This window comes from Motacilla alba, chromosome 2 (assembly GCF_015832195.1).
Source record: "Motacilla alba alba isolate MOTALB_02 chromosome 2, Motacilla_alba_V1.0_pri, whole genome shotgun sequence".
NCBI lineage: Eukaryota > Metazoa > Chordata > Aves > Passeriformes > Motacillidae > Motacilla > Motacilla alba.
The window spans coordinates 124,899,577-124,971,006 of NC_052017.1; the positions used below are offsets into that span (position 1 = coordinate 124,899,577).

Here is a 71,430-nt window from a genome sequence, read left to right on the forward strand (position 1 = left end):
AACCCAGCATAACTGAAAGACATAACTTATAAAATATAATATATAATAAAATAAAAGATATAAAAAATAAATTTAATTAAATAAAAATGTAAACAAAATGTGAACACACATTGTCAGATGCAAAGCATGCTCTCGTGCATTAATCATGACAATTTAAAATTAATTCCATTATTAGACTTTGTTTTTATTTCCCGACTAGAGAATGATCTGTTTCAATCAATACTGAGTACGGAATCAAGAAATCCTTGTGTTACTTGAGACCAGGAGGACTGTGGTTCCAGAACCAGAGTGTGTCACCATGCACACGTTGCCCTGAACATGGGATTGCATGTGCAGGTGCAGCTCCTGCGTGCCACGGCACACCCTGTTCTGTGCCCCAGTGCCGTGTGTGATGCGTAGCTGAGGGTCTGCTCTTCTTTAAGCGGATCCCCGCAGTTCTTATACAGTCCGGACTTTAAATTTTCTCTGCTTTTATTCGATAGTTACTGAGGGAAAGAGGTGTACCTGAATTAAGGCCAAGTATATATAGACACCAGTGGAAGGGGCTGGGTAAGCATCCAAAATTCCCTGTGCCCCTGGCCAGATCATAAGCATGTCCTGTGCCTGGTCTGGGAGGTGTGAGAACACGGTCTGCAATTAATCGAAGTGTTTTTATATCAAATGCAAACGGTGAAATGAGCGACAAGGAGCGACGGAGGCGGGGACAGGCAGACTCGCGGTACGCATCTGGCCGACTCCACGTCTGCCCTACACATCCCGGGGGCGCTGAGCGACAGCGGGCAGCGGCCCGAGCCACCCAAGTGCAATCCCACCCTCTCAGGCCGCGGGGCCGCCCGGTCTGCCGCGGCCGGAGGGGGACGGGCCCGGCGCCAGCCCCAGCCCGCGGCCGGACCGCGCCGGTGTCCAGGCAACGGCGGCGGCGTCACTTCCTGCGGGCCGCCCCTCCCGCCGCCGCGCTGGGCCGGGGGCCGCGCTCCCGTTCGGGCCGTTGCGGCGGTCGCGACACGTGGCCCCGCCGGCGGCATGGCCGCGGCTGCCGAGGCGGCGGGCGGCGGCAGCAGCCGCCACGAGAAGAGCCTGGGGCTGCTGACCACCAAATTCGTGTCGCTGCTGCAGGAGGCCAAGGACGGCGTGCTGGACCTCAAAGCGGTGCGAGGGCGGGGGGGCGGCCGGCGGCACCGCCGGGGCCGGCCGGACACAGGGCCTGCCGTGCTGCAGCCGGGGCGGCGCCGCGCGGGGGCCGGGCAGAGCCGCCCGCTGCCTCCTTCCTTCCTCCCTCCCTCCCTTCTTTCCTTACCGCCCGCCCGGCGTGGCGGGGCCTCCTCCGGCCGCTGACGGGCTGCGGGTGGCCGGTGATGGCTGACAGCCGCCGCGGTCGGCTAAAACACGCGTTTCGGCTCTTTATAAATGGGTGTAAGGGGCGCCGTGTGTTGAATTTAACTTACTGAGAGTGGTCTTATTTATTATGCCCTGTTCTGGGTTCCTCAGTAGAAGAAAGACAAGGAGCTGCTGGAGAGGGTCCAGCGGAGGGCTACAAAGGTGCTGCGGGGTCTGGAGCATCTCTTATGAGAAGAGACTGCCGGAGCTGGGCTTGTTCAGTCTGAAAAGAAAACATTGAGAGCAGGTCTCGTCAGTGCATATATTTATATATATAGATATAGATAGATATATAGATATATCTTATTCCATGCCAAGAGGATGACGCCGGACTCTTTGGTAGTGCCCAGTGACAGGACGAGGAGCAATAACCGTAAACTAAAGCATAGAAGTTTCACTTTAACATGAGGAAGAACTTCTCTGCGTTAAGGATGGCAGAGCACTGGAAGAAGCTGCCCAGGGAAGTGGTGGAGTCTCTCTTTCTGGAGACATTCAGAACCCACCTGGATGAGTTCCTGTGCACCTGCTCCAGGAGACCCTGCTCTGATGGGGGTTGGACTAAATGATTTCCAGAGGTCCCTTCCTGCCCTAATAATTCTGTGATTTTTTTTTACTGCCCTGTGTTGCTCCCTGCACTGACTCAGTGTATGGGCTGCTGTTTAAAGCTTTTTTTTGCCCACCCCCCCTCCTTTTAGCAAGAGAAAACCATGTTGAAAAACAGACCATTGCCGCCTTATGCTTTCTGTTATGTGTGAATGAAAGAAGCTGAATTGGCATAGGAGTGACAAATCATTGTCACTCAGCTCTGCAGCCAGCCTGCTGCCTCCAAGGCATGCCTTGGTCTGCAGCGTCTGGAGCCTCTCCAGTCATGCCTTGGGACCAGCCCACCTTGGCGGGGTCCTGGTGCCAGGAGGTCACTGTGTTGCAGGAGGGATCCTTGCCACTGTGTTCTGCCAGTTCCCTGGAGCATGTTGCCGCACTGGCCCAGGAGCTCAGGCCCTCTGGGCTGTCAGGTGTGCAGTGCATTGATGCAAAGGTGTGTTAAACTAAGTGGTTAAGGTCATCAGTGAACAGCTCAGGTGTTCAGCAAAGTGCAGCAAGAGGCTGGCTTGGTGCTCTGCTTGAAGTTCTTTCTGGAAAACTGAGCTATTTTTTGATTACTCTTAATAGGCCCCAGGAGGTGAATGGTGTTCTTGGAGGGTTTTTTTTTGTGCATCCCTGTTCAGAGTGGATGCACTTTGGTGATGTTACTTTGGCTAATGAAACTTCAGGGTGAACAAGTTGATGAGCTCCTTACTACTCTAAAGAAGCTCCACAGTTGCTGCTTTATCTAGCAAAACAGAATGAAGATGTCTAGATCCTTGGGATTGTTGTGCAGCTTCTTTTACTGTCTGTCAATTCCTGAGAGATGTTCTAGGTAAATTTGAGAAGCAAAAAATACTCCGTTTGAAAGACGTCAGGGCCAAAAGCTTGGCTTTAAGTGCCAAAGAGGATTGACTTGAACAATAAAGTTGGGCTGTGTAGTGGGATGGAGCAATGCTTCTTGTTCTCTGTAGTGAGAAAGGTACCTACTCAGAGGGAATGAAAGGGTTGATAGCCACAGAAGAGTTAAGTGGGCATTGCAGCCAATCACAGGCATTTCTGCTCAAAACCTATTGGAGAATGGTTTCTGAATCGCAGGTTACAATTTGTTGAAAGTAAATACTAACTGCAGTGCATAAACTTGGAACTTTCATAAGCAGTGGATCAGAACATACATTTCTGAAACTGTTTTTTCCTAAATCAGCCATATATCTAAGGAAAAATGAAGACCAATTTGTGTGTTTGTGTTAAGCCAGTCTGCTCAGCAAACAGGACAGCCTTGAAATGGAACAGAGCATTCCAAGAAATGATTTGTGCAGTGAACACCAGTGTCTTCCTGCTGGCTGGTATTGACTGTCTGATGTTGTGCTGATTGGTATTTCTGTAGCAAAACCAGCACCAGAAAGAAAGTAAAATTTGAAATCAGGTGGATTTCCAGCTTTGTGATTTAGCAATTGAAAAGGAAAATCTGTTCTATGGGACATTTTCTGGTGATCTTTAATTCTTCTGTAATTATAGTTTAGCAGGGTGTAAGAGGAAGCTGTGAAAATGTTTTAGCTGGACACTGGTAACATCTGAGAAATTGTGGAAATGGAAGTGAGAATTTTCTTCACTTGAAATTTGAATTTTGTATTTACTTAAAAATCCAGCAGTGATTCTAAAATCATGATATACTTGTCATGGAATAGCCTTACATAAAGAAATCTAGTTATGGAATTAAGTTTAAAACACTAAGGGATGATGTAGAAGGGAAAGACAACTAAATTTCTATCTGCAGCAACCCATGAATTGCAGGGAAGAGAGAAAAAAAAACAAGATGAGTGAATAAGGGTAAAGCCACCTGAATGAATGCTGTTCATAGTGTACAGTACTTGTGCCCTAATTTCTTAAGTGGGCTTCGTTTCTAGCAGAATACCATCCCTGCTCTAATGATCTTTAAATAGCGTTTCTGATCATCAGTGCAAAACATGAGATATTCTAAAATCTACTTGTTTTAGAAGTGTACTGGTCAGGGGCAAATAACTGCCTTACACTTGCTGTACTCCACAGAAGAAGAAAGAGCCTGTCTGTTAGATTTTACATTCCCTTAGTGTTTATGTTGCAATGACATTCGGTACTTCTACATGCAATTTGGCAAGAGCACCATTCAATTTAAAACTCTCACCGAACTGTTGAGAGCCCTCTTGGGGGGAAAATGTTGTCATGTGGTACAGGCAGAGTTCAGAAGATGCAGGACCTCTTTCCTTTGACAGACTCGTGGAGAGAACAAGCAGGCAGTGCTGGCCCTTGTGCTTTAAGGTTCTCAGTAATGACTTTGCCTCGGTGCTCTATCGAGTTCCTCCTCTCTCTAAGGCTAATGAAGCACATTTACAGCTGATAATTTCTACTGCCTTTTGTCAGCTCCCAGGGAGCAAACAAGTTGGTGAGGGGGCTACAAACTCTCAGTCTTCCTTTTCCTGGCCTTTCTTCCTTATTTCTGGGCATGTGTGCCTGCCTGCAGCTAAACCTGTGCTGTACAGTGTGTTTTCTGTATTCCAGGAGCTGCATGATTGGAATGTATGCAGAACCATAGCTCTGTACGTAGATACTTTATTCCAGCTCTGAACCTGTCTATGCACTCATGAGTACTTGGCTTGAATACGTACTTAATCAAAGTATGAGGAAATGTTAGGAGCAATAATGATATAGTTCAGCAGCTTAACATTAGAAGGATTTTGTAAAAGAGCTCTGAATGTGGAAGCTATGTCCACCCATGTTAGCAGGGCCATTGTTGCAGATGTTCCTTTCTTGACACAGGCTAAGAAGAGATGAGTTTTTAACAGTGTTTTTGACAACAGATTTGTGTCAGGAAGCTCTTTTAATTATTTAAATTATTAGTGAATTGTGTATGTGGAGCACTGAACTTAATTTCTGATCCATATACCTAGCAGAAGGTATCACATTGATAACTGCTAGAATGTCAGGGAAGAACTTCTCAATTGCTTTTTAAAATATCTATGAAATTTTTAAAAGATAACTAGATTACAAGGTCTATACCTGAAAGCTAATGTATGTCTGGATTAAACTTCTCAGCTTGGGAACTGGCCCCAGCTTGTGTTGGAACTCTTGTTGTTAGTAGCTGAATTTCACAGAAGTGATTGAATTGTATACAGGGATAGTCAAGTCAAATACCTATGTAACTCTGCTGTTCGTTTTCCTATGAAATGAGCCCCTGTCCTAGGGATCTGGAGCTGGTAGTGGTGGATCTGCTCCTGGTGTTCATGGGAGCTGTGCTTTGGGCATACAATATGCAACAGCATTTAGAGTGGAACAGCTACTTCAACTTTGAAACATTTAAAATTGGACACTCAGAAGAAGTAATTTTTTTTTTAATATCTTAAGCTTTGGTTTTATAGCTCCAGATTTGTACATTGGTATCTTTTGCTACCAGTACAGTTTGAAAATACATTAAGATTAGTATATATATATTGTAGACAGGCCTTTGGGAAAATTTCAAGAGGTAATGAAATCTGTCTCCAGAGCAGTTTCTTCATTGTTCAAGCCATGACTAGTATACTAAGTCCTAGGTAAATATGTGGAGCAGTGGGAAAAAAACAGGAAGGTGAATAGCATCAAAGTGTGTGCTGTCCGTTCCTTGCACTGATAATAATGTAAACAGTCTCTAGAATAAGAGAATAAGTGAAGACTCTGAGATGTGTGGGCTACTAATTCAGCATTGTGCAAACGGCATCAACTCTGCCACTTGCTAGATTTTAAAGGTTCTCTTGCAGTCCTTGGAAGCAGTGTGTAGGTATGCAGCAGAAATAGCAGATTAAGATAGCAGGTGTGTACCTACTGAAACAAGTGATCAAAGAGCCTGCTTCCTTGGAGAGAACTAAACTGCACTTTATATGTATTTGCATGCTTCTTGTTTTCGTAGTTTAGAAAATGTTTTAAAAGACTCATACAGAAGACCATTCAAAAGATAAATGCTGCTGATGGTGTCAGTGGAAACAATGTTTAATGGGTATATCACTGTCACGGAGAAATAGCCATGAAGTACAAAAACTGCTCTAAGGGTATTTTTTATAATCTCTGTTCTTTCTTTTTATCCCTTAAACTTTATTTCAGTAGCAAAAGGCAATTGTACTATTAAGCAAAGAAATTTGGTTTTCCTTCCAGGTTATGGTTGTCTCCAGTTGTACCTTTTATTTAGACTGCTTACAAAAAGCATCCCTTTAATACATTGTTGGAACAAACTGAAATAAATCATTATGTTCCTGTAGTAGAAATTATTTGCCTTTAGGCATTAGTTCAGATTCAGAAGTCTTTGCTTACCCTTCTCTTTATTTTTCTTTCATTTGTTTAATATATACAATCCTATGTTATCATTGTATTTAAGTGTCCCGAGTAACTACAGAGTCAGACTCCTCTCTGCTTTCCCTTCTTTTAGTGAGTATTCTTTGAACTTGAGCTGCTTTTCAGGTGTAGAAGGCATGAGTAGCTCATTTGTTTTTTTTTTTATCTTAACTCTTTGCATCAGTTACACAAAAGTCACCGTGGAAAGAAGGAAGTAAGGCACAAAGTGGTTGCCTCTGCCAGATGCTGCTTTGCTCGGAGGGGTGAAGTGTGGCAGCGCTCAGACGCCCTGCACAGCTGGCTGTGTGTCAGCAGCAACATCTCTTGCAGCTGTACCAGGGTGTGGTACTTAGTGTGACAGATGGAGTGAGCCCTTGTGCCCTGCAGTGGGCATTTGTGCAGGGACAACACTGGCCTGAAATACTGCAGCTCTCCTGCAGCCACTTCGTGAAATTACAGCCCTGTTGTTTTGTATCCTGGCACCACTGAATCCAAACAAAGGCTGTAATACCTCGAGTGTCAGTGGAAGGAATGACAAACTTAATATGTCCTTGGCTTCAGAGGCTTGCCCCACTGCAAGATATTGCTGCCTGCCTTCCATACCTTTTCCTGCCCTCCAGAAAGAGCATGGCAAGCTCCTCCATGCAGTTGAATATGCTCCAGATACCAACTATGGTCTCTGCAACCCCTGTGAGCTCCTTTGTCTGTTAGGGGATAGTCTGCTGGCCTTCAGCCAGGGGACTGCTCCCTGTGCTTTGTAGCACTGCCTGCAGGTGCTGAACTTCAGAATTCGTGGTAGTATGAGGTTCTTGGAGAGTGGAACCTTCTCCTTTTGATGGCATTTTAGATGGCATTTTTCCAAGGGAGTGGTTTAGCTGTCTTTTCCCTCAGCATGCAAGTTGCTGATACTTGTTCTCTCAACAGGCTGCTGATACGCTTGCTGTGAGGCAGAAAAGAAGGATCTATGACATCACCAACGTTCTGGAGGGGATTGATCTCATTGAGAAGAAGTCAAAAAACAGCATTCAGTGGAAGTAAGTTATGCCAGTTCTACAAATTTTCACATGCCTAAGAGCAACAAGAAATTCCTCTTTCTACTTCTTCTGACCAGATATGATACCATAAAATTAACATTGTGCTAATCAGAAATGTGATGTTGTAGAAGTACAATAAAGTTGCAAATTAACTGTATTTGTTTTCCCTTTAACTTGTGTCTGTGATGTATAAAATCAAGTTTAAAGCACACAGAAGAGAATTTTTCAGAAAACTTGAAGTGCTGCTTTATAACTAGCACTTGTAGTTGAAAAATTCACCCTGAATGAATCTCGGAGGACTGTCAGGACACACTGTCTCCACGTACCTGCCCTTCCACAGTCCATGCCTATTTTCTCTTAGGTCTTTGAAGGTAAAAGCTCAAGATAAGAATTCTTGGGGAAGGAGCTAGGGCCTGCAAAACAGTTCCAACACAGCAAAGAAAAACCTTCCAAAAGAAGACAAACTTTTGTAGAGGGAAATTCTAAATTTAATCTGAATTAAAGAATTTTCATTTACCTATCAAAACACTACTTGGAGGTTAAATGCTCATTTCCTTAATATTGAATATTAGTAGATTTTCCAAATGTTGAAAATAGTCTTAAGAAATTATCACTGGATGTTTGCTTTAGATTTTTACTTGTGGTTTCATGAACCCTTATACCTTTTTAAGAGGAGTAGGTGCTGGCTGCAATACAAAAGAAGTCATAGACAGGCTGAGGTATCTGGAAGCTGAAATTGAAGATTTAGAGCTAAAAGAAAAAGAATTGGATCAGCAGAAATTGTGGCTTCAGCAAAGTATCAAGAATGTTATGGATGATTCTACAAACCACCAATATCCTTTTAAATGAATTGTGTGCATTTCAGAACTAGAATTACAGCAACAGTTAAAGCGTAGGTAACGGAAAAAGCATAATGTAACTCATTCAGCAAGGTAAGCCAAGTATTTTTTCAGGTTTTGCTTCAACAAAAGAAGACATAAATCTTATTTATACAACCTTTTAACTTCCATGACTGTAATTGGTAACATGAAAATAATTTAGCATACATATGTATATATATGTACAGCAGTAACTATTGAGTCTATAGCATAAACCTAGTGTCTTACTTGAAATTAGTGATACTGCTTTCCAGAACTTAAATTTATATTTTGTTACCAGTGCTTTATATTAATCTTTTTTGTTGCTTCATTCTTTTGAAAAGATTAAGCTGTCACCCAGAGATAAATGGAGTTAACAAAGTCCTGAAGCTTGCTGGGTTTCAAACTGGAAGAAAACATCCTGTATATAAATACCAGAGAGTTGCAGCTGCATTGCTTGCATCAGTCTAGCTGTCTTGCAAAACAGACACCTGAGAATGGGAGCAGGAAAATGCCCTTCCTATCTATAATACTACTGATAAGTACTTAAAAATTACTAGAGTTTCTGCTCAGAAACTGTTTCTGTAAAATGGATTTTGTAGCAAAGGAGATTGAAGTTGCCATGTTAGGAAAAACTTTTGGTAGACCTAGCACTGGAATTGATCTCCCAGGGAGGTGGTAGAATATCTGACACTAGAGGTTTTGCAGAAGAGAAAAGACAAACATCTGTCTGGAATGTCTGAACAGTGGATTGATCCTACCTTGAGGCAGAGGAATGGGATGAAAGGCAGATGAATTCTGAAGTTCCCTCTAGCAGTATTTTTGTGTGATTCTGGGAAATGCTAATACATGCCTGAATTCTGTATTGTCAAATTAGCAAGGTAAATGGTATTCTTCAAAACAAGATTTTACATGTTCTTTTTTAGAAGAATCTCTTCTCATTTAAGCTACACAACTATTTTTCTTTCTGTATTTTATTTGCTGATACAGGCATTTTCTTTAAAACAGAGAACTCTTGTTATTTGTAATGAGCCATTCTGAAAGTCAAAAATAATGCCTTGATTACACCTCTAACAATGATATTATAGCTTAGGCTCAGTTTGGACATACTTCTGAAGGGCAGCAAATTCTAGTTTTATATTGTTTTTAGAAAAATATTCCTTGACATAAATTACATTTTCATATGTCACCCATGAAGATATTTGCAACTGCTTCAATGGTAAGTTGCTGCTAGGCTGTATTTCTAAAGTGAGTGATTTCTTGAAAAATAACTTGCTAACTAACCCGCTTTTTTCCTGCAAGTATTTTGAATTAAGAAGTACTCAACAGTGATCATTACTAGGTAGAGGTCTCATAATGTTCATGGCTACCAAGTTCTGGCATTTTCGAGTTGTAGTCATAAATTGTATAGAATGGAAGCTCAGCTGGAGTCCTGCTTTTTGGTGTGTTTTTTGGTATTCATGCTTTCAGCAGCTTGCCATGAGCCATTAATGGAGCCAGAGACAGGACTTGTTGGTCCAACCCTCCAGAAGAACCACAAAGATCTAAATTTTGCATAATTTTCTGGTGGCAGCTGTGGTCAGACAGAGCTTGTGATGCTGTATAAATGGAGCCAGCGAAAGGTCAATGATGGGGCATTGCTACTAAATCAAAAGGATTCCTGTACAGGTGGTTTGAAGAAATTACTGGGAAGAGGTTACTTCCCTTGACATCATCTCCTGATCCTGGGACACGCAAGGGAAGATTGTTGTTCAGCCTTCAGCTATACTCAAAACTATCTTTTCTTTGCCACAATGAAGACTTTTTAAAATAAAAACAGAAGATTAGAAAACTACTGCAGAATTCAACCAAAATGGGCTGTTACTGAAAAGAGGTTAGTCATTATAAAACATGGAGGCAGCTGGCACGGTGCTCACGTAGTACTTCACCTAAGTGTTTCTTAGGAGGTAGAGAAAGAAAAGTGTTACTCCAAATTAGTTATAAACAAAGAGGAAATCATGTGCAGGTAAGCAAGTAACCTGCAGTATTGTGCAAGTGGTGTGCATGTAGATGTGGTCCCTTGATTTTAACCAACACATTTTAATGTGCATAGTAAGCCACAGATGAGTGTGACAGACAGCTGTTACATCCCAGGTGTATGTGCTGTGGAAGCCATGATAGATATTTGGAAGTACTGCCACTGAAGATGAACATTAACACCTCTTCTTCCTTCTGTTAAATCTCTGTAGTACCACTAGTCATCGAAGTCATAAAGTGAGCTAAACCAGAGAGCTGGTTTAGCTGAAGTCATAGGAGGTGTGTCTGAGGGAGCTAGGGTTGTATAGCCTGGAGAAAAGGAGGTTCAAGGGAGACCTTTTCACTGTCTACAAGTACCTGAAAGGAGGCTGTAGCCAGGTGGGGGTCAACCTCTTCTCCTAGGCAACCAGTGACAGGACAAGAGGACATGGTCTCAAGCTGCACCAGGGAGGTTCAGGTTGGACATCAGGAAAAAAGTTCTTCAAGAAATGCTGATTAAGCATTGGATCAGACTACCCAAGAAGGTGGTGGAGTCACTTCCTATCCATGGAGGTATTCAAGGAGCAACTGGACATGACACTTAGTGCTGTGGTCTAGTTGACAAGGTGATGATCAGTCAAAGGTTGGACTCAATGATTTTGGAGGTCTTTTCCAACCTAAATGATTCTTTGATTCTGTGAAAAAAGGAACTAGTTAAATATTTTCACCTTATGTTATATATACAACTAGAAGACGAATGGTAAAGAACATGGTAAATCTTGTACTGTTGTGCGAAAAGGTTTTTGCAACTATGATCTTAGTATTGGAATTCTATTTATACTATGCAATATACTTGGATCTTAGAGGGATTGCACATGTCCTACCACAAGTTTATATATGCTAAATTACCTAGTACTTTAAATGACCTTAGAGAATTTCCAGATCTCATTTGAGTGGATACTATACAAGACTCAACAAAAATACACTTAACACTTTCCTAAAAATTGTTCTTTAACCAGGAGATACACTTCTAGCAATTCAAGCACCTTGTGGTACACAATTAGAAGTACCTAGACCTGAAATGGTATGTACTGGTTTCTTGTTTACCGAAGTGTTCTAGAGCAATAGAGGCAAAGAAGAACTGTTTAGAGCAGAGGACTCATCTCTATTCATGTGCAAGAGGAGGGGAGAAAGGATTAGGATTGTTTCAGTTGAGAAGAGGGAGGCCGGACAGAAAAAAGTGGGTTTTGTACACTTAGATAGATAGACTAATGGTAACCCTGCCTTCTATTAAAACCAAAATACACAAGTGGGTTTCTTCTATCTTGCTTTTAAAATGTTGCAGCTTTCAAAATAATACATCGTTGTTATGAATTCTCTTGAGAACTCAGTGACTTTTATGTGTCGTTTCTCTATTGTTAAAATGGATCTCTTATGAAAAAGCCTTTTAGATTTAGTTTTAATATAATTTAGATTTGGTCTCATGGTACTAGACTGGATAGAGAAACAGACTGCAATCTCACTTTAGCCAAAAGGATTAAATTGGCAAGATTAAAGTAGGAAGCCAAATCTGTCAATCTTTTAACTTTTTTTTTTTTTTTGTTGCAGCGCTTGATTTTAAATAGTGTTTACATAGTTGGGAGAGAGCATGGTATGAAGCGTGATAGCCTGTGCTTATAGAAGGCTGAAATTCACCTGAGAAGTTTCACAAGATATTTTTAGTGAGACTAAGCACAGTCTAATATATCAGTAAAAGCATACAAGACTAGAGCCATGAAGCTGATCAGTGGTACTATCTTTGTTCATCTTTGTTGAAATCAGTTCAGGCAATGGTAAAGTTCTCTGCAGGACCCAAGTTAGCAGCTGTGATGTTGGATTTTGGTTTTTTTTTCTTTTTGTTGAGGACTAAAACAGCTGATTTTAGTCTTCATCACTTTGTAGAGTTCCAAGTTCTCAAGGAACAGTAACTTTCATAATACACCATCTTTACAGGGACAGAATGGACAGAAGAAATACCAGATCAATCTTAAAAGTAGTTCAGGACCTATCCACGTGCTGCTTATAAACAAAGAATCGAGCTCTTCCAAGCCCACGGTGTTTCCAGTTCCTCCACCTGATGACCTTGCACAGCCCCCATCTCAGCCTGCAGCTCCAGCGACTCCACTTAAGCCAGCTGCAGCTCCTCCAAATCCCCCAGAACAACATGACCCGAACCAAGGACAGGAGTTACCACCAACAGCAGCTGCGGACACACCATCAGGTGGATCCCGGGGTTTTCCTACCTCTGGTGGGGGAGGAAGGCAGCTGGAGGGAAAGAAGAAACTGTTAAGGAGGTAGACAAAGGAAAGATCAAGAATTTGCCTAGGGTAGCAGCTGTCAATTAAAAAACTACTCGAGGGCCTTAGTAACAGCTCTCAGGAGGTTACAGATGCCTCCTCCTCTTCTGTCTGGTGAAACAGATGCTTCCCTCACATCTTACCATCTTACACTGAACAGGTTTTGGATGTAATCCTGTTAATTATTCTGAGGTGCTTCTCCAGAATGCATTATGGAGCAAAATTGCAAACCTCTTGATGGAGGATATGATTTGAACGCGTACCTTTTAATGAGATTGATAATGCAGGCACCAGTTCCAGCTATTGTACCACAAGGTCGCTTACCTTCTTCCACATAGCCACAGTAAGAGGCTGCCTGAATATCAGGTACTTTTTTCATAATAATAGTAAATTAATAGGTAATAGGAAAAGATTGAAGAAAATGCTGTATTACAACTGCATTCCTGACGGGTCCTCATTACTTTCATTGACCTTAATTGACCTTCACTGACCTTTAATTAATTGACAATTAATTAAATTGTGCCTGTAACTGTGGAAGGGGAAGACTCCTCTCACCTCATCCCTGACATTGGCCATGTTCTCATCAAAAGACAAAGCTGGGGGGCAGGTGCTGTGTGTTCTGTCTCACTGTAACAGACTTGTGACGCGCCTTCCTGTCCATGTAGATGGCAGCGCCCAGCAGGACAGTGCAGCCCCTTACTCCAGCCTTCCGGAGCCAGAGCTCTATCCCAGCCTGTCTGGAGACAGTGCCCAAGCCTCGGCCAGCTCCAGTGACTACCAGAGCTTGCTGCCTCTGGATGTCAACTGTATTCTCAAGCCAAACTCATTTGACATTGCAAAGATGGAAGAGCCTGCAGGTAGGAAGCAGTAGTTCCTGTTTAAATATTTCACTGGTTCCCTGAGCTCTTCTTTGTGACCAAATTACCAATGAGTTACACAAAAGGGAAAAAAAACAGGTCTCTGTTTCTTCTAATGAAGCCACTGAGAAGCCTACTAATTTTGAGCGAATGAGTTTCTTTTCTACCAGGTAAGCCTCATGGTGTTTATAGTTCTTGGGTTTTAAGAGATAAGTGGGAAAAATTTATTGGGGGGGGGGGGGGGGAACTGAGGGATACAAAGATAAGAATATTTTGCATGTAAATGGCATACTATCTTTGCAGCTCCTACACTGCACCAAGTGTACTTGTCAATTCAATGTTTTAATGCAAAGAATGTGTTGACTGCTATAAACATGTTTTAAAAAACCCCACATACATAAAGCATGTGCTGCTGTCTTTCACAGGAAATATAAGTGGCGATATTATTGATGAACTCATGTCTTCTGATGGTAAGTATTTAGCATCTTTTCTAACAATCACAAGTAGCAGCATGGTTTTTGTGTGAACAGCACTTAGAAGGCATCTGTTGAATCTGATGCTAAGAGTCAGTATGAAACTACTTCTTTCCCGTGTTGCCTCCTCTGTCACTCTTGTCTTTGCTCCCCTTTCTATTCCCTGCAACAGTTTTATTTAACAGTCAAAACAGGAAAACCTTAATCCAACAAGCACTTTACCTGCATGAATAACCCACCAATACTTAATTCAGGGAAAAAGAAAGAGTAAACTGATGACTAGTGTGCTGCCTTAAAATATAAGTCTGGTTTAATTTTATTCTGCCTAAAGCTTTGAGCAGGTGCTTTGAGTAAGTATTTCAGAATATAGTTCTGGATGCAGACTGATACATGTCCATCTGTGGTACACTAACAGCAGAACAAGTGTCACCCATTTCTGTTCTTGCATGTCTTTGGCCATATGAGTGCAGCACTGAACCACAGCTACTACAGAATTCATGTGCTCCCTACTTCTGCCACTCTCACTGAGGTGGCAGGCAAGGAGGTGAACTCAACTCGCTTTGTTCCTTTTGCCCTGTATTCTGTAAGGCCTGTAATAATATTTGCCCCTCAAGCAGACCACTTCAGGGCTCATCCAGAAAGAGATGTGGTTGTAAGATCCAAGAGGCAAGATGGGATTCTGTGAATGTGCCAGTATGTCATTAACATGGAAACAGCCTCTGCTTCTAGACTAGGGATATAGATAAAGGAATATAAATACAAATTATGGCTTTCTGGTTAAAGTTTTCAAAAGCTGCTCAGGAACTCCATTGCTGCAGAAGAAGAAATTAAACCCATATTCCACCGCTATCACCCTACTTCAGCAAACTGACTTAAAATACCAAGCAAAAAATGGCAGGTACATCACTTACTGCCTTAGTTTGAATGCAGTACAGGTTTTCATGGTATCTTAGTGAGCTTGTCAGATTATCAACACTATTTTAATTATTAAGACTAACCCTTATGACAAACATACTGAAATATATGATAGGGCTGATTTTCCAAGTGTTTTAATTTAAACTAAACTGTTCCTGCTTTACAGTTTTTCCTCTCTTACGACTCTCTCCTACTCCCGGAGATGACTACAACTTTAACCTGGATGATAATGAAGGAGTCTGTGATCTCTTTGATGTGCAGATACTAAATTATTAGATACTATGTCAACCAGACTACTTATCTACCTCTAACTGTAACAATCTAGACTTCTTCATAACCTAAGTATTTGAATAATGAATGTATAACTTCTTAGTTCACTGACTCTGGGAGTATATTTCCTTTTGCTTCCTTTAACTACTTCACAAAACAAATTCAAGAACAAGAAAAAAAGGGCTCTTATCAAAAATTCTGGCACTTTTTCACCTGAGTGTTTTTCTGTCTAAGCCAATTGTTTGAAGCTTTCTGTAGTAAGAAAAGTGAAAACACTTTATAGCCTTTTGATCATTTTTTAAAAAATGATTAGTCTTCTTGCTCAGTTAACAGCATTTTCTTTGAAGCTTTACTGCCAAGAAGCTTTCTGGTTTTTAACTTTTCAGACCATTTTGAAGCTTTCACTGCCAAGTTGAAAAGTGAAGGGTATCAACTTGAGTTATACTAAACTGTTTCAGTGAACCAATTTTGTGAAGTGCCTTCTGTTTTAGCACTTTAAGTTTCTCACACTGACTTCTGACATTCCACTTTCCTAGATGATGGGAAAGGTCTGTTTGTAGTTTGTATTGAAGTGTGCCAATACTTGTATATTAACAAGATTTTTTTAATAAAATTGTGCAAACAAAGCCATCAGTATTTGTGGTCTTTCATTTCTTGCAACCCCTTCATTGTCCACTTTGCATTACAACTGAGATAACAGGCTCGTGGCAGTATCCACATTTGCTGGTTCCTCTTTCAGATTTGTGGAAACCTGGAAAAAACAAGAGTTTCAGTTTAAAGCAGAAAACAATTTCTTTTTATTCTGCTTGGAAAAAAAATACTGTTACAGCCTGAGCGATGTAGAGCCCTGCTAGCACAGGAGCAGTAGTACAGTCTGAATTCTTGGAGGAATAAATAACAAGCCAGCAGGGATAGGACCACTGGCTCTGACTGCCTCGGAATCCTGGCTTGGCTTCATCCTGTGCTGGCAGCACTGTCACTTATGTTTCATTTTTCCCTAAGCCTCTCCTTAAGGTATTTGACACGTGTTTAGTTGCTCCCAGCTGTACAGAAACTTGATCACCTCAGGCATACTGATAACTTATGTCCACCTCTCCAAACTCCACCTTCCTGCAACAGTAGAGATACAAGTTTCAAATCAAGGGGATGGAGCTGGGACTAAATTAAAAGAACAACTAGAAATCAGCTTGAATGTAATTTTAAAATATGCTTTTGAAGCATGCTTCAGTATGGCTGCCACCTTCTTCTCTACTTTAGCAGATATATACAATTTGAACATGCTAACTAGGTTTCAGCATTGCCACAAAAATGAAAGTCATAAAACTGGGATTCTAGCCTTAAATCAACTGCAAGAATTCAGATTCACACAATATTCTAAAGTGGAAGTGACCCACAAGGATCAAGTCCAGCTCTTAGGTAGATGGCCATTAAAACTGTTGAACTCAGCACCTTGGTATTACCAGCACCACACTCTGAGCACCTGAGCTAACTGCCTGCAGCCTAAGAGACACATGATAATGCTTTAAACACACACATTCTTTCATTCTTCTCATATTTTTACAAAGAGAAATTACCTGCTGAGTGTTCTGAGGTTCTGCCGTGGTACCTTTTGATAGCTGCCGGATCTCTTTCTGAACTTCATCAAATGCTTTATTTATTGTGCTAACTTTTTCAGCATTTTTAATGTTTATCTGGGAGAGAAAAAAATACACACATTGATATTTTTAACAAAAATTCCACAGATGTGAAACTGCCCCGTTTTTGTGCAATTATTATGCAGCCAGTGTTACATGCTTTTAGTATGTTTTACCTGTTACTTCATTAGGTCATCTAGCTGTGTACTAATGAGTTCAAAATTAAGAGTTAAACTTGCTCTGCTGGAATGGGAGCCCACAGTGATCCAGGAAGAGAACACAGAGAACACAAAAGTCAGGCTTCACAGGCCCTGCTACACCACCCTCAGCTCCTCTTAGCTGAAATGAAGTCTCAGGAAGGGTTCCTTCCTCTCTCTGATGAACTGACCCTGGCTGAATGCCAGGTGCCCACCAAAGCCACTCCATCACTGCCTTCTCCAGCTGGACAGGAAATATAATGAAAGGCTCATGGGTAGAGATAAGGGCAGAGAGAGATTACTCACCAGTTGCCATCATGGACAGAACAGACTCAACTCAACTTGGGGAATATGAATTTCATTTGTCAAACAAATGCTGCAGAGGAATCTCAGCTCAGACTCCTGGAGCACCTCTTCCCCCTCCTTCTTTACTGACCTTGGTGTTTGCAGGGCTGTTTCTTTTTAAAATTCTCACTCCTGTTCTGACTGCTGCTGGTGGTATGCTTCTTAACTACATCATCCCAGAGGCACTGGCAGTACCTGAGGAGCTCTGCCTTGGCCAGCAGCATATCCATCCTGAAGCCAGCTGGCATTGGCCCTGTCACACATAAGCGAAGCTTCTGGCAGCTTTTTAGAGAAGCCACGCCTGCAGTCCCTCAAACCAAATACAGTTTGTAAATGATTTTACTATGTTGAATTTCTTCCAGTAGCTTACCTTTCATCATCACACCTTGCATCCTAACTGTTTGTACTACAGAGCTGGCCAACAACAACGTCTACCAGGTTTTGCCACAGTATTTAAAGAAGCTCTGCAGCTGTAGCAGAGTGGAATGTGTATCTCAGGGCACCTCAGCCTCTCTTTCAGCCCAAGTCTGCCTTTTTAAGTTATTTCATCAAAGATTTTACTTTCAAAGTGGAAGTGCTAGAATATGGACATGTGTTGTACTCTGGGGACAACTGCCTGTGGTAGAGGAGCAGGGTGGATGCAAGAGGGCATAAACTCTCACCACTGCAGAAAAGTAAAATTGAGCTGATCTGAGCCCTAGCACCTGCTGCTTCCAAATTCTGGAACAGGATCATAGCCAGGTGATGACCTATTACACTGCAAACATTCCAGAAGAATGCTCATAGGTCTTCAGGCAACCCCAAATTTCAGGATACCTACTGCTGTTTCAAAGGCTACCCTGTAGTTCATCTCTGAGCAATTTAAACAGGCAGAAACAAACTGTGAATGGTTACACGTATTCATTTTACTTTCAAAGCCGCCATAATTTCAGAGCACGTATACAGTAACAACAATTCCATTCTGACTGACCACAAAAACCAGTATTAAGAAAGCAGTGGCAATAAGGATGATAGAACAGACCTACTCAGATGAACACTTTAACTGGGACGGTGACTGGAGAAATACAGCCCCAGCTCCCAGCTCTGATCAGGGTGGACGGACCGTTGGTAACGTGATGTACAAAGACCAGGTGTTCAGTCAGGGCTTGTCACCATATTCCAGATTCACAGGGATTTTAGAAGGTTCCAATCAGTTTTAATAGTGATATCCTCAAGTACTCAGACAGGACTCGTCGACAGAAACAGGCTCTATAGCTAGCACGGGTACCTACATCAAAAGTTGTCTGAACAGTTACAATGGGCTTTTAGCTAGTAATGAGTAAATGTATTTTAGCGATTTTTTTTTCTGAGCTTCTTCTTATACTGCTTAATGATAAGTAAATTACATTAAGCCCAAAGGCTTAATGCATTAAAGAACACAGCTTCAAACAGAGAATAAAATTTTACTCCTAATAAGCTTTTCAAGACTATGAAACTCAGACATTTCATGAATATTATTTTAAACCTGTTTCTCCCTTTATTATACAGAACAGTCTAGACTAAGAGGAGATGCAACGCCAGGAACATGAAATTGTTTTTTCTACAGTTTGTTACATTCCTGTCTGTCCACCAGATTAATTTGTCAAGTGGAGCTTCCAGGAGAAGATCTGAAACAGCCTTTTTTTTAAGAGCCATTTACTTGTGTTTGTCCAGGAGACTGCAACTGCATCAAATGGAGAAAATAAGCCACTATCTGCTCTTATTACTTTTATTACCAGATGCTTTTCTAGAGGGACAGGTGAACTCTTGCAGAACACACACCTCAGGCTGGAGGCAGGGTTTGAGAAGATACCATATAATGACTCACTGCTCACAACAGAAAAACTCTTGCTTAGATCACCCCCATCCCTCTTCCCCTACACTGCTCCCTGCTCCATGACCCACTCTCTCCCTCCTCTGGGCTGTGCTCTTCTACAGACATGAAAATAAGAACATTATTTTTGATTCTTTGTTTTTCTATTGCTTTAATATGTTAAACTTGCTCACAGAAGCATCTACTGAGCATCACAGCCCATACAAGGGGCAAAAAAGGGGCAGAGAGGAATTAAGAGCAAAACATCCAGCAGTGCACACTCCTAGCTCTGTTCACTGCATCTCACTGACAGTATTACTTGACAGCTGAAGCAGATAAACAGCTACTGGATCAGAAAAGGCTCCCTCTTTTCTGGTTCTTCCCCACCAAAACACTTCCCTCTGCATGCATTCATTCATTCATTCATTCATTCATTCATTCATTCATTCATCATTAAGTTTGTTCAACTCACCAACCGAGCACATAAAAATGCAAAATGTATTTTTAATGGCTTTTGCTGCTGATTTAGCAAGTTGAGTCACCTAGTGGGCGTAGAGTTCCTGAGCCAGCATCAAGAGAGCTGTGGGAATGTAGCCCAGAGCCTGGCAAAGGAATCCCTGGGACGAAGAACGTGATGGAAAGGAGCAGGACTTCCCCTTGTTAGTTGTACTAACTATGCCCGGTGGTTTGGATCAAGGCATTTTGTTAAACTCTACCCTGAATTACACCCTCAGCGACGCTGTGAACGCAGACCGGTGAACGCGAACTCGCTGGACTGCTGATGCGCCCTTTAGCATCGCATTCCCGAGGACAAGGAGAGATACTATCAGACACCTCCCAAACGACACCCCTCAAGCACAGCCGGATGCCTTCTATGGCATATGCCTGCGGATTAGTCAAATGAGCTTCTTGTGCTTCTCTTTTTCCAGATGATACATCCACATACAAACCTAATTTTCGGGTGAAAATCGAGCACTTTGCCATTTTGTGCCCGGACGCACACTGCCCCTACAACAGGTCGATTTAATCACTTCCGAGCGCTTGCTGCGCCGCGCAGCGAGGTCGCAGGGGAGGAATCCCCGCCGGGCCGAGGCCTCCCGCGGGCGCCGCAGCAGGGCAGGGGCCCTCCCCGTGGTGGGGCGCTGCCGCAGCCCGGCCAGCGCCTCCTCCCGCCGCAGCACTCACCTGCTTCAGCCCGGAGGTGACGGGCCGCGCCTTGCCCTTGGCCTTGGCCTTGAGGACGCCGCTGCGGGCGATGCGGAACACGCTGCCGGCCTTGGCGGCCCCGCCGCGGCTCTTGCCCATGGCGGCGGCGGCGCGCGGGTGGGTGACGTCACCCGGGGCTGTGACGCAGGGAGCCGCCAATGGCGCACAGCGCCGCGCGGGGCCGCCAGGGGGCGTGCGCCGCCTCGGGTGGGCGCTGCCTCGGGTGGGCGCTGTGGAGCCGCAGCGGGGAGCGGGACTGGCGGAGTGGCGCTGTCCCTGTCCCTGTCCCTGTCCCTTCCCGGTCCGGTGCCGGCGTCAGCCTCGGTCCCCGTCCCTGCTTGCCTCTTCCGCGTTTTCGCAGTCAGCTTTTGCAGCACAGGAAGGCTGAGGGCTCCTTGGCGCGCTCCCTCAGCCCAAGCGCTGAGTTCAAAGCTCCGCGTTGCCACAAGCGCCTGTCCACGGGCAGCCCCCGGCACACGCGGCGCTTGGATAAATTCCCAGTGGGTTGTGGGACACTCTCCTGCCTCACGGCCCCGCTTGGGAAAACGTGAAATCTTTCTGCAGCCTGTTCCTAAGGGAGTTGGGTTTACACCCCTGGGAGAAAAACGGGAGGGGATGCAGCGGTGCGGACTTGGCTTTACTTTCGGGAGTGGCGGGGGTGACCCCAGGAATAGGCACTGCCGTATTTCCGTGCCGCACAACTCGTGCTGTGGCGGGACGGGGACTGGTGGGGCCCCCTTCCCTCTGTTGGAGCGGACTCTTGAGAGATGGCACTGCGTCCCCCCAGGCCTCCCCGACGGTGCTGGGGGGAGGCTGGGGAGAGCCTGGGTGACGAGGGGCTTGGGGCGACAACAGGCACGGACGGCCCAGGCGGCTGGAGCGCTGCAGGTCTCCTTATCAGCGCCCGAGGATCGGGGCGTCGCCGCCCGTCGCCTTCAAATCGGGCGCAGCCGCTTCTCCCGCCCCAGCCCGTCCTATCCCATCCCATCCCAGCCCGTCCTGTCCTGTCCCGTCCCGTCCCGTGCCGGCAGGAGAGCAGAGCCATGCTGCACTGGGGATACGACGAGCACAACGGTAGGGAGCCGCGGCCGGGGCCGCCGGGGCGGCCAGCGGGGTCCGGCGGGCAGCACTTCCAGCTGCTGGGCTCGGCAGCTCCCGCGCCCTCGGGAGAGCTGGGAGAGGTGAAATGCTTTGCAGCGTGAGAGCGACCCGATTTTTGTCTCGGCATTCTGCAAGGCAGGTGGCTGAGAGGTGTCCTTGCGTGTGGCATCGCCTGCAGAGCCGGGCCGGGCTTGGCTCCGGGTCGGGTCTGCCGCGTTCCCGCTTGGGATTTCTTTCGCTCGTTTAGCTGAACAGTTGCGTGCGTGCACAGATCGAGTACGTGGTTGACAGCTGCACTGATCGGAACTGCCGTACCAGCATTGCTTTTCTGATTCCAGCTCTCTTGTGCTTCTACTACACGGTGGGAAATCCTAGTTACTTGACTGGGTTATTTAAATATGTAACCATGCACCTAAGAAAAGATGCTTTGGATTTTAGTTGTTCAGTCGTTTCCTTCATCTTGTCAGTCTTTGAAGTCCCAAGATGGGCTCATCAGCAGGCTCAAAGACTTGGCTCTGTTTTGCATCTTCAGTCATGCAAACGCTGCTCCAGTGTGCAGACGGTCTCACAAGTCATGCAAGTAGAAATTAAAGTGTTTTTGTAAATTGTAGGCTCAACTCTGATAAAATACCTGGAATATCTTATATTGTCTGTACACAAAGAAATGAAATGCTATGACAGTAAAGAGAGACAGCTATATATTTGCATATACTAATGCCTATAGGAATATGCTTTGTGTATATTATTACTTAGACTTTGGAATACTGTTTGTGCAAGTACTACCTTTCCTTCCTGGCCCTCTTGTTCCATCTTTTCTGGATGGATGTACTTTTCCTGAAAAACTGGGTGGTGGATCACAGGGATGTTGCAATGATTGGGTGTGTTATCTGTTGTTGTGCAGTCTACCCTACCCCTCCCCTGAAGACGTAAATGGGTCTTGTTTTTCAATTTTTTTTTCTCCATACGTTTCTGTGCTTTGAGCTTCACCTGCACTGCCCAGATAAGAAGTCCACTTTCCCTCCCTTATCCTATCTCTTCTTGTTTGCTATTCTCAACTTATAGAGAGGGGAGGCCGCCAGAATTTCTATTGGGGTGGCCCTGGACCATGCTTGAGGCCCTGTCTCTCCTATAAAACTCTATTTACTGCCTGCCTGGTGGCATATTTGAGGTGGAGTTTGCCTTTCACTCCTTTCTTGGAGGCCCACAGCAGATGTAGGGTGGATAGTTCCTCATAGTTCATGCCCTTCACCACACCTTTCACAGGAGATTAGAGGAGGGAGGCATGGATATCGAACATTTCAGTGCTCTTCCCTAGCATCCGCTTTATTTCTTAGCTTTTTCTCTTCTACTGCATTTATTTTACTGATTTTGTTTATTATTATTGTTTGATTGAGTAGCAGGTGAAGGAAATTGCTCTGATTCTTGAGAAATTTTTTTGCCTTTGTAGCCCTGAAAATCGTTTCTCTGAAACTAAGATTCCTTTTGCAATTCAGACAGAAATAAAGTGAAATAAATTAGATGTGGTGCAGTTATATAGTATGGTTGACTGCCTGAAGAGTTGAAAGATATCTGTGTATCTGTGTTCCCTCTGAGTTCTGCAAGTACTACTTGCCACAGTCGCAACATAAATCATTATGTGCATAAAGTAAACTGGCAAATATTAAAACATATGTGTCTGCATATATGGAATATCTATGTTTAAGGACATTAGCTCACTGTTAGGTAAAGAATTCAAAGACTTGGAAGTTGACACTGACTGGACATGAGGTGCCCACCAAAGCCACAGTACCAGTCCCCTCCTCAGCTGGACAGGGCAGAGAAAACAGACTGAAAGGCTCAGGGATTAAGAATTCTCCAGTTACTTTCATAGGCAAAACAGACTTAATGAAATTATTTTTATTTGTTGCTTATCAAATCAGAGTAAGGTAATGAGAAAATAAAACACCTTCCCTCCAACCCTTCCTTTATCCCAGGCCCATCTTCACTCCTTCACTCCATAGGATTTCTCTATGTCCTCTCCTGCACCAGCTGTGGTCAGTTCATCACATGTTGTCTCTGCCTCTCCCTTCTCTTTAGCAGCAGGACTACTCACACTCTGCCCCTGCTCCAGCATGGGGTCCCTCCCATGGAAACAGCCTTCCATGAATTTCTCCAATGAGTGCTTCCCACAGGCTGTAGTTTTTCACAAACTGCTCCAGCGTGGATTCCCCCGGGGGCTCCAAGTCCTGCCAGCAAACCTGCTCCAGCTTGAGCTTCCCATGGGAGCCTGTTCCACTGTAGACTGTCCATGAGGTCATACCTTCCTTCAAGACACACCCACCTTCTCCAGTTGTGACCCTCCATGGGCTGCAGGTGGATCTCTGCTTCACTGTGGACCTTCATACAGGACACAGCTGCCTCACCATGGTCTTATCTATGGTGCAGGGAATCTCTGCTCAGGATCTGGGACTATGTCCTCCCCTTCCTCTTGGTGTCTGCAGAGCTATTTCTCTTCCATATTCTCACTCCTCTCTTTTGGCTGTAAAATTTTCCCCGTCTTAAATCTGTTACCCAGAGATGCTAGCGCTGTCCCTGATGGGCTCAGCCTTGTCCAGCAGTGGGTCCATCCTCAAACCAGCTGGCACTGGCCCTGTTGGACATGGGGAAAGCTTCAGCAGCTTCTCGCAGAAGCCACAGCTGCAGCCTCCCTGCTGCCAGTATCTTGTCACACACACCTAATGCAGAAGTTCTCGGTTACTTTGATGCACCTATTTCTGAAATGCATGAAGGCATTATTTTATTTTGGTGAAAACCTTGGCCTTTTCTTTCTTCCACTTTTCTTACCTCACAGTTTTTATGTTGCTTATCTGTAGAGGCATAATACTGAAATCTTAAACATTGGCTTCAGTGTGGTATCATGCATGCTTTTCACTGTTGCTCAAGGTTCCTATCAGGATGGGAATATTCTTGCCCTTTGAGTCCTTTTTCGTTTACAGGGGAATTGCTTTAGTTAAAAGGCAAAGCAAAAAATGAGTAAGGTTGGAAGGGACCACAGTGGGAAAACAATTGACTTCAGTTTACTATTTGTTTAATAAAATAATGATAATTATTTACATGTATTGTCTGTTACAGCAAAAATTTCTCTTGATCTAGTTACTACAGTAATGCTGAGGCATTTTGTAAATAAAAGGGATATTAATTCATAGAATCATAGAATCATTTAGATTGCAAACGACCTTTAAGATACTTCAGTTGAGCCATAACTCCTTATACATTTTTTCTTACTGAGAATAATTACATCATTTCAATATCTGCTTTTTAAAGGGTGCTTAATTTTATGCATAATAATTTTTTAATTGCTTTTGTTTGAGCTCATCTTACTGTAGCCTTATATGCAATCAAATTACTTGCAAACCTAAGTTTATGAAATTAAACACTCTCTGATTGATAAACTGGGGAATGGATTCTCTTTAGAAATAAACAAGGATGTGATCCTGTCAAGGTCAGACCATACTAAAATAATGAATTTTCTATATATAATAACTGTGAAAAAAACCCAAACTCAAATCCCTTTTCACCTGTACATGCTCCATTTATGCTCATATGGAGGCTCACTGGAATTCAACTGTATCTTTCAGCGTCTTCACTGGGCTTGTCTCAAGTTGTCCTGTTGATGAAATTTGTAATCTTTAGCTTCATGGATCAAAATGCAGCCCTGTGAGGTGCTATAGTGAGTTCTGTTTCTTGACAAATTTCTAACTGCCTTCACTGTAAGACCTGTTTCATGAATTGGCTGTGTGCAATGCTGGTGAGTGGTATGTGCAGCAATAGCCTGACCTAAAAGTGTCAGACAATTCATTGCCTGTGGTAATGTTGTGTCCAAAATAAAGGCATGAAATCTTCAGAGCAGATGTTTCAGTTTTTTGTCATAAATCTCAGTCACAATAGCTTTGATTGTTAAGAGCTACTAGAAAATTGCCTCTAGCAAGAGAACATTTTCCCAACAGCAGGAGAGGATTTCATAAGTTCAAAAACTGATACATTAATCACTTTCATTCAGTAAAGGAAAAAAATGAAAAGAGGTGAATTAATAAGTTATGCTCCCTGGATATGTCTGAAAGTGCATATTTAGAAAACTGAAGTGTACATTATTTTAATATGGAGGCATCTAATTCAGAAGAAATTTTCACCCTGGGGACCCTGCTGGCTTAAATCTGATTATATGACATGCATTTGAGTATCTCTTTCAACAGTAATGACTTTTTTTTTTTACAACAGTCATGGACAAAGTTGGCATTGGGCTGGGGTCTGTAGAAATTAATTGAGTCACAGTTTTCCTCGGGGGACAAAAGCATGATAATTGTACTAGATTGCTGGTAGATTACCTAGTAAGGAATACCTGTTGATATAACCTGGTGGTATAAAACGAGCTGAAGTTTCTTGTTACTTTCCTGTGTGTTTTGAAAGGCCAGATGTCTGGTAGTTTGGTTACCGGTAGATGTTTAATCACCATAGCAAACCAGTATTTTCATCATCTGAGCCATGAACAAGTGCCAAACCAGCAATAATGTAATTTTAGAACTGAATACTATTGTTAAATAATTAGCTAGTGACAGAATCACGGCCTTGGGTTCTCTTTTTGGCAACTTTGTATTATTTCTGAATGCAAGTCATCCATATTATTTAATTCAAATAACTATAGTTATTTCTGAGACAGAGCAATAAGAGACAAAGTAGTTAAACGCATAAATATATTTTTGGCTTTTCTCAGTTAAGGCGTATTAGAATTATTAAAATTAAGCAGAAATAAACTTGTTCTAGGAGTTCCAAATCATGGTAGGGAGGTATAAATTATGGAGTGGGGCTTCTTACAAATAAAATTTTGTGTTGCATCCCTAACTACAGGGTATTAGGATCTAAACACAGTTAAAATTATATTCTAAACTGTATGTCGTTAGAATACTGAATAGCTTTGATGACCATTCGTGAACTGAGAGGAATTAAGTTTAAACAGTTAAATGTTTCAAACCAGTAGGATTTTTATCTTTTGCCTTAGAAACTATTTATTTATTGAGTTTAGTTAATGAAGTAATTAACAAAAGTACTTTTTAACAAATCAAGACTGAAAGCCTTTGTTCTGAGGCTTAAGTCTTAGGCTATTCTTTACAAGTTTTTCCCACTTCTGTTTTTCAGTGCTGCTCAGAGGAGAATCATTCTCTGCCCAGGTGCTGTGCAAGCTGCAGCCCCCGGCGCTGTGGGCTCTTCCTCCCTGATTTACTGTTGGGGTGGATGGGTGCTTTTAGCACCTGTGAGTTTCTGAGCTGTGTTCACTTCTATTGAAGTCAAGGAGAGAAAACAATCTAACAATTTTTGATGTTAGGCTATTAACCACTGCATCATACATTTTCATCCTTTTTTGTCATCATTTTTATTTAAGTGTTAAGCCATCCAGAAAGACCCAAACCCAATTTTTGCACTGAGGTCAGTTACCTTAAGTGTAGGGAGTTAGTTATGAGGATTTTCAGTGATGCAGATTTTATTTGACTAGGTTCTGATGCTCATATTAAGTATTTCTTATATCCAATCTCTCAATTGATTTATTATGCTTTTTATCCATTATAAGCCTGGAGGAAAAACAAGTTCTGTGTTTTTAATACCGAATGATTGTTTGCCCTGCAGACTTTCATCTTTTTCCTTTCTTCTTTCCCCTTGCTCTCTCCTCCTTTCCATCCTAAGGAATGTTTTCTGTCTTTATAGAATATATTCCCCAGGCAACTTACTGTTCAAATTTTTCTTTACTCTCTTATCCAAATATGGTTAAACAGTGGCACATATACTCTTATTGTGAATTATGGGGAACTCTCTGATGCTTAGTAGGTAACAACAGATAACTCACACATCAGTGACACTTTTCTTACTGTTTTAGGATGTTATTTGCTTTTTGCTCATATCCATATTATTGATTTATTAGCTTTTCAGTTGACTTTTGGCTTAGCCTGCTTGGAGGGAGTAAGGTTGAGATGACTAGTATTGATTAACAGCTTCTTTAGTCCTATAATTTCTACCTAAGTCAGGTCAATGGCACTGCATCTGCATCTAGAAGATCCACTATCATCAGCTGAAGGCAGTAGAAATACAAACCTCATGCAGGCACCACTGTCCTCAGTGTTTCTGTTCTTTGTTTTTGGCAGTGCTACGCTAGTGTGTGTGTATGTGTGCCTGTGTGCATGGACACTTCATGATTAACGGGTGTCAGTCTCTCTTCCTTGTGACAGCTGATGAGCACAGTTGGTGGGAGGAGGTGATCAGGCATGCAGCAGTGTTTAGGTTCCAGGCACTGCCATCAGGCTCCAGGAAGCACTCAGCATTTTCTGATATCACCAGTCATCTTTCTTGACATCTTCCCCGTCTCATTCAGAGTGATCAGTGGAAGATGTGTTCTCAGGTCTTTTGCAGCAAATGAACGGAGCATTAAAAATTCTTAATGCAGGGATTTGCATAGAAAAGAGGTAATCCTTTAAGACACACTGAGACATGATATTAGGCAAAAATGGCATGTCAAAAATTTATTGGGACATAGTGCCCGTTGGATAGAGGATGCTTGATTTGAGTGAGCATTTGTTGTATGTGTCTTGTGCATAGCTGAGTCTTACCTGGGAATAATTACCTACATACTGTGGCCTTGTTTAAAGGTGCATGCAAGGTACATGAGGGGTTCTGAAGAACTGCTATTGCAATATGATGCAACAAAAGTAGCTGAATGTTTTGATCTGTGTTTTCCTGATGCATCCTTTTTGAATTTAAATGATGCAGATGAGGACAATTCCAGTAGAGTTTTCTTTCATAAGAATGAGGGTGCTGTCAGCAATTTAGACTTCTCCTCCAATGCATCGCAGGGCCTGCCCACTGGAAGGAGGTTTTTCCTGTTGCTAATGGAGACCGTCAGTCACCCATCGACATCAAAACTGAGGAAACCAAGTATGATCCCTCCCTCCGTCCTCTAAATCCCAGTTATGATCCAGCTTCTGCTAAAATCATCCTTAACAACGGGCACTCCACCAGTGTGGAGTTTGATGACACCGTCAACAAATCAGGTTTGTTCCTTTACTCTTGTGCTGTAACTTCCTCCACCAATTCCTAAATAGAATGCCTACAGCCTGGACACGTCTCACTGCTGGGTATGAACTCCTTATAAACAGTAAGGCTTTGCTCCTCTGGATCAGAGATTCCTTAATCCTGACTTTCAGCATGATGCAGTGTGGGAACATATTTGGACACAAGTTTGAGGTTGTGTTTCTCAGAAAGTGTTGGGATTCTCTACTTACAGGAGTGGTTTGATCCACCCCCACCAGCTGGATAGTGCCAGCCCCCTGTTTGAACAGTGTTGTGTACAATTTTTCAAATGCTGCTCTCTCTCTCTCACTGCAGATGAATCCTTTGTGTCTCATTACAGGTTCATTCCAACCAAATCACTCAAATCTCTTATCTGAATTTAGCTGCAGGTTTGGTTATATGTTTTTCCCCTTTTTACGACCTATACTCGGACTTCTTATGACAAGTAAGAGCCAATACAGAACAAATGAAATAGATTCCAAGTAATCCCTTTTCTTCTCTGAAAAGTATTATTGCCCAAGTATTTTTCAGGAGTAAGTAGCTTGCCTTTTTGCAAACAATAATTCTTATTTAGAAGTTCTGCAGTGTATTATAGTCTTTGTAATGTTACTGCCTTCATCTTTGAAACCTTCTCTTGGATTTTGGGCAAGACAGCCTGCTTCCTCTTCAAGCTATAGGAGTGCAGAATCTTCAAGCAATAAAATCATTTTGTGGCTGTGTGAGGCTTAGCTGAGGATTCAAGACCCTATGGTGCTTTCATAAGTATCAAAGCCAGAGAGAGATTAATTTTTTGACGACCCCTTAGTCCTGAGGATTTATTAGCCCATAGTGGCAAGAAGGAGAGACGTAGATGGAGACATCACCATGTTTTTGTTTCCTGAACAGTCTTAGTTTTAAACTTTCTGTCAACATTGGATGTTGCCTGAAAGCCACCAGCTGACCATCAATGATCAGTCTGACCTTGTGTCAGATGCTGCGGAACTTCCCAGAATTAATCTCTGCTTTGAGCCTAGTAGATGCTGGTGAACTAAAGCACATGTCTTACAAAAATATACAATCTTGATTTCAAATTTTCCAGCGATGCTGAACATACCACAGCCTTTGGTAAGTTGTTCTAATTGTTAATTACCATCACAGTTTAAAAGAAAAAAAGTTAATGAATGTGAAATCACCAAGAACCTCTTCCATTCTCTTAACTCCTTTCATGAAGTGACAGGGCCTGAGCAATATTTCTCTAGGCTTCCCCTGGTACCAAAGCAATGGTAATGTGATCCTCCTCTTACTGCTTTCTCCAGGCCATATCTCCAAGGATGTAGTTCATATCATGGCAAAGCACTGATTGATGTTGATCAGATAATTAACAGATGGAATGCACAGTCTCCTTCAGTAGACTCCATGTCTTCTATGCATGGACCAGATTCTTCAGTCCGCAAACATAAATTGAATAATTCACTATTTTCTCTAATATTTGTCACTGACAAACTTTATCAGTATTGTTTTTGTTTTCTTTCAGGTCATTGCTCAAAAAATACTGAATTTTCTAGGGCCCAAATTTGGCTTCTGGGGCACCTCTGTGAAGTAAGAACTCCTGCTATGTGTTGGTTTCATGAAAAAAAATCAAATTAATTGGTGCTAAATACATTTGCATCTTCTAATGCATTATTAACTGACTCCCATATGAACTATTTCCTCACTTTGGTCAACATTGGAACTGGGCTGTCAAGTCTGTAACTGTTTGTGTAAGTCTGTTTATGCTCTTTGGTACCACATTAGCTCCATTCTTTGAAATTGCTCTATTGATCTTCTTCCAATACTTTTCAAAATTCAAGATACTGATATTTGCCTTAAAAGCTTCTAACTACCCTCTCCCTTAATTACTGTTGGAATGAAATGGTTTTACCGTCACTGTGTGATGTGGCACAAATAGATCAACAGGCCATTTTCCACATTTTTCAGTATAAGTATTTCATGCTGGTGCATTTCTACATAATAGTTTTTCCTCAGCCAGCTAGAACACTGATCTTTACACTTTTCTAGGATCATTTGCATCGAAGTTTATAGTCCTTAAAAGAAAGAATTTAGAAGTGCCACTGCCCCATCTCCTCTGTTTCCTAAGTTTATAGGCTGTGTAAATGCATATTTTTTGAGTTGAAACTTTAAGGAAGTTAAATATTTTTCCCCAGAATAAACAGTCCTACTTCTTTTTCACTATCCAAGCTACTTCTGTTAGCAAATAGGCAACTTAAAAATTCTTCTTTCATCTTTATTTGGTGTATTTTGTTCCTAAGAAAGTGTAGGTTTTGCACTATACCTAAAAGAGAGAAAAAATTGCTCTTGTCCTCCCTTCCGCTCTTAATTTAAAAAACATCTGGTTAAATCTCCCCTCATTTCCCCTTAAAATTTCTGTACTGAGCCAGTAAACTATTCCAGACTGATTCCCAAACACTCAGAGGACAGAACTGGGAGAGTCGAGTGACGTGTTTTGCTGTGAATAAGGAATCTCTCTGAGTTTAATTCCCATTCCAGGCTCTGTGAAGAGATATTTTGATTCTAAGTCTGACAAGAAAATTACCAGTGCTTGCAAAAGCAAAATAATGAAAAGCCTACCCATATATGTGTTAGTTTGAATAGAATTATAGCAGAACATAATATAAATAGAAAGAATAGGATAGAGTGGAATAGAATAGAATAGAGCAGACTCTTTCAGTTGGAAGGGACCTGCAACGATCATCTTGTCCAACTGCCTGAGCAGTTCAGGGCTAACCAAAAGTTAAGGATGTTGTTAAGGGCATTGTCCAAATGCCTCTTAAACTCTGATAAGCCTGGGGCTTTGACAGCCTTTCTAAGAAGCTTGTTCCAGTGTTTGACCATCATTGTGGTAAAGAAATGCTTCCTAGCATCCAGTTTAAATCTTCACTGGAACAGCTTTGAGCCTTACCCATGAGTCCTGTCTCTGGATACTTGAGACAAGAGACCTGCAGCTCCCTCTCTGCTTCCCCTCCACAGAAGCAGAGAGCAGTGAGGACACCCCTCAGCCTCCTTTTCTCAAAACTAGCAAAACCCAAAGTACATAGCTGCTCCTCATAGGACATGCTTTCCAGCCCTGGCTAATTGTCAGTAATATTGCAGTGTACAATGCACATGTGGCATGGATTTAATTTTATTTATGTTAATATAAGCTCCTTTTCCTCAGGCTTAAATCTGATATAACTGAATCTAGTTGAAAATGAAGGAAAGAGCCCTGAAAATTTAAGCTCCTCCTATTTTCCACCAAATTTCAAAGATGAAAATAAATTCTGCTGACATTAAATTTTTATGATCCTGCTCCTTATTCACAAAACCTATATTTTGAGCTTAATTTCTTAGTGATTCTTTTGATTATAATCAAGATAGGAAACTCCAGAGTGTTGAAAAATAGAAGTATTTTCCCATTCTCTGAGAAATATCCAACCTTGACAATAACAGCATACCCTTTAGTGGGCCATAACCCACTAATCTGCCCATAAATGCAATTTTTGTAGTCATATCCTTGACAGGTGAGGCTTTCTGTAGCACTTCCAAGAAATGGAAAGCCATCTGAGACAACTTATGAGGAGGAGCAGTGGAGAGTCCGAAGACTGAAGTCTGGTGTGAGGTTAGAGGATGTGGATTGAGGCTCTTGTTCTCTCAGTGAAGCCTTTTCCTCTGCTTGGGTTTCCAGTGCTGACTGGGGGGCCACTCAGTGGGACCTACAGGCTGCGCCAGATTCATTTCCACTGGGGATCCAATGATGAAGCTGGGTCTGAGCACACGGTGGATGGGATGAAGTATGCGGCAGAGGTAAGGTTTTACATGGAGTCATCTGCACCTCTAAGCTTGTGATTAGCTTTCCACTGCAAGAATAATGTTGCCCTTCCTCTTCCTGCTTTTCACCTTCCCCTCATTTTATTGAAAGGCAAGTGGTCTTCCTGAAGTGTTGCATGTTTGGTCCTTTCTCAAAGGAGAACCTCTTTGAAAGCTTTGCAAAGGATTAAAACAGAAGTACAGAAGACAAGAGCTTGATAAGAGCAAGACTTAATGTTCAAGAGTTATTTTAAACTTTGTCTTTCATTGTTTCCTCCTTGGAGAATGTTTTCAAAGTCATCTTCAATGAGAAACCACAGAATTATTTGATTTAGGGCCTATGTAGTGTAAAGTTTATGCAAGACTTGGGAACATTACATTTTGTGGTGCGCTTAGCAATGTGGTGGTTATGACTTTGAGAACCACAGTTTAATGTCTGTGGGATGTCTGCTGTCTGTGGGGTGGCTGCTGTCTATGGGGTACTGTGCTTCAGTGGAGGTGGCGTGCCAAAGGGAGAAGTGCACCATCTGCTCTGGCATAGAGCTTTCACTCCTGCTCTGTCTCCTTTGGGGAATTTAAGTAATCTGCAAGAGGAAGTTCTCAGTATGAGATTTCTCTTTGTGAATGCAAGTAACATGGAATATTTTCAGGAGAGTGAGATCTTTAAAAACTTACGATTCTGACAGTATCAGAATTTTCTGGGGTAAAAAGGAATAAAAAGTGTAAAAATAAATGGACAAATTAAAGGCATAATATTACAGAAGAAAAAGATGTAATATATGTACTGTTGTGTGATCAGATTTTACTGGAAATGCTATAAGATATACTGGTCAGGTAAAAAGATCGGTTTTCTAACACTAATGGGGAAAAGTGACATTTGCAGTGTTTAAAGGCTTATGTTTTCCACAGGAACCAGGTGAGATGGAATATAAAGAATTAATAGAGGTGCTTTAGAACCATTAAGTACCAAACCCAAATTTCTAGCTGAGAAAATATATGTTTCCCATCTAAGAAACCAAATGGAAGGAGAAAATATCTCTGAATTTCTAGCCAGTCTAAAAGCCTTCCTGTTACCTGTTGGTCGGGTAACCCTCCACAAGAAGCTCTCTAGATGTCACTTTGCCTTTGGGATAAGAAACTCAGAATTAAAACCAAGGCTTCTGAATATTGTTCACACAAAAGAAAATATCTCAGATGGAGACATGAAGATGTTTTCAGTGCTCACCTTTGTAAGAAAGATGTGCAAGGTTTGAAGAAAAAGCATCGGCTGAATTGAAGAAAGAATTAATGTACAGGTAAAGAAGACTGCAAGGTTTGGCCCTTAAGCCCACCAGGAAGCAGAAGGAATCAATGGCTCCATTCTCTGTGACAACATACAGTCTGATCAAGGTCTCTCCACAAGCTGCAGTCACACCACGGTGGTAAGACAGGATATATTCCTTAGAGAAGTCACAAGCCATTGAGAATGGGTCTGTACCCAAAAGTGTTTCACACTGTTTGGGGGCTCTGTTTTTTGGAGGGTTACCTTCTGGGGTTTTTTTTGGCAAAGCTGTGAGGAAGTGGGAGTGGGCTTTTAGTAGCTGTGGGAATTTTCATTTTTGTTCTTTGTTGGGTTGTTTTTGAAGGTTTTTTGATTTTTTTTTCCAAATCCACAATAAAGGTCATTTCTGACTGAGAGTATCTGCTTCCTTTTTTGCGTATGTAAAAATGTAATTGCATAAAAGTTGTTCAACATAGGTTCTGTGAATTTGTAACAAGGAGCAGTGCAGACACTATGAACCCTAGGATATTAATGCACTTGAGAAAGGTTTAGAGGATTATGTTCTCCTCCTCATTTAGTGTATAATATTCTTAGCAACTTTCCTTCAGGGGTTTCTAAAGCTATAAGCCAGCATGTGTATCATCGTGGCTGTATTATTATTAATAATAATGCACGTGACATGTATTATTATTGATGACAGTCAATATTAATTGCTGCAAGTAATATTCAGCACTTTAGAGCCCAAATGCTTAAAATATTGATGTCAAGTAAGACCAAGTAAGAGTTCCATTCTATAGACATGGAAAATTGAAACTTATAGAGGTTAAGATAGGATTGATATTTAGAATAAAAATCTTCATACTTCTAGATCCCTATTTCAACCATGCAGCTATGTTGCTTTACGTGGAAATCCTTTAAAGCAGGTTTCAGCTTTCCTAAATTGTTCTTACTTTACTTGTCCTGTAGGTGCTGTATTCCAAAAGGACCCCTTTTTTCTCCATGGGTTCATCCCAGTTTAAGTCATTCAATGAGTTGTTTTTTCAGCATTCTTGAAGTTCAAAAGCTGAAGAGATGGTCACCAATTTTAGAAAAGCCAATCTCACGCCCTGCTTCTGAGCATGTTTAACTAAAAATTATGTGTAATAAGATTTACTAATCCATTGAGGATTTGTGAAAGTAAGTAATGTTTGTGAAGTAGTTAGAGTTAAGTGCTATATGAGTGTGCTCTCCCAGTTTGGCAGTCAGACCACCGCTCAAGGCTGGAACAACCTGGAACTTCTTGGAAACCAGGAGCTCCCGTCATGAGGTGTGGTCAGGAATTAGGAAACCTAATTTAACAGGAGGTACTTAAGTGGCATGGAAATAGACATCACAGGCTTTTCCTCTTCCCTCCTGGTTGGGTAGTGCCTTTAAGCTTCTTAAGCAAATATGACAGGACACTTCCAGAATAATGCATGTTGGAAATGCAAATGCTCAAACCTGAGATAATCAAGCTGCTTGTAAGGGCGTCACTACTGGTAGTCATAGAAAATAACATTTGAAAAGTGTCAAAAACAAAATGCTGATGTTCCCCTAAGATAAACAAGGGAAAGGGGGTCAGTGCAAGTTTAATGTGTATTTGCCTGTTTTCTAGCTATTTATGTGGATGATTAATGTTGCTGAAAGCTTGATTAAAGAAAAAGAGGAGTAAAATACTAATGACATCCTCATGAATTCCAATCACTTTTTAAAATCAGCTGTACTAAAAATGGATTTTAAACCTCTAGTTATATAACCATTGGCTTTTTTTTGTCTTAACTTCTCAGTTCAAAATCCGAGGACCCAACAGCAATTTGACAGGCACTGTGGTATGCTGATTGCTGCTAAATTTTTAATAATAGCCACTGGAAATGCTTTTGCCATTTGTGTATTTACTGATTTCATGAAATATCTGCATTAAGAACACGGAATGATTCTGCATACAAAAGAGTGAAATAGAGTGTCAAACCCAGAAAAGATGTAATATTCATTTGCCACTACTTGAGTTCAGTGAGAGTTGATGCTGTTTGTGTCTCTTGCTTTTCAGCTTCATGTGGTCCATTGGAATGCAGAGAAGTATTCCAGTTTTGTTGAGGCAGCTTGTCAGTCAGATGGACTAGCAGTCATGGCTGTATTTCTGAAGGTAAGAAGAGAATGCTTCAGCCCTCATAATAAATCTGCATTATAAGTCCAGAGAGATAACGGTGGTGGTTTGTGTAAGTATTGCTAAAGAGATACTTGTTTTATACATATTTCCTTCATTGTGTTTAGCTGCCAATATAGAAAGCTGCGCTTCCTTTAAGAATAAAAATATCAGCTTAATATATTTTTCAAAACAGTCAAACTCTTCAGTTTGCCTAGTCTGCAAACCCAAACAACATTAGATGCGGAACTTATTTCAGCTGCCCCTATTTGGATCCCAATAAGTTGTTATTGACTAGCGTGTTCCTTTAGGAGGACAGCTTGATTTAAATGGTTTTTTAATGGTTAGTTTCTGAGCTGGTAATTTCTTCTAGAAAATAATAATAATTAAATAATGCAAAACCAGAAACTGGAGAATTTCCTAATAATTATTTTATACCTTTTTTGTCTTCTCTACCTGCTCCAAGATTAAATTCCTGCAACAGCTTCATTGAATTCTGCATGAAGAAGCAGATGGGGAATTCTCACAATCTATGACAAAAGATAGGGCTTTGGTAAATTCTGTGGTTTCTGGTGGCTGACACAGCTTTCTGAGAACAGCTAGTACTGGTGCTGGCACAGTTAGAGAGCCATTCCATGCAGCAGTTGCAAAGAACTGTTTCAGCAATTCAGTAATTCTGTCTTTCCAGTTTGCATTACAGTGACTCAAGGGAAGTGTCACTGGATTTCTTAGCACACAAATTCAGTTTGGAATGTTCTCACGTCAGAACATTGTTTTCAATGTTATAAGCAGTTTAAATTTCTGATGTTAGTCTGTAACTTTTAATATCCCACATATTAAAACATGAAAGATAAATCGTTTCTATACCCCTGTACTGGAAAGTTTGTAATTCTTTTGTAGCCGAAGTAATTACTATGAGTAGCCAGAATACTATTAGCAAGGGAGTGAATCTCCTTAATTACCAGTGTTATTTCTAAGGACCAGCTAGTCACAGGCTTGTACTCATGAAATGCATCAGATCTTCCAGTCACTTCAGTTATATAAAGCAGTTTCATTATGCATTTGCTTTTCTATTAATTTTTGTTGCTTTTCTGTAGAGCTCCAGTGTTTCTTTTTCTTTGGTGTTAATAGATTGGTGAATGCAACCCTCAACTGAACAAGATTACGGACCGCTTGGACACCATCAGAATCAAGGTGAGCAAGTGCTTCTAAAAGAATGCTACTGGATATTGGTAGTTACTTTTTGGGGGATTTTTTATTTTTTGGTCCGTTTTTTTATTTTTTGAAACCTGGCTGCTACTTCCTGCACCGTCATGGTTCCTTATCCCTAGCGATTGATACCTGATTTGAGTCAGTTTATGTGCATTCTCTAAGTTGAAAACTAAGTAGCCAAAAAAAATATTTTTACACAGTAAAAGATCAGAGGAAATGGCTAATTACTCAAGAACCCAGTCTCTGACACATCTGTTGCTATGAGGATAGTAACAGGGGAAAATCATACTTTATGGAAAGCTGTAAAAAAGATGAGGGAAAGATTTCCTTCCCTGTTTTGCTGAAGTACAGGGTGAGAAATAACCTATTGCTTGGCGAGAGAAATCAGCCAGACTCTCAACATGGTGTCCAGACAGACATCTGTGGCCTGGTATCCAGTACAGGGGAAGGCAGAAGTAATTCCTGGGGGGAGTGGGGAGGGAAACAAGTGGCAGTAACCTGTGGGATTACTCTGCCAGCCCCACAGAGACCATGTTGAAAGTCGAACATCTTCTGTCTTCTCCCCACAACTTCCATCTCATGGTCATCTGTAACTTTGGGGAGCCTGTTCTAACAGGACACCTTTCATGGTGTCCTTCTGGCATCAAGGAAAGTCACAGCAAAGCTGTCACTGAGGTAAGAATTCATCAGAAGGGCAGCGATGAGGACCTCCTGTCATCACCCAAGATGCTGCCAGCCCACTTGATAGGGGAACAAGCTCTACCTCCTTTGGCATGGTTTACTTTGGCCTCTTGCTTTTAAATAATATTGCCCTGGTATTTCTTTTTCTTTTGTTTCTTTCCAGGGAAAAAAAGCACTCTTCACAAACTTTGATCCCAGCTGTCTGCTTCCCAAGTCCCTGGACTACTGGACATACTTTGGCTCTCTCACTGTTCCACCTCTTCTTGAGAGTGTCATCTGGATTGTTCTGAGAGAGCCCATAAGTGTTTGTTCTGAGCAGGTATCTTTGGATTTTTCACTGCTATAAAAATGTTGCTTTTGTAAGAATTGAAATTGTAAATGCCACCCAAAATTTCGTTTTTTTGCAGACCTTGGCACTGTAGACCTTACAAGATTTTCAAAAGCCAAAATTTGTATACCAAATTTATTCTGACTAGTTGCCTTTCTTGCTGTAACAGCTATTTATTATTCATTTTTTAAAAGAATCTACATAATGTAAAAATTCATAAACAAAAATAGGGAACTTAAAGAAAAAAAGAGTTCTGGTGATGCTTAGACATTCTGGAATTCCAGTTGATTTAATTATTTGCATATCCTGCTCAAACCTCATCTTTGACATTTTTATCTGGCAGACAAGTAGTAAATTTCTTCTTGCATTCTAAATACATAAAACTTTATGAGTTTAGTAGAATTGCGAAAAGGGAATACTATTGTAATAAGTTAGGGTTTTAGGAAAGCTGTGATTACACAAAAGAGAGTCTATTTGCATTTCTTGTTAAAGCTTCATGCTGTATCTTGACTTGGCAACAGTGACACCCAGCGGGCTGATCCTCTTAGATGTAAGGTGTTTCTGAGAAGAGAACACATACTCAGCAGAAATGGTGACTTCAGTCTTTGCTAAAAGTGTTAAGACATTTCCCTGGATGGGTGGCTTGTTGGGAAATGTCAAATTTCAGTTTGCAACTGATTTGAAGTAATTTATTTGCTCAATGTGTGTATTTTTCTCATCTGTATCTCTTCCTCACTCCCCTCAATCTGGCTTTGTAAGGCTCGCTGTAGTGTGTTTGGATCTAGGATTGGAAACTTGTGTTAAGGGATCAACTTTCCAAAGACAAGCCATTTCTCAGGTTAAAAGCTTCTTATTTAGGGGAATCTATAATAAATACATTCTTAAATGTGAAATACTGTATAAATGGGTAAATCTGAAATTAATACATTCTAAAATGTGAACAGCCACGTGTAACAGGCTCAGGGAACATGGTGTGGGAAAGTGTCAAGTATAGGGATAGTTATTAGTAATTTTTCATAAACTTTAGCTATATCTTATGTATTAAAGTAGAAATTGTTATATTCCTATCAATATAAACATGCATGCAGCTAAAGTGTTTGCTTCCAATAATGTCCACCATTGTGATTGATCAGTCAGCTCTGTGACTGAAATTGTTCTACCATTTAATTTTATTCCTCAAGTTTGTATTTCTTTAGGGCTTTAGAGTTTACTACAGGCTTTTTGTTGCACTTTTCAGGTTGAAAGAAATTAAAATAGCTTTTAAGTTTTTAGAAACTTACAGGACCCTGAATTACAAACATTAGCTTCAGAATGGGGTGAAGAAAGGTAGCACTGACATTTTTTGCTCTTAATGTCCTTAGGATGCAATGTGCCATTGCAACTAAACATTCTGTTATAATGGAATGTTTTTTTTTGTGCTGTCCTACTTTTGGTAACCTAGGAAGGAAGTAAAGTGATATATAGAAATAGTAACTATTGGAAAGATTAGAAATTAAACAAAATTCTATACTTAGGTCAGAAATCAGCCTCAGATTTCCCAAGGTTTAGACATGGAGCTCTGATGAGGTTTCTGCTGAGATCAGCATATGCTGAGTTATGAATAAGTGCTTCACAAGGGAAGAATTTGGAATCTCTCCTGGTTTGAGTAAGTGCTAGTTGCAGAACCACACCTGCAATTCCAGGTTAATTGTGAATATACTCTTTGAAGAAGGAAACATACACAGAATGTTTGTATGATAAGAAACATAATCTTATCTTTTGGCAAAAAGCATTTCAGAATCTCCAAACTATGAAATCCAACTAAAAAGATATAAACCTCCCCTGCTTTCGATTAGGTTGTGGAAGACAAAGTGTGAATAAAGGAAAAAAATAATTCTTATGCACAGTTTCATGTTGACATGTATTTTGGGATAATTTCTCAATAGTCATCCCCCTTTTCATTTACAAGGATAGAAATGGTGAAATTGCCATTCCCCTCATGACTTAATAAAATACAGTTCTGTTCTTTCAGGTGGAAAAAAGTGATAAGTGTCTTTATTATTTACATGCTTTTTCATGAGTATTGACATGAGGGTTTTCTGCTGATCCTTATGTCTCTTTTGGTTACAGCTGGCCAAATTCCGCAGCCTCCTGAGCACTGCTGAGGATGAGGTCGCCTGCTGCTTGCTGAGAAACTTCCGGCCTCCCCAGCCTCTAAGGGGACGAGAAGTCAGAAGGAATTGAAGGAGTAAATCCAGAGTAGGCTCCCTCTGAAACCAAAGGCTGAATTCATTTTAATAGTTAATATACTTTGTGATGTTTAATTTTTTTGTGAGTTGTTTTAACCAATAGGTGTTGTTTTATTAGTGGTTTCCATGCAGTCATTTCTCACAGGCACGTATGTCTGGAGTTATCACAGGTTCATTGATGTTAACAGGTCTGACTGGGTTTGAGTGCATTGGCTTGGAAGCACTGAGCCATCAGCATTGCATACACAGAGGTCACTGCTAATCATAAGGGACAAATATGGTGAAGGAGTTGCCCAAATTTTGCCACCAAATTATTGAGCAAGATCCTTGGTATTATTGACAGTATAGGATGTTCTGGGATTATTCTTCTGGTCTCTAGCATAACATTTAGCTTCTGTATAAACCTCACATTGCAGTTCTCAAGGAAAAAATATTTCAAGGATGATGTAATTTCATTGCTGACTTCTGCAATCATGTACTGATTGATAGTTTTTTTTTTAAAAATAAATAGTAGGGATTTTGTATATTGCAAGATCAGGTCAGGTAGATTAGGTATTCCTGAATTTCACAATGTCACAAGATGAAATTATCCTGAAACCTGAAAACTGCAAGGTGGAAGGGCATAGAGGGAGCTGTTTGTGCCTAAATCCAGTTTGTTGCACGTGGGGAAAAATAAGGGATTATTACACTGTATCCATGTAGCATCAGACTTTTGCCACTTATAATCAAGAGGCAGGGGTAGCTGTTGTTCCAGACTGTTGCACGCACAAGTGTGACCCACATGCTGCTTACCTCTCATCTCGCTGTGGAGCACAGTACTGCCCAAGTATAGAATGTGTCAAGGTGCTGGCTGATGTTCTGCTATCATAGGTGAACTTCAGTGGTTGCACTTTTATTCCAAGACCAAAGAGAATAATCAGAGAAAGCCAAAGAAATCAGAATCAAGTCAACATCTAATAAAAACCTCACCCCTCAATAGCAATATGTTGAAACTTCTGTCTTTATAAGTTGACTTGAGCCGGTGTTTCTCTCAGGAGCCTTTTTTACCTGAATATGAGTGGGGGATTTTACACCAAATATTTTTATTAATGAACATTCCACTCTTACAATGTAGCTTAGGATAGAATTAGATTTACTCTTAAACTGTGAGAACTACAATGAAATCCAGTGAGTGATACCTGAAAGAGGCAGCTAGAGGTTTTACTGGCAGCAACTAACACCAATCTCTATAGTACTTCTAACAAATTCATCTTCCATAACTGCTGTCCTTGAATTCATTTTTAAATAGGTTTTATAAGCTCTGCCTTTTACCTCAGTGGGTCATTTGACCTTAGATGAACAAACATGAGGGAAATCATGATCAGAATTGACTTTATATGCTGTTTTAGAAAAATAAATTAGACATAGAGATATAGATATTTTATCTTCATTTAAGATATATGGAATTCTTTGTTTTCTACTCCCCAGAATATAGCTATTATATTCTGCAAGGCCTCCCAATGCCTTTTGAATATTTTCTGAAGAAAAGAACACAAACAGACCATTGAAGAAAAAAAAGGCATTTATCAGCACTAAAAAGAAAAGTGAGAGTAACTTGGATGTTTTCACTCCCTTTTTTAGACTTAGGATTGGGTCTCAAATGTTTCCCTGTTATGTGAGTAGCTACAGAATGGGAAAAAATATTTACTAATTGCAGGAAGGATACAAAGGATTTGTTGGTCTCAGAAGAGAAAGGAATAAGGCTACTGCTTCATGTTGTAAACAGAAGTTTTACATATTTCTTACATATTGTAAACAGTAGAGTTGATTGAATTCTTTTATATTTTTAAGGGTTTTATCAAAATAAAATATGGATTTTATGAATGTGTCTTGTATTTTCTATTGAAGGGCCTAAAGTTTTACAGAGAAATCTATACTTTATAATTAACAGCTGCAGCTTTAGGTTTGGAAAAAATTGTCACCCATCGTTTGAAGTCTGTCTTTGGGTAGTGTAGTACTAGGTATGTCTTTATGTTCCAAATAAAATATTTTTGGTAGTGGTAAGACATGCAATCCATTCTTCAAGCTTCTGGTAGTGCATTTTTGAACTACTGACAATTTTTATGGTTATGCTAATAAGTTTTAGAAGAAGTCATCATTCAAGTAATTCCCCTTTGTGGAGATGCCATGTTCATGTTAGATTGGCCTAGCTGAAAGTTAGTGGTGACATCTGAAAAAGACTAGAAATGCTCAGTTATCTGAAATCCTTTGGGAACAGCTTCTCAGGTTATCCATCCCCTACAACTGTAAAGCGAGAATTTTGACACAGTCTCAGCTCTGAGCACTTGGTTGTGCCCTCAGTCACTAATTTCCTGTGTGCCCGAGCTACACTGAACCTCAGACTACTCAACATGCTCCCAGAGAATCTTATCTCAAGTATGAACTCCATATTGTCCTCCACAGCAACTGAGGCTGAAATATGTCATCATCACCCCCAGCCCCCTGCAGCCACATCAACTTTGATCAACTCAGCTCTCTGACACACTTGGAGCCTTTATATGAAAAAGAACAAAATGCTCAGTGACCAAAAAACATATAGAGTGCATTTGCTGAAAATAGTAGCTGTCAAGAATCATGGACTGCTGGAAGGTTGATCACCCATAAACTTATTCTCAGAATTAAATAATCCACAGCAGAGCCCTGGGGTCAGCTCTGCTGTTTTTGGCACAGGAGGGAAGCAGTCTGCTCTGCTATGCTAATAGCATTTGCCATCATTCTCATGGTGTTTTTAATGTTGCACATGTTTAACATCAGCTGGGAATTTTCTTTATGTCAAACAAAAAACCTGAGAAGTAGCGCTTTTCCCTTCTGGAGTACAGTGGGCTGAAGATACATACGCCAGACATCTGTTTGATGCCATACACCCGTTTGCTATGTCCCTCAGTTTTCTCTGCTGATTTAGAGATTTGTCTCTCAGCTGCTTCCAGACATGAACTGTGACCTAAGGAATCCTAAGAGTGAATTTGAAGAAAAAAAACCCAAGTCCTCAATTAATAAATCTCACAGGAAAAAAAGGTGGAATATGGCATATGAATACAATAACATAAATCAAACATATATGTTATACAGCTTCTATAAACTTAATGAAAAGGAAATTCTGGATTTAGATTCTGGTAGCTTTAAATAGGCAAGAAGCAGATTACGAGATAAATCTTCAGATGTTAAAAGCTGCAAATAATGGAGAAACTTGGAGTACCTTCAGGTTGTAAACTTAGCATGAAGGTATGAATACCAGAGGAATTCTTTCTTTTACTGGCTATTAATTAATCTAAAAAAAGCATGGTGACAATTTCCCGTATCACTCTGCTTCTAGATGGACTGCAACTAACTTCTGACCTAGCTGTTACATTTTTTTGTTCTCCCACCCAATCTGATCTTGCTTTATAGTTATAGATGTGAAATACAGAGATTTAGTCTGTGATTTAATCTCTTAGATACTGTTATTTCTGTATCTCTTATTTGTGAAGAAACTGCTGAAACAAAAATGTTTCTAAATTCATTTTTCCTATTTCTGTCAACTTTTCCATCATTTATGCCAAGTACAAGTTTTTACTGTAGTGAAACATTTACATGTACGATCTGTGTCTCTTGTCCTGTGCAGCAGAATTTGAGGAGAGGGAATGTCTCTGACAAGAGAATACTGGATTTTCATGTGAAAACCAAGATTTTTCAGCCTCTGATTAACAGAGATGATGTTCTGTACTGTCAGTTTCTGTGTCTGTTTCTATTTTATCAAATTTCACCTACATACTTGGGTAGGTAAATTTGAATCTACTGACAGTTTCATTTATCAGATGAGAATCTTATAGGTTACATGCAACAGGTAGAAAAATATATGTTTTTGTGAAGATCTGATTTAATTATTTTTCTGTCACTGGTTTGTAAATATTTTGAATGAAGTATCAGCTGTTTAAATGCCAACAGTGCTTCCATTCTTTTCCTTTCTACAGTTGTATGAATAACAGACAGAAATGTGGTCTCAATATTTCTTCTTTTTTAGCAGCACTTTGGTGATTTCGAGGAAAAAAGTAAACCCACTCATTCTGGTGTTTTTCTGAGAATTTTTTCTGATTTATGTTTTCCCTTTGTCCTGTTGAAGCTTTGACCTTTTTATGGTTTATGTTTTCATTAATAAACTGGCAAAGGGTGCTGATGATATAAAATCTTCCCCTGTCAGAAACAGATGAATGATTGATTGAGAACAGAGATAACTGGGTTAGAAAAGATGATAACAGACTAAGCTGTAGTAAGTAATCTAAAATTCTGAACTGACTGTGAGAAACTGAGTGGTGAGATTTGGAGAAGATAAAGAAAAATGCTAAAGATAAAAGAGGTACTCTAAAAGCCTTCTAATAGGAAAAGAGTCCCTTTGCACATTGCTTTTGCCGATAGATGTCACTGTGAATAAGGCAATGGTCACCTGCCCACTGACATGACATCCTGAATGAGACCCACTCTGTCCTGAAGGCTCAGCCTGTGAAAGAAGAGTATGCAATATAACTCATGTATTAGGGATGTGCTGTTGATAGTGATTTTCTTCCTTCCTTAGAAGTGAAACGAGATTGTGAAAAAAAAAAAATCTGCAGAACAAAAGATACTCAGATTAAGAAAAAAACATATTTAGGTGAACCTGTGCATTTAAATGCTCCCCTGTTTTCCACAAGCAATCACTGTTAAATAGTTTCACACATGCCTAAAGCCACATGCCAGAAACAACCATCATAGGAGCAAGGTAAATTTTTCTGTGTTTTCTTCCATCTGGAAGTTTCCCCAGGCATTAAAGAAAAAACAAATCAAAGTAATTTGTGTGCAGGGAGCATGGATGGTGCACTGCCACATCAGCACTACCAACCAGGCTCTGTAGGTCTGGCACATTCTGGCTTAGCTGGACATCCCTGTGCCCATGGAAAGCCACTGGGCAAATCATGGGCAGCAGGGCAGGCTATGCCAGTGCCTTAAATTCTGGCTGCAAGCTCTGAGCAAAGACAAATTCACACATACAGTAAATACAGCTGAGCATAGATAATCATCATTAACCAGTCATGGGTTTTTTTAAAGGGTTCAGTGAAGATTCATATGGAAAATCTGATCAATTATTTAAACCAGATTCTGCTTCAGTTTTCTGAGTCAGGTGAATGGTGGTGCTCATTTCAGCCGTGGAGCCACTGTCACCTCACTCTCTGTGTGAGGTTCCAGAAAGGGCTTCTCTACCTGTCTCTCTCAGTCATGAGATACTTAAGTATCCCTGTAAGGACTCAAGGCAGGCTCCTTGGTTCACACAAGCACACTGTAAATGTGAATGTAAATGTGAGTTAAAAGAGCTTTTTGGTATTTCAAAAGTCACATCAGTCAGCTGAAGGCCCTGTTGTCTGGAAAAAAGGAAAGATTGCACCCATTTTTTAAAAGGGTAGAAAGGAGCACCCCAGGAATTACTGACCTATCAGCCTCACCTCTGTTCTGGAAAGATCATAGAAGAGATCCTCTTAGAAGCTTTGCTAAGGCATAGGGAGGACAGGGAGGCAATTTGAGATGTCCAGCATGGCTTCACCAAGGGCAAATCCTGCCTCACTAAACTAGTGGTCTCCCAGGTTGAAGTGACTATATCAGTGAACTAGGGAGAGCCATGCGTGTCATTCAAGTGGGCTTCTGTAAGACCTTTGCCACAGTCCCCCACAACACCCTTCACTCCAAATTGGAGAGGGATTGATGGGATGGGTAGACTGTTCAGCGGATGAAAAAGAAGCCACATATCATGCAGAGGTATTGGTCAATGGCCGAATATCCCGATGGACATCGGTGACAAGTGGTGTTCCTCAGGTGTCTATACTGGGACCAGTACTGTTTAGTGTCTTCAGCAATGTCACAAACAGTGGCATCAAGTGCACCCTCAGTAAGTTTATGAATGACACCAAGCTGAGTGGTGCAGTTGGCACAGCTGTAGGATGGGATGCCACCCCGAGGGACCTGAAGAAGCTGAAGAAGTAGACCCATAGGAATCTCATGAGGCTCAGTAGGATCAAGTGCAAGGTGCTGCACCTGTGTCAGGGCAACCCTTGGTATCAATGCAGGCTGGGGGATGAACAGATTGAGAGCAGCCTGGACAAGAATGATTTAGGGGTCCTGATAGATGAGAGGCTGGACATGAGCTGGCAATGTGCACCCACAGCCCAGAAAGCCAAATGTGTCTTCGGCTGCATCTCTTTGTTTAATTTATTTGCATAACTGTCATTTTTACTGCTTTGGATTTCCTCCTTCGTGTCAGCATACAGAAGATATACACAGCCTACATGGCCCCCACCTCTGGGTTATGGCAATCAGGATGTAATCTAGTAATCTACCCCTGCAGTGCAGCCATGGCCAAGTGGGAACACCCATGGTATCAGAGCTGAACAGCTCTGAACTTGGGTAAACATGCTGCTTAGGTGTGATATTGCATAAATAATACAGAAGTCTCATGATTGTGCATCACTTTTCCCTAATAACTAATGCATTGCATCCCAACATTGTGTTCAGAGGTGCTTTGTGTTCAGAAATGCTTGTAGAGGCATTCACACTAAATTCCTGCCAAACTGGGTTGAGATTAAAAAACAAAAAAACAAAAAACCAAAAAAACTAAACTAAGGACTTTCTCCTGCACCTTGCATCCAGTAATTCATGCAGGAGGAAAACATAACTGACTGAGCAGCTTTTTATTGAAATAGAGAAAGCTCCATTTAGTTTTCTGAAAGGTGTGTATTCCTGTTTAGTTGTGCTTTACATACTGTTATTTATATGTCTGTAGTGAAATCATTTTCTTTTATGGCTTAAGGCTCTTTAGAATCAGTAGCCATACCAGCCTGGGACAACTTCAGCTGCACATCTTTGAGTGCTAAGATGTGCTTCACTTCTAGTACCTAGCACTTTTCCCTAGCACTGTGGTAGGCATTGAACACACATGAGCTAATGCTTCTCACTGGCACTAAGTGTTACTTTTCTCATTTGGCTGTGGAAAATCTATCTAAGCCAAGAATAAAAGCACTAGCCAAAAGAGATGCTAGATGGCTAAATAACTATATTTAGTTGTATATTCTTGTTTGTTGACACTGTTTTTTGAGTTTGCAGCAAGGCATGAAATCACACTCACCTTGTAAGTACTACCAAGTTACATCAGTATTTTTACTGACAAAAAACCCCATTTTTAATGGTTCCTGTTAAAAAACAGTGTAGCTGTTTTTTGTAGCTGTTTCAAAGGCTGCCCCTCAGGGCTCTTGCAGAGGAAACAGGGATGCCTCAGGCTTAGCAGGGAAGAGCCACCTACTTCTTGAATTAATATGCTAGCTACCAACACCCCCTGCTTTTCCAGAGGGGAATCAAGCATGTCTGCTGTGCCTTGCAGGGAACTTATTATCTGTGCCTCTCAGGGTAAATAAAACAAGTCACGACTCACTTTCTGGTCTTGGAATAAGGGCCATAACATGTCCTGAGTTTGTGCAGCTGAACTTTCTGCATATTTTATTCCATACAATCTATTTGAAACCATCATCTCACTCGGTTTAGTGAATTTAGGCTCTCTTGCAGAGAGCTGTTGCTGATATTAGCTAAAACCACACTAGGGAGCTTCCACTTGACCATGGCCAAAACCTTCCTTCTCCTTGTTGGTATGGGCACAACTAACATTTCTGAAATGTGCTCAGGGTGACACATACAGCAGTGTGATCCAGGGCTTTACCACCCCCTCTCTTCTTTCTAAATCCCCCTGGAGTGGTTGTGTGACACCTTGTCCCCAGTCTGGACACTTGGGTCTCTACAAGCTGGCTGCTGTGTGAGCCCCACTGCACATGGCATTCCTGCACAACAGTGGTATTTAAATGTCTAATAAATGAGAGAGGCAGCCTGGTGTCTGCTTTCTGGAGTTCTCTACTGAATTTAGCCACTGGCATTCATCCTAAGTTTCATTACAGGTGCCAAATGCATCTTCTGGAACCTGTTGTACATTTTCTTGTGCCTTTCCTTATTTGCAAAATGGTGCATTTATGCTTGTTCCATTCACTGTTGTCTTGCATGTGGTCATCATGTTGTCTTTCAGCAGAAATTCCAGATTTTTCTGACTTTTGTGTCACAGAATCCAGCACTTACATGAATGCTGTTTACCCACTGTCTTTGGTAGGTATGCAGTCAAACTAGAACCAGCTGGTCCTGTGCTCTGAGCCAGGAGCATGAGGCTGAGACCAAGGATTAGAAATTGAGTCCCCTCTTCTTTATCTTTGGGCAAAAGTTTGCAGCATGGAAAACTGGATATGTAGAGGGAGGTGACTATATGCCAGGACAGGTCACATACCTGTTTTAGAGAGAGCCCTGAAAGGTATTTTTACAATGCTGTGTTTTAATGGTAGGTCTGCTCTAGGGGACTGAGCCAGGTCTAGGATGGGAGCTTTTTGCAGAAATTAATTTCTGTTCCTAACTTTGCCCCACTTTTCTTTGTGGCTTTGCAGGAGTCACATTATGTCAGTACTTTCAGACAGATACTTAACTCCTTTTTTAGCCATTTAAAAGAAGCTTTTAATTTCCTTGAAATACTGACTACCTAGAAGATCTCCCATTTAACAGAAGCTCCAGCTCTATGGATCACTTCTGTTGTGGTATTTAGAGATTTTAAGGCATAACCTTTAAGAACAAGAGCTCAGGAGTAGCTGCTGAGTCTTATTATTAGTCTAACCATCTCATTGTAATAACTATATTCTTGTATATTTGCAGATATACAGAAGAACATGAGTAAGAGCACAATATATCTCACAGCCTTCACTACAATTAAGTCTTCATATGTAGTCCTTTATAATTTTAATACTGTTCTGTTGAATAATTTATTTTAATTCCATCTATGTTCCTTTCACAACTGACACAACTTGCTGTAGTATCACAGAAATGAGATTTCAGAAGTATATCTAGAGCTTGATCTCCTGTACATAAGGGTCTGGTCTTGCAACTGCTTGAGCCAAGTATCTGTTCTCCACCTCTCTCTCATCAATCAGATATCCTCGAATGAGTTAAAATGTCAGTTGAGGAAAGAAATATGTCTAGAGCAAATGCTTGGAAGCAGAGCTAAAAGATCACAGGATAGGAGAGCAACATTCATGCCAGGGGAACCTAGGAGGCGAAGCAGGGTACAGTGAGTGAAATAGGAAACAATTCTGTAGGTCTTGGCGGAGCTTTCCTTTGCAATAGTTATCTAAAGCTGTCTGGAGGCTTTCCCTGGAGCCTTTCTCTCTCTTGACCCAATAACATAAGAATTCATGCTAGAAGCTTCCTTGTGGGATATGTAAAAGAAATGCAAACCACCAGGTTGTTGGCTGACAGCCTTGGGAAATCCTGCCTTAATGTTAACCCTGCAGGACTTGTTTAAGGGCTAAAAGCACTCAGAATAGCTGGACGGTGGCTGCTTCAGGCATTTCTCTTAAATACGTGCATTTTTACAGAGAGAAGACACAAGGATCCATTGGACAATAACTCCAAAACATGTAGCAGAAACAACTTGTATGATTCCATGAAGATAATTAAGAATAAAGGGTCTTGAGAGGCTGTTAGACTACACTTCACAGTGGCGCAGATCAATGCAAGAGCACACAGTTTGGTGAGGGACAGAGGGGACATGGAGATCTGGCCTCCCCTGAGGAGTGCAGGGAAGCCCAATCACACGCACAGAGAGGGCTGTGGATGTCCCCTCCTTGCTCTTCCTCACGGGGAACCTCCTGATAACACAGGGGTGGTTCTGTTGTATCAGTTGCTGACAGCTTTTTGCGCCACTACTACCAAATCTGTCCTAACACATTTTTAAAGGGTAAATCTAAACATTTCCTGATGTCACGTTGCAGGGGTGCCAAGGGTTAGTATTTCCTTATCATGAGGAAGCAGTTTGGTTTCAAGGGACAGCCCAGATGACCAGATTGTCCCAGGCCTCAGCTGTCTCCTGGTTAACACCCTCCAGCTGGAGGATCGAGCTTACAGCAGGGTAGAAGAAGGTACGATCTGAGTACCATTTCTAAAAGCATTGGCAGTGCATGTCTTGGTCTTTTATATCAGAATCACAGAATCATTTAGGTTGGAAAAGTCCTCTAAGACCAGCAAGTCCAACCATTAGCGATTCACATTATTGCATTGCTCTGGATGTTGAATGTCCCAAATTCACCTAAAATTTAATTGCATTAGTCATGCCAGACTTTTGCAGTATTTTGGCGCCATTCGCTTTTTTTATCCTGTTCGGCTGAGGTCAACGAGCAGTTTGCTAAAGACTCCAGTGGCAATAAGAGCAGGCCAAATCACCAGCACACATCAAATCTGTGGTCTCAGAAAAGCACGTCCTTGTGCCACTGGGTTTTCTGTGAACTGGTGCTTTTGTGACCAAAGGGTCAAATATGGTGCTTAGGAAACCATCTCACTTGGTGCTGAGAAAGTCAGCACTGGTCCCACAGGGTGGGCCCAGCAGGCTCAGCTGTGGCTGAATTCAGTGGTGTGGGCCTGGCCCGGGTCACCATGGCTGTGTGGGAGAGTTTTGGCAGATACCTGCTGCTCCCCTGCCCTGCTGTGTCTGGTCTGGGGCTTTTCCCAGCTCAGTCTTAGTTTTGCACCCTGGTGTGTGCATGTGTATGAGAAAATTAAGCAGAAGCTACACATCGCCCAACACAAGAAATATCAGAGACATAATGGATATCCTTGGAAGTGTTCAAGGCCATGTTGCATGGGGCTCTGAGCAAGCTGGTCTAGTGGAAAGTGTCCCTGGCCGTGGCAGGGGGTTTCGAAATAGATCATCTTTACTATCTGTTCCAACCCAGGCCATTCTATGATTCTATGATTCTAAGATATTCCAGCTTCTAGAGTTCCCAGATTTATCAAATGTGAGCAGTAGCTCTCCAAAATAAAAATGGGAGGTGAAGGTAATGGATATCTCAAGGGTGATCATCAGGTGTCAATAGATTGGTGGTGAGGGAAGTGCTCATTTCAGGCTGCAGTCCTTACAGTGTGATCTCTTGGTTACATTAGAGCATTACAAAAGACTTAATGACTTAAACAGTAAAAAAAAAAAAAAAAAAAAAAAAAAGGAAAAAAAAAAAAAAAAGCATCTGAACTCTCTGCTAATGCAGAAAAACTTCAATAAGGCCTGCAAGAAAGCTAAAATGCATCACCATAACATAGGCAGCCATATACCTGGAATCCTGGTGGTATTTTTCCAGATCCTTGCTTTGCCTCGCCCATTCAAATTACTGCACTGGGTGATCTTCCTTTCCACCTCTTTTATATTGCCAGTAAGCCCTATTAGATGTCAATATAGTGATAGCTCTATGTCCTAAACTGCAATCCTGTTTGTATTTTATCTTTTTTTGCTATTAAGATAAGAGAACTCTCCTACCCAGCTAGTTGAAGTCTGGACATTTTGTGAAATTAACTTGCCTTTCCTTGATCAAGTTAAGGACATTTCCTTTTCCTTACTATTTCCTAGCCTCTCAATCACTTATTCATTTTCTGTCATCATAATCAGATCTATTCGATTTTCAAAATTGTTTCTACTTAATGTTTTCACTTATATTTTATTAAAAGTAATTTCTGAAGGAGTTACACTAAAGGATGAAGCGTGAAGTCGTTGTGTTATGAAATGAACTTGAGACAAACCAGGTGCAGCTGCCTACTTCCTGTCACCCTTGTGCACACATGCAAAGGTCTTCAACTCATTGAAATCGCAGCTTTGCAGCTTGGGTCCACTCTAAATCTGAGAAATTACAGGACATAGCTATTTAGAGACATTTGAAAGGTGTTCTAAATGAAACAGTTTTGTATGGAAAGCTGTTGCTCTGCCTAACAGATTTGTTCCTATTGCTCAGTGGTGATCTCTTTGTGGCTTGTGATCTCTTTGCAAAGTTTAATTTTTTTGCCATCATAAGGGAGGTAATTGCTTTGAAACCAGCCAAAGTGATGTACCTGTGTCCCTGTTCCCTTTTTTTTCCCACAAGCACCATCAGCTTTTTTTCTGAAGAACTTAGAGGAGTGAAAATGATTATTCTTTGGTTCATGACAGTTAAAGGGATGATACTGCTGCACTAAGGCAGAGTAAAGCGCTGTGGTTTCAGGATTGCTCATAAAGAACATATCCGTTACCAGAGAGAATTATGGGCCTCTTCATAACTGTTTTTGTTATGTTTTCTTATGAACAGGAAGAGGTATTTTACTAGTTTTGCTTAATAAGGTAATAGGATGAGGATTGCAGGAATATCTGACAATGTTACTTGCCTGCCTTATAATTAGCATAGAAGTGGAGAATGTTTATGAATACTGAATTCCTCACTCCCATGTTCATGGATGAGCTCCCATTTTGTTCATGATTCTGCATCAGAGATTGATATCATTAGGAAAATACACTTTTTTGACTAAAGAGAGATTTTCCTTCATCAAGGTGGAGGTCTAAGGCTAAGCTGAAGTACTGCATTTTAGCTGCTATGTGCTTATCTGCTGTTTGTGCTCGCTCTTCTGCAGGAGAATAAGACTAAATGATCTCTCCTTTTTTCTTTTTTTTTTTTTTCAGGTGTAAATTGCTTGTGATATCTCAAAATCTGTTTCATATGAAAAATTATCTGTAAATGTAGTGCCTGTTTTGGAATGGAATAAAGACAGGGCATGGGATGATTTCATTGTGTTTCTTAAAAATGCATTACATTGAATTAAGTTAGAGTATTGACTTCTGTCATCATGCTGTCAAGCTAATGGTACAAGGCAGCAATGTTACACAAGCCATCCAGGTATAACATAATTTCATTCATTTCACAGATTCTGATATAGCTGTGCTATTACATTGTGACAGCAAGTCACTGACCAAGGCCTTGGTGATTCAGTTGCTGGCTACACACATTGGTTAGCTGAAAAGGTGGTCCTGTGAGTATGGCTCACTAAATGAAGCTTATTGCAGTAGAAGTGCTATATTCTGTTGAAAATGATTCAGCTTTCAAGTATGTTTGGAACAGGAATTTGATATTTCTCTGTAGTTTATAGTGGAAGTGTGAAGACCTGTAAATGTTTACACTGTGGCCATGTAGTCAGAGGCATGCAAATGTAAAAGAAGCAGCTCTATCTGTGGCAACATATGCTACAAAACCCTAACAGATAATGTTTGCTGACATAATTTAAGGCAGGTACTAAATTTCAAACAAAAACCACATAAATTGCATAGTGGGGTTGACTAGAAACCTAATTTTTTTCCTAATGCTTTATATTGTTCCTTGTGGAGTGTATCTGTCTGAGAAAGTCCATATTTTTGTAAATGAGGTGGAAAACAAACATGAAAGGTGTGAACATTTCCTGTTACAAAAGTAAATGAAACAACACAAGTTCACTAGCACCCATGGTTTAAAATACAGCTCTTCTTGAGGGGTCTGTGGTTTCACTGGGCATTTGGGTAAAACATCCATCTAGAAGCAGTGACAAAGGTGGAAATATTTGCTATATCAGCATGAGGCAATCAGCTCCACCTGCTTAACACAAAGGTGTATTTTTTCTAGTCCTCATCATTGCAGCTTTGATAAGGAAAGGGATGAGAAAGATATTTGTTTTCAGTATGTCAGTAACCAGCCTCCAGGAAAACAGTGACAATTGCCAAGCTATCCAGCTTGTTGAAAGCCTCAGCCACATTCAAATTCTTGTCTGCCTTTCAGTGAATGAGATAAAGCTAAAAACCAATTAACAGGATCACTTTTGCTGGTTCTATTACAGAGGAATGCCACAATCTGTAAGAAATAGAAAAGCCACTCTGCACTCTTAGGGTCTGACGAAACTGAAACATGCTTGTGAATGCTTGCAGATTTATGGTGGTCAGCTGAATTGCCCCAGCATTGTCAGGACTCACTCAGGCTTTACCTTGGGTAAGCACAACTGCAGGGATTCCTGAAAACAATTTAGGGGTAAGTACACAGAGATGTGGACAAGCACAGCTTACAAAAGACAGACCTTTTTCTGACTCTGCTGCTAACAGTTTGCAGTGCATGCCCTTAAAAATGTAGTGCATAAACAGCATTTTGAGGAGTGTAACCACTTTGTTACCCATGGTGCCATATTTACCTACAATAGTCCCATTTACTGCAAAACATTGATGGCCATGAACATCATACAGTTTTAAGGAATTTTGGTTAGTCTAGTGCTGTATATTGTATCTTGAGCTTTTTTTTTTTTCCTTTTTTCTTGTGGAATATAAACTTTTAGTTTGGAAAGCATAAGAATTACTTTAAATGCTATCTCACCTATGAATATGCTTAGCAATTATTAGCAATGGCAATAGACTAGTCCTGGATTACTTGTATAATGTTTCAGCAACATCACAAGAGAAAATATAAAATCTTTTTAAAATACAAGGAGGAGATTCTAAAATATAGAGACAGAACATGGAAATTATCATGTAATAGACATAATCCTAAAAATCTGATTTCAATCCCTTTTTGTTTCTGATTCCATTTAATTTTAAATCTGAATTGCTGTATTTTCAACTTAACATCTTTACTGTTTCAATGTATTTTAAGCTATTGATTCAAAACAAACAAACACCTAATCATGCACTGCTTAAACGCAGCTGAAGTGCACTATCTCTTTAAAACTGAAAGCAATTCTAAGGGGACACCCCTTTCTTATCTTGGCTGTATCGAGTGAGATAACTTGATCACTTTGGCAAGAGAAAAGGGAGATAATTCTGGCTGTGTGTTCCTAATGCCTGGATGAAAAATGTATAATCCATCTCCTTAGTTTGTCATGTTGGAATGTTCGTAAAATCTAAAAAGCTGCCAAAGATAACATTACATGGAATCAACATGAATACTTTGTGTATGCTGATGACTATTAGCAGAACTTTAAGGCACTGGAAAACAAATAAAACCTGTTATTCTAGAGATAGTTTTAAATTTTTGTAAAACAGACCTTGCTTTATTATCTGAAGACATGAAATGTACTGCAACAGCTGCTGGGGCCCTTACTAGATAACTTTTTTCCCTCTTTGCTTCATTAATTTCTTCTGTGTTGCCTTCTTATTTGCTGTCCTTGAAAAGCCAGGACCAAACCAACAAAGCCAACCATCTTGCAGAGATCAGCATGCTTGCAGCTTTGAGGAGCTCCAGCTACAATTATAGAGGGGCATCGGGTGATCAGGATCTCTGAAAAGCAGATGATGTAGTATCAAGCTCAATGTAGTTGTAAGCTGACCTTTTAAACATTTACCAGAGGTTATTTACTTTTATACCTGTACCTTACAGCCCTATTTCACTATTTAAATATGGATTAGATTACCTAAATTTAGCTTAATAAGCACAGTCAACATAACCCAATTTGCTTTTGCAAGGTCAAATTTGCACATGCAGGGATGGTATTGCTTTTGTAAAATAGAATAACTACCAAAGCTATCTACAAATGTTTTTGTTTTTTTTTTTTTTTCTTACACCGCTATGGATGATATATGTGAACAGACCTTAAAAACTTGACTTTGTCTTTTCTTTCATTGACTCTGCCTCTGAGGCATATTTCCTTCCATCCACTGTGTGCTCTGAGCCTTGCTCATTAGTTTGGAATGGAAATGAAACTGATTTATGTTCCAGAGAGGGGTCCTCCAGTCAACCTTACAAATGCATGAAATATGGTAAAAACTATATCAATCAATAAAGTCTTCCTGACAGCCAAGTTATAGATTTCAAAGATTTTTATACTGTGCAAGCAGTTTTCTCTCTATTCACACGCTTTTTACATGAGATTGTTTTTAAGTATCTAGAAAAAAAAAAAACCTGACAATTTATGCAGCTAAGCCAAAGTCAATTAAGGTTTTAATTCTAGGTATGTATAGGAGTGCATCAGTCAGAGTAAATCTGAAAGTCTCTTTGACACAGTTTCCAAATTCAGGTGAAATATATGTGCATACATCTTCTCCTCCAGAGAGTATGACAGTGTTTTAAAGGTCTATTTCTTCACAGAAGTAACAGTTATAGGTATTTGATGTTTTCTGAATTTATAGTATGAGCTGCCCCAGGTGTATTCAGATGTTACTGACATTGCTTATTGGTAATTACCATTAATTCCTTGCCTACAAACACATAAAAATGTATTGATTTCCACTGTAGTGATAGGCACCTGTAACTGTGCATGATGCTTAGAAATATGTACCTGGAGTTGCATTTGCTACATCACACATCTGCAGAAAGAAATCTCCTTTGCTATCAAAGTAATAGGATTCTCCAAAGGAAAAAAAAAAAAAAACAAACCTTAGTCCAGAGTGTTTTCATATGGGTTAATAGTATAACTTTTGCATATGTATAAACCTCCCACTATAGATTAAAAAAAAAAAAAAAAGGCATAATTGAGTAATTGTGTTTAGAAAGTCTCCTCCTACATTCCCCTCCCCAAACCATTGAGTATCCTGGAGCTTTCCTACTGGGAAATTACCTTTTACCATTGACACAAGAACACTTGCCAACAAGCCTTAATTTTAAAGAACATAATTTGGATCTTCTCTGACATTTAAAAGGTGTTGCCAACTAGTATAACAGATTTAAAATGCACATCCTAACCTACATAAGTACTTCTGAAAAGAAAATAGGCTTTCTATGTAATTTTTTAAAAGACAATGAAAAAAGAAATCTTGTATCCCCCTCTTCAGATCCCCTTTTTACTTAATTTCATGTGGAATGAAAGTCCAACACTGATGATCTCTTTGCATCTGGAAGGTTTCCAAGTGATTAACAGAAGACCCACAAATTGATCTTTTTTTTACATATTTAGTTTTAGTATCTGTAGGAGACTGAAGGTCTCCACTGTCAATAGAGTATAACATGTGCCAGTGCTCAGGTCCAAGGCAAAATAAATAAGTGAAGTTTTCTGCTTCTAATTCTGTACCAGTACTAAATTGATGTCACTTTCCCATGTAATTGTATACATGATAAAGATACTTGGTATATAATCCATGTAGCTTATTATTGTTATAACTAAAATAAATATACTATTAAAAATCTGGTTTTATGTTAAAGATTACTTTTACCACTGTTGTCTTGATAACTGCAGCTCAAATTTGCCTTTTTTTTTCTCCTTGCAAGGTGCCATCCTCTTTTAAAAAATGCTACTGGTGCCACTGAAAACTGTTAAGAAATGATCTTTGAATTGAATTTCTTCTGAATTTCTAACTTATGTAAGGGTTTTTATATGTCTGCTCAAACAGTAAAGACGTTAGCATTTTCTAACCAACCTTTATTAATTTTATATGACTCAAAATGGCATGAGAAACTATTGTTAGAGGTTGTAATAAGGCTGTAATAAGGAAACAGTGTGGCTTGCACAATCAGAAAATCTTTACTTTTTGATTCAGTACAAATATTAAAACAGACGTGAGTTGCATGCCAAATTAAAATACAAATCATTCTAACTGTTCAAATACTGTCCAAAGACCTTTACTCTAAATAACCCAAAGGATAATTATACTATACTATAAAATACTGTACTATACTAATATACTATAATTATACTATACTGTAAAGACTACAGAGAAAGCAGTGGATGCTCAGCCTTTTTAAAAATCCATGTGATTTAAGAAATTTATATGTGAATTTTAGAATATTTATTTTGAAAAATCACTAAAAATAGTTTATCTCCATAACTCTTAGTGGTGTCAAACAACCTTTAGTGTTCAAGAAAATGGTCAATATATTATTAAATACTACATTAATACAACCAGCAATGCTTAATAAGAAAGGAGGTCCAAAACCTACTAAGTCCTACCAGCTTCAGATGTTTTGGGAATGATGTCATGCCCTATATATACTGCTGGGAATCTTCAATGCAATCTTTTGGGGATTGACACCTGATTGTTTTAAAGGTAAGTTCTGCTAGCACATGTGGGATTTTGCCTGGCTAAACTCTGTCTCATGCATACTTAAAAGCAGGATTGCATTTTTGGGACCTTATGCTTGATAAGTACTGCAGCATAGTTAATTGTGGTATTACCTATATTTGTAAACATTTCAACTGAGTGTACGGACTAATGATTTCTATATAAAACAAGGTTTATCATAGATTATGTAAGTCATGCCTTGTCATCCTGAGTTGCAAAACTGGAACCTGTTGACATTTTCCTGTTTTTCTTACAGGCTTTTCTCAGTAATAGGAAACTACTGATATCTGCCTTTGCAGATGTCCGCAGCTGACGTCAGGAATTTCAGGCACCATTGTGCAAGTTGTGTTCTAACCTGTAAAACTTGTTGCAGTGAGGACTAGGGATATGACAACTTTCAGGTACATCTCAGTCATAGGCAGATAGCAATTTTCTGTTCAATTTTTTGGGTTGTTCAGAAATTATGTTTCATCAGAATAGAAAATGTTCAAAGAAAAATAAACACCACAAAGTTCTACTGAAAGACAGCTTCGACTGCTTAGTCTCTGATCCAAGTCAGATTACTAAAATGATATCAGCCATTTTGAAACAGAATGTGCATCTTGCAGAACAGAAGTTTTGACTTTTGACCAGATGTGGTATTAACTATCATTGCTCCCTTGGAATAATGTAGAAGATAAGTTCCTTCACTTCTAAGAGAACCAGAGCACCAAATCATCTGCAGCTCACGTTCACACTCACAGCAGGGTGAGAGAGACCCCTCATTTTCTTGTCTGCTATCAGTTATCTGTAGACTGTGTTTGTTACTGTGAGTTAGTTATACAGAGCTATCAAAGTTACATAGTTATATAGTTATAGATCTATGTATAACTCTATATGTGGAGTTATATGTAGTTATCAAAGACCTTCTGCCTGCAGTCAAGAACTATCAGCTGAACTACTGAAAAAGAAAGTGACTAGTTAGATGGGACTAACCCAGACAGATCTGAAAATGTATTATGGTTTGTGTGAAACAGATGGTGCATTACAGCATCATAGATGGACAACAAAATATAAAGAAATTCAGTGACAAAAATACAAAAGAGTAGTGCAAGGTAATTTTAAATTTTCTAAGAAAGGAACAAAGTTTTAGGAATAATGCCAAAGGAAAAATAAATATTATCTTGTTATACAGATGCAATGAGTATACAATTTGGAAATATTACCACAGCTTCTTTTGCTTGATCAGATAATCAATGTCAATTTTACGACTATGAAAAATATTCTTTCTGCACGAGGTGAGGATGGCAGAGATTCAGTAAAATGATCTCTTGGAAGAGGAGCCAAGATTTCGGAACTGTGACCTTTTCACTGTCACATCAGCCTGGCTATAAAGTAATTCTAGACTCTGGTTTAATGCAGCAGCTTGTGTGTGACTGACACAACAACTGCTTTGCTTCTTGAAACCCAACACAACTGGCTTATGAGTCCTGCTATTACTGTTTTCTGTTTCTACATCCTTTAGTGTACTTCACCTTTTAGCTATGATCCCATCACTGTTGTTAAAATATTTAATTACAACTATTTCTTAATTAAAGAAAATTAATTCTGATTCTGCTGTTTCTTAAAACTTTAAATAAAAAACTGTCTGTCAACTCATTTTCCTTTTTCTTCTGCATGAATGAAGAGAGTAAGTTCAATGTTATGAAGGAGCTTTTGACATCATGCAAAGTCCAAGAGCCAGGATTCAAAGAAAAGAAGTCCAGTGTTTTTTTGAATAGCCTTCCCAATTTTTTTAATTCTTGAAGTTACAGTGTGGCTGTGCAATAAAGGCTGTTCAGCCTTTCTTGAGATGGCAAAGAAATTAGGTTTGACTTTAAAGAAAGTCCTAGAAAAAGGCAGCTTAGAAAGGGTGACTGAAAGCTTACTGCTTGTTGCACAGCTCTTTCCATTTGGGCAACTTCTTTTAGATCCCTTATCTAGCTGATAAAACCCATTTCAAGGCTTTTTTCACAACAACTTCACGCTAGGAGGAAATACTTCAAAAAACTCAAAGAGCACTGAGATCTTTTTTCCAAAATAAGACGTTTTTGTAAATTGCCATAGGGATGGAAGCAAATTTTTTAAAAAATTAAGGTAAAATAATATGATTTAAAAGCAGTTTATTTCTGTGGCTCTCATGCATTCCTCCACTGTTCTTGTAGTCCAGATGTTGTCATGTTTTTCCAATACATTAGAACTTATGGGACTAAATTGCTGAGACAGAAACCACAAAAAATGCCCCAGCAGCACAGGGCATAGGAAGGCTGAGGATAGTGGATGTTAATACGCTTCTTAAAACACAACCCTGTATTCCATCAGCCACTGATTATTGTCTACACATTTTAGGCTACCCCACTCTGCAGGGAAAGTGTTAGCACCCTTCCAGGAAACTGGGATTAATGAAATGTGATAGCCTTGGCAAAGCCTTCACAGTATAAATAGAAGTGAATCCCTGGCTTTCTGGATGAAAGTGTGCAAAGTTTTAATGTCTAAAGCTCTGAGCGTACAAAACATTATAGATGTGTTTAACTTTATACATAGCAAGACACCTACTGATGTTGAGTGTATGAAGTTAAAAATGAACATAGTATAGAAATGAATGAAAAATAGTCTTATTTTAAGGCTGCTAGTAAAAAAAACCCAGAAAGCTCTTCTGAAAAATATCACATTAATTGTATATTATATTATATTATATTATATTATATTATATTATATTATATTATATTATGTTATAAATATTGAAATTATTTTTTCATTTTGTAAGTTTCAAATACAACATATCTCAATAGTGTATTGATTTTTGAAAAAAGCCCTGAAAATATTCTTAATAAATATTTCATTAGCTCTCATAGTGACCTTTTTTACTTAATGTTTACAGAGAATCAAGATACTGTTATTCATAATGGTCTGGTCAAAATTAAATATTGTGTTAGACAATCTTCCCATATAGCTATTGTAACCAGTGGGGGAAAGTTGCAAAGTCATGAAAGTTCAGGAGTGAAATAAGAGGGTGCTTCCAAGCGACCAGTCACTGCTTGGTCTGAGGAAGCTCTGGCCATCCCGGTGCAAAGTATTGCACAGGGTGCAAGAGATAAGGATCACCTTAAAAATAAAATAGGTCATAGTAAACATTGGTCTATGGCATAAAGGTGTGAGATAGGGTCCTGATGGTTATGGAAGAGCTTTTGTCTCATATTACCCCATACCTGCTGCATGCCCTGGGCTTTGCTAATGTCAGAGATACAGCTCAGTTTGTGTGTGCACAGCTGGCTATTGTGGGTAGGATCAAACCTGGCTCCTCTGCACCAGGGAAAGTGTCTTCTTAACTGGGGAATTTTATCTGGCATGGCCTATAGTTTTAGGCTTTTAATGCTAACTGAGCATCTATTTTAAGTTGTGAAATATAGTACACCAATATATATAAAAACTATAGAACTGCAGCCTGTAACTCCCTGTCCCAATTAAAAGAACAGCCAAAGTCTGAAGCAAGGAAAAAAATTGTGTCCAAATAGTGACGTATTCAAAATCCTTCCTTGTAACTGGGTGCTAGGAATATGTAGTCCATATTTTCTAGCAAATAAAAAACTTTATGGTTGTCATCATGCACCTCGTATTCAGGGAATATATTTCATTGCAACCAATATGTATGTTTAGATAACAGAAGAGATTTGTAAGTGGACAGGGAATGATAATAAAAACAAATTTTATGTTTTGCAGTTATACTGACACAATATTAAGTAATTTATATTAGAAATGATGGGGTAGTTCTATGATTTTGTCTTTTCCTTTTAACTTTGTATCTTAACATGAAAACAGCATATATAGTGGCAACAGACTCACAGATTTATAGATATAACATATGAAAGAGAAAGACAGACTGTTATGTTGGTATATTTTACTTTCTCTACTTTAGGGGTTTTCACCAAGCAGGCTCGTTCTTCTTGCTTGTCTTTCACATTTAAAACAATCCATAGACCCCAGAGTTTTAGACCTGAAGTTGAAAATCATATTTGTGTGTCAGGAGATTGCTGAAAATTGTTGCTTGAATGACACATGTTCATGATTTACACATTACATACAGCTGGAACTGCTGATGAGTTTGAATGTAGCTTTGCCATTTTGTACGTACACACACACACACACACACACACATATATATATGTATATGTCACTGCTATTTCTTGAGAATCAATTTGAGCTGTATTTGTGGTACTGTATGTATGGAGCAGATGTTTGTCCAAGGTAACCAAATGTATTCAATTTTTGTAGTTCCTAAAGTTTTGGTTCTTTTTTACAAGGCATGTCGTGACAGGACAAAGGGAATGGCTGTAAACTAAGAGAGGGTGGGTTTAGATTAGATATTAGGAAGAAATTCTTTACTGTGAGGGTGGCGAGGCACTGGAACAGGTTGTCCAAAAAGGTTGTGAATATCTGGAATTGTTCAAGGCCAAGTGTTGGATGTGGCTCTGAGCAACCTGGTCTAGGGGAAGGTTCCCTGCCCACACCCATGGGTTAAAGATCATCCATTTCCAAGAGCTGGAACTGGATGATCTTTAAAGTTCTTTCCAAACCAATCCATAATCCTATGACACTTTAGTGATTTGTGATAGCATTTCTTTTGGAAGTTGCATTAGGCATTAACTAAATCTCATTATTTTGTACAGAATTGGCTGCTGAATAAATAGCACAAGAGAAATGCCTTCTTTGAGAGGTGTCACTGACTGTTGAAACTGCATTGTTTTAATCAAAACGTTGCTCCTGATAGAATATATTTTAATCAGAACAAGGCAGAGTCACACTATCTCCAGCTTGGAGGCTTTCAGTGGGGAGCTGTGCCCTCTGCTGTTGGTTTGAGCACAGTGAAGGAATAGCAGTAAGCTGCAGCCTGAATACTTTTGACCTGAAACGGGTAAAATGGAACAGTCCAAAAACATCTTCTAACATAACTATTTTTATAAGGTAAAGTTGTTGTCCAAAACCTTTTTGTGATATAGCATTTTTTTTCAAAATACTACAGAATATTTAACTCAATTTTCATTGTAAAAATATTTAACTCAATTTTCATTGTAAATTGCATCTGGTGGCCAAAGATATTTTTTTGGTTCTTGTCACCTGAGAGATTCATCAGTGAAAAACAGGAGCAACAGAACTTTGAGATGGATTTTTTTTTCTTTTCTCAGTGATGAAGCATTAAAATTCATTATTTCTTCTGAAACAATGGGTAGAAAAAGTACTAACTCTTCTACCAAAACAGAAGTACAAAACCAAAAAGTATATTGTTCTTTTAATTATTGTTGAACCTTTTTTTATCAAATACTGCTTAAAACCCAATTCAAAGCTTATTTGTCTATATTACTGGCTGACTATTCTGCCTGTAATTTGCCATACCTTTTAATTTTACTGTCCACATTGGTGATAGTCACAAAGAATAATTTCTATGAGCCAGTGAGGCATGCAGTTCTTCTTTCACAATTTCTCAAATAGAGTTCTTAATAACAAAGGAACGGGGGGGAAAAAGTCATAATTTTGGTTTCAACTGTTTGCTGCTATTCTAAACTATTTTTCTCTTTGGGATACTGAGCTGCTGGAAACACACCTTCACATGCAACACATTAAAATTTTGTTACAAATGTAAAATTCAGATGTGTACCTATGCAAACAAGCATATTTCTGCATCACAGTGGTACTTCAGCTGATTTCCATTCTAAGATTTTATTATACAGGCAGTGTTCTCTCTTGTTATGTTTCACATTAAACTCCACAAGCATAGTGCAGGTTGGAGAAGTATCCAAACTGCAAAACAGGGTCTAGAGGAGCAAAATCCTTCTCATGGTTAGAGATCAGGTTTGTGACCACTTGAGGAACCTAAACATACAGTAGTCTATGGGATGTTGAAATACATCCTATTATATATTATATATATATATATATATATATATATATATATATATATATATAAACCCTATTCATATATCTTGCCAAGCATCTGCAGCTTTGGGGCATTGGAAGATGTGCTCTTAAATCCTTGCCTAGCTTACAAAGCCAGTCACTACTATTGTTCCCTTGCACTGAAAGTAAGGTTGCTGCCTCTGCCTTGGGATATCAAGCATGTAACAATGACAATTTTTCTGGCTTTTGCATCCTTCACTGGGGACATTTCAGAAGGTCCTGCCAAGGCAAAGCTGGGGCACAGCCTCTTGGTGTTACTCACAGTGAGCTGCACTTAGTCACTGGTTGTCATACTGGTATCTTTATTTACACATGAAGCTAAAAAAAGATAGTAAGATGACAAAATCTGTGTCTTTCTCATTTCTGTCTCTGAGGCAGTATCTTGGTTTGGAAATAAGAAAACCCTGTAGGTGTCTGGGTTTTCTGGGGGAGAGGCAAGAAGAGAATAGTGGTGCCTTTTTTTTTTCTTCTGTATTTATGCTGTCGAATCTTAGTGGTACATCAGCACTGGTGAGTTGTTGAAATCCTGAGGGAATTGGCTGATGTAGCTGCCAAGCCACTCTCCATGACATTTGAAAAATCATGGCAGTCAGGTGAAGTCTTTAGTGACCGGAAAATTGAAACATTGCACCCATTTTTCTGAAGGGCAGAAAGGAGGATCCTGGGAACCACTGTCTTGTCAGCCCTACTACCTAGGTAGGGAATATAAGGGAACAGACCTTCATGGCAGCTATGCCGCATGGAGGACAGAGAGGTGAATCAGGACATCCAGCGTGGCTTCACCAAGGGCAAGCTCTGCTGGGCAAACATAGTGGCCTTCTGTGATGGAGTCGATTACATCAGTGGACAAGGGAGGAGCCATGGATGTAATCTGTCTGGACTTCCAAAAGGCCTTGGGGATAGTCCCCCACAGCATCCTACTCTCTTAATTGGAGAGAGATGGATTTGATGTCTGTACTATTTGGTGAATGAGAAATTAGTGGAACCATTGCTGGAACATCCAGAGGGCAATGGTGAAGGGTTCAATGTCCTGATGTATGTCAGTAAAAAACAGGTGGTGTCCCTCAGGGGTCCATATGGGGACAAGTACAGTTTCATGGTTTTTAACAGTGACATAGGCTAAGGGATCAAGTGCACTCTCAAGAAGTTTGCAAACGACACCAAGCTGAGTGGTAGGGTTAACACATCTGAAGGATGGAATGCCATCCAGAGGGACCCGGACAAGCTTGAGAAGCCAGCCCACGAGAATCTCAAGAGGTTCAACAAGGCCAAGTGCAAGGTCCTGTACCTGAGTCAGGGCAAACACTAGGATTATATAAACTGGCGTATGAAGGGATTGAGAGCAGCCTTGCCAAGAAAGGCTTAGAGCTGCTGGTGGGTGAGAAGCTGGAAATGTCCCAGCAATGTGTGCTCACATCTCAGAAAACCAACCATATCCTGTGCTGCACCAGAAGATTGGCCAGCAGGGAGTTGAGTCTACTCCTCTGATTCTATTCCTCTACTCCTCCATGAGATCCCACCTGGAGTACTACAGTTTACTGGAGTACTGGAGTACAGCCCTAGGAACCCCAGCACATGGAGGACACAGATCTGTGGGAGCAAGTCTAACACAGGAGAGCCACAAAAATGAATAGAGAGCTGGAACACCTCTCCTGTGAAGAAAGGCTGAGGGAGTTGTGCTTTTTCAGCCTGGAGAACAGATGGCTCCAGGGAGACCTCACTACAGCTATTCAGTACTTTAAGGAGGCCTATAAGAAAGATGGGGATAAACTTTTTAGTAGGGCATGTAGAAGTAAGACAACAGGTAATGTTATAATAAAAAGAGGGTAGATTCAGATTAGATAAAAGGAAGAAATTCTTTACAAAGAGAGTGCTGAAACACTGGCACAGATTGCCCAGAGAGGTGGTAGATGCCCCATCCCTGGAAACATTCAACTTAAGGTTGGACAGAGCTCTGAGAAATATGATCTAGATGAAAATACCCATGCTCATTGCACAGGGGTTGGAAGTAGATGACCTTTAAGGTTCCCTTCCAACACTCTGTGATGTTATGATTCTATGATAAGTGTATCCACTTGTTTGATGGTGCATGGATAGCCTGGCACAATGTGACTTGTTCGTACCTTTCCTTTTTCACTAGGGCATGTTTGAAACCTACTGCATATGCAACCCAATAATCATATTTGTTAAGAGCCAGAAATAGCTTTGTGAATGTCACAGAATTCACAAGCACCCCAGAGACCTTAGACCAACTCTGTCACCTACAGACACTCCATTTCTGTATTTGCACTAAAAACCCCCTCACCTTAGCCCTGTGTAGAGTTCTTATAGATGTGCAACTAACAAGAATTCCAATTGGGAAATTCTAGTGTGTAAACTGAAGTATGAGAATGTAAATAACGATCAAGATTTAATGAGAATTGTAGAGAAATTGAGCAAGGTTTTTGCAAGAAATCATAAATGTTCCATAACCATCTTCAACAGTGGGCATCCCACTGGGATGTGAGTGAGCTTTGTGATGCCTCCTCCCTATTTTTGTGATTTCCCTTCCTAAACAGGAGGCAAAATAAGTTGTTTTTAATAGATTAATCTTGACATGTTTCTATTCTTAAATGAACATCTGCTTTTGCAAATTTCTGATAAAACTATGATGTGACTCAAAATGTCAAAAGATATGGCATGCTTGCCCTGTTTCCCTGAGTTCCTGCTGCAGTTTAGCATATTCCATGCTCCCTACTACCATGAAATCACACTTGGTACTACCTAGCTATCCTACTCCTCTCACAGAAGTATGAAAAAATAAACTCTGGTATACTGCCAAAGCATCAGAGAAAATTGTGTGAGTCCCAGATCAACAGAGCAGGCTGCAGGGCTCCTTTCAGTTTAAAGTAAGTTTTTCCATCTGTTTTCTTCTCAGAGATGGCCTTGAAAACCTGAAACAACGTGAACAGATTTAAGATGGAGGCAAGCAGCCAAGGAGTTGATCTCAGCATGACAACAGGCAGTTGAGTGTTGCTGAATGGAGACAGGGGCATGATGGCAGTCCTGCACATTCATGCTCCTCCCTATTCAGAAAAGAAGAAAATCCTGAAAAAATCTCCCTCCCCCTTACCATCTCCCTGGCCATTGTCCTTCCCATTGCAGGCTGACAGAGCAGGAATGTGGGAGACCATGAAGAGGTCTCCCTGCTGTTTCACTTCAGCTCTGAAGAACATCTTTAACTGACAGGACAGATGGCTAAAAAATCAGAATTACTGCCTTTGTGAAGAACTGATATTCTGTTTGTTTCTTTGCAGTTTACCTCAATTTCACGCTTCCCGGTAACAGTGTCTTGAAAAATGCCCACTCTTATTTGAAAGGATATACCCTTGTGTTTCTTTAGTGGAAGATTAAAACCACTCTGATGATCTCAGTAACATCAGTCTTTGACAGCTTTTTGAAGTGACAAGAAAACAGATCTCAATAAAGATATTTTGGCTTCTGTGTTTTAGAAACTGAACAAAAAAAAAGTGAAGAGGATGCTGTAAGAAGCAAACGAGAAATGGAGGATTTATAGAAAAGTATCTGTGTAGAATAATATGGGACCAGACTGGATCTGAAGATGTGGGAAGATGGAAATAAATATATGTTATGATAACCTGGTGAGATCAGAGTTCTAGCTTGTGGCTGCCTCACTTGTACACCTTGAGTAGCTCTAATGTGTATACACAGAACAAGGTTATCTTAGCTTCATTCGATGGCAGAAACCAAGTGTTTCTGTCCTTTACATTAATTCTTCTGTACTTTGATGGAGATACTAATTTTCTATGAAGGATGGCCCTTCTTTTTCTCATCTTAGTATTGCTCTCTGCCACATACAGCAACCACTGAATTTGAGTTCACTGTTTTTCTTACAGAAGTACTGCTCTCAATGTTTTTTTAATTGGCCATATGATGCTATTGTTGCCTTTACACTAAAATTTGCTGTACTTGTAGGAAGGTTAATTTTGTCTAATGCAAGAATTTGGACTTCAGATATGTTATTTTCCCTCATTGTTTTACTCTTATTGAACATCAGCATATGGTGTACATTAATAGTTCATGTACATTAATCCTACATATTTCTTTTTACATGGCAAACCATTTTGAAAGCATATTTCATCCAGAGACTACTGAAAACACTAGTTCTTCTACTTCTTTCCCAAATTTATATCACTAAGTGAAATTAAATTTTTGCAAACATTTTAAGAATGAATTATGAAAGCATCTCTTATGCTAAGTAAAAATAATATAAACTATATTATTATATTTTCTGAAATACATGTGAGATATTTTGAGGTTGTTATTTCTGCAGGAGATTGGACTAGATGATTGTCTCAAGTTCCTTCTAATCTGAGTTTCTTTATGGTTCTGTGACTGGAATGTTATAAAAAACTTCTCTATCATTATAAAAATATAGGAACACTAGATAAGACTACTGAGTTTCTAGTTTATTCTACTTATTTTCTATGAACTGATTCAGGAATTATAGATTGTGCTGTATAGAGAATATGTCCAGAATTAATGACAAGAAGAATGAGTCAGAGATGTGGGCATTGCCTTAGGAATTTTGAACATGCATGCGCAATGATTTTTATAATTCATTACATTTGGATCAGAACATACATAGATAATGCCTGCTCTCTGAATTTTTATCTTTGGTGAAAATTATCATATGAATAAAGTGAAACAGCCAGCAGTCCAAAACTTATCACTTTGTTAAGATAAACTAATAAAATTGAGAGTTCAGACATGTATATTTATAGAAAAAAAAAAGTATCCAGTAAGTGATGGTGTGGGATGTTGCAAGATGGGGATGATCTTATTTTACAGTTATTACAAACAGGAGACCAGATCTAAATGAAGGGGATTATAAAAGTTATAATTAGCTAATGCTTCCTAAAAGCCTAACCTAAACTGTTGAGGTTTTTCCATTCCAATGTGCATTACTATAGAGAGATCACATATCATGTAGTAAGTACAGAAAGAAAAACAAATCTTAAACAAACAGTATTGTCTTCAATTATTTCAGAGCAATCTTTTAAACTTTCTGGAACAGATACTTTTCCTTCAATGATGCTGTGATTGCTGAAGGACTGTTTACTTTTTATATTGGAATATAACAAACATATTACAATTAAATGTCACCAAGTTATGTTGATTTTATTTACATGCTTATAGATGATGCTTTAATCTCTAGATTGTGCTGTAAATTCTATGAGTTGGTGAAAAAAACAGAATCCTTTGTCTCGTAAAAGCAAGCTTACTATTTTCAGGAGTGATTTCAGTGCTGTTTTACTTATTGTTTACAAATATTCGCGTGTTAACATAAAAACTCGAGGAAGAATGGCTGTGTCTGTTCTGTGTGAATCGTATTCTGTGTGTAGAGAGTTTTCAAAGTCTGCAAATATGCAAGGGTTCAAACCCTGACTGAGAATAAGTGAAGCAGCATGGGAGATCTTTCTTTTCACAGAGAGCCAGCAAATGTGTCTTGCCCTTTACTGTCAACACATGGATAACAGAGGGAAGCACCAGAAAAGAAGGAGGACTATGACCAATGCCAAGACTTTTCAGAAGTGTGGTTAATCCTGTCTTACACAGGACAGGCAGTTTCTACCATCTGCTAGTGATGTCAGAGAAAGAGTGCCTTCCTGAGACATCCATAGACTAAACAGGGAAGCTCAGGCTTGATTCTCCCAGGTCTCCCCCTGCACACCCAAAGAACATCTGGTAAGTTAATTCAGTAACAAGACCGAGTTACATTAATTTTTAAAATAAATTCATAGTTTCTTCAAATGCAAAGCTTTATGTGACTTTAAAAACAGACAACTGCCATCTAATATAAACCTCCAATACCTAGAGTAAGTAAAAATGTTATTTACCTGAACTGTATCTATAAAGTGTACAAGTATGAGCACTCCAGGATCTGGGGATGAACTTTAAATCCTTCATGTGCTTAAATTCTTGGTTAGGCTGGGCTTTTGTACTAGCTGACTTAGCTGTCCAGAAGCAGTTTGGAAGCAGAGGAAGGTCCTGCAACCATTTCGTCCTATACAGCACAAAATTCTCACTGTTACAGTGTATCCGTGGTCCATTGAACTCCTCTTTCCTCCCCCATTGTACTACATGAACGAAAGCTTCAGTTCTCATGCCATAGAAGCAAGTGACTCACTGAATATTTGACTGTCTAGCAAATCTTAGTATTTCTGAGTCAGTGTTAAGAGTTGTTTTCTGTTTGAATTATATACAAATACAGCTTCTGTCTATAATCCATAAGGAGGTTTCCTCCACCAGGAAGATGTCTTGCCTTCACGGAGGCACTAAAGCTATAGTGGTGACTGTTGAAGAAAAGACATCAGTTTCTAATATATCGTTTTTCTGAAAACCAGCAGAACTCTCGTAATACAAAATGGCTCATCTTTATCTCCACTCTTGCCATTGGGATCTGTATATAAGCATGACTGACTATTAAAATATAAACCTATTGTGGAAAAGTACGTCCTGAATGTCTGTATTTCAATACGACAGGATGTTTAGTAGCCACTGTTATTAGGTGTTAGTCTGTGTACTACCACCCAGAAAAGAAAAGCCATAATATTGCCAAAAGCAAAAGACTGCTGTCAAAGCTGATAAATCCAGAAGGGCTTAAAGAAGGTGTTGTCTGTCTATGATGAAACAAGGAGACTTGGTTAGATCATTGCTAGCCCACATCAGATTGCTTTAACTCTCAGAAATTGTGTTGAGTAAGGACTGCTTGACTTCATGGACTATGCATCCAGTTATTGAAGTTAAATTCTTTTTATTTCCTTGTGGTTTGGATATATTATGGTTATTTTACCATAACAAATATTTTTTGTGTGTTTTTTACAAGATTACAATTTATTATTTTATTATACTCAAAGATGTTGTCAAATTCAGACCTTTTAATAAACTCAGAGAAGTAAAAATACAACACATTCAGCATCTCTGAATTTATAGCTAAACAAATGGTATTGGTCTTGGAATAAACAGATGAAAATTGTTGGCCTGTTGCCCAATCATGTGTGTAAGACCTATTATTGAAACACTAGGTTCATTGCCCCTCTCAAAAAAGGTATAGTGATGCAAGGTTAGAAAAATATGTTCCATGTCTAATGCCTTAAAATACTTTGCTGTAATTTCTGTAGAGAGCCTTTGCGAAAAGCACGTGGTTAAAGCTGGAATGCCCAGCCAGAAGCACATGGAAGAAAACTGAATAGTGAAACCAACTTTACAAACACCAGTGTTTAGGGACACAAACTGACAAGTATTAGCACGAATTTCAGGTTGTTGTGGATGCTTGATCTGCTGTTCATTCCACCCAGCATGCTGCTTACCAACTACTACTCTGCAAGAAAATAATGAAATAGATTGGTGATGTTCTGC

General features: G+C 40.0%; 3 protein-coding genes across 3 annotated transcripts; 2 read left to right on the top strand and 1 right to left on the bottom strand.

The window, feature by feature from the left end:
- Positions 1-286: 286 nt before the first annotated feature.
- Positions 287-15,660, top strand: E2F5 (E2F transcription factor 5). Its single transcript, XM_038128583.1, has 9 exons — positions 287-1,149; positions 7,222-7,331; positions 8,003-8,164; positions 9,364-9,407; positions 11,203-11,267; positions 12,176-12,443; positions 13,185-13,376; positions 13,802-13,846; positions 14,931-15,660. The coding sequence occupies exons 1-9, from the start codon at positions 1,024-1,026 to the stop codon at positions 15,038-15,040; spliced, it is 1,122 nt and encodes a 373-aa protein (XP_037984511.1). The 5' UTR covers positions 287-1,023; the 3' UTR covers positions 15,041-15,660.
- RBIS (ribosomal biogenesis factor) lies at positions 15,618-20,372 on the bottom strand. The gene is made up of 3 exons (XM_038128585.1): positions 20,227-20,372; positions 16,609-16,725; positions 15,618-15,785 (listed from the first exon to the last, which is right to left on the bottom strand). The coding sequence occupies exons 1-3, from the start codon at positions 20,344-20,346 to the stop codon at positions 15,717-15,719; spliced, it is 306 nt and encodes a 101-aa protein (XP_037984513.1). The 5' UTR covers positions 20,347-20,372; the 3' UTR covers positions 15,618-15,716.
- A 621-nt stretch (positions 20,373-20,993) lies between these two features.
- LOC119698176 (carbonic anhydrase 13-like) lies at positions 20,994-42,000 on the top strand. Its single transcript, XM_038129817.1, has 7 exons — positions 20,994-21,321; positions 28,224-28,421; positions 32,141-32,259; positions 35,589-35,684; positions 36,816-36,878; positions 37,741-37,896; positions 40,015-42,000. Exons 1-7 carry the CDS (start codon positions 21,015-21,017, stop codon positions 40,126-40,128), a joined length of 1,053 nt encoding a protein of 350 aa, XP_037985745.1. The 5' UTR covers positions 20,994-21,014; the 3' UTR covers positions 40,129-42,000.
- The last annotated feature ends 29,430 nt before the right edge of the window (positions 42,001-71,430 follow it).

Excerpts from the sequence above, each read along its gene's own strand:
- E2F5 (XM_038128583.1), top strand. The coding sequence starts at position 1,024 with ATGGCCGCGGCTGCCGAGGCGGCGGGCGGCGGCAGCAGCCGCCACGAG. Across the intron at positions 7,332-8,002 it reads AAAAACAGCATTCAGTGGAA|AGGAGTAGGTGCTGGCTGCA; the intron begins GTAAGTTATGCC and ends TACCTTTTTAAG. Across the intron at positions 9,408-11,202 it reads TATTTGCAACTGCTTCAATG|GAGATACACTTCTAGCAATT; the intron begins GTAAGTTGCTGC and ends TTCTTTAACCAG.
- RBIS (XM_038128585.1), bottom strand. The coding sequence starts at position 20,346 with ATGGGCAAGAGCCGCGGCGGGGCCGCCAAGGCCGGCAGCGTGTTCCGC. Across the intron at positions 16,726-20,226 it reads TCACCTCCGGGCTGAAGCAG|ATAAACATTAAAAATGCTGA; the intron begins GTGAGTGCTGCG and ends TTTCTCTCCCAG. Across the intron at positions 15,786-16,608 it reads AACCTCAGAACACTCAGCAG|GTTTCCACAAATCTGAAAGA; the intron begins GTAATTTCTCTT and ends TGTTTTTTCCAG.
- LOC119698176 (XM_038129817.1), top strand. The coding sequence starts at position 21,015 with ATGGCACTGCGTCCCCCCAGGCCTCCCCGACGGTGCTGGGGGGAGGCT. Across the intron at positions 36,879-37,740 it reads TGGACACCATCAGAATCAAG|GGAAAAAAAGCACTCTTCAC; the intron begins GTGAGCAAGTGC and ends GTTTCTTTCCAG. Across the intron at positions 37,897-40,014 it reads TAAGTGTTTGTTCTGAGCAG|CTGGCCAAATTCCGCAGCCT; the intron begins GTATCTTTGGAT and ends TTTTGGTTACAG.